The sequence below is a fragment of the Dryas octopetala genome, chromosome 7, assembly GCF_963921425.1.
Source record: "Dryas octopetala chromosome 7, drDryOcto1.1, whole genome shotgun sequence".
NCBI classification, from domain to species: domain Eukaryota; kingdom Viridiplantae; phylum Streptophyta; class Magnoliopsida; order Rosales; family Rosaceae; genus Dryas; species Dryas octopetala.
Window position 1 is genome coordinate 16366820 of NC_141372.1, and position 72089 is coordinate 16438908.

At 35.4% G+C, this 72089-nt stretch overlaps 3 protein-coding genes, 1 non-coding gene and 2 pseudogenes across 11 annotated transcripts; 1 reads left to right on the forward strand and 5 right to left on the reverse strand.

Moving 5' to 3' along the window:
* Nucleotides 1–4251: 4251 nt before the first annotated feature.
* On the reverse strand, nt 4252–4324 carry TRNAR-ACG (transfer RNA arginine (anticodon ACG)). Its single transcript has one exon. It is a non-coding gene; the product is annotated as a tRNA-Arg (tRNA).
* Nucleotides 4325–19104: 14780 nt separating this feature from the next.
* On the reverse strand, nt 19105–24162 carry LOC147280110 (putative disease resistance RPP13-like protein 1). Its single transcript, XM_086251003.1, has 3 exons — nt 20991–24162; nt 20073–20164; nt 19105–19373 (listed from the first exon to the last, which is right to left on the reverse strand). Exons 1-2 carry the CDS (start codon nt 23970–23972, stop codon nt 20141–20143), a joined length of 3006 nt encoding a protein of 1001 aa, XP_086107129.1. The 5' UTR covers nt 23973–24162; the 3' UTR covers nt 19105–19373; nt 20073–20140.
* Nucleotides 24163–24924: 762 nt separating this feature from the next.
* LOC147280111 (large ribosomal subunit protein uL1-like) lies at nt 24925–26330 on the reverse strand (annotated as a pseudogene). Its single transcript, XR_015123244.1, has 4 exons — nt 26125–26330; nt 25863–26028; nt 25352–25557; nt 24925–25182 (listed from the first exon to the last, which is right to left on the reverse strand). The product of XR_015123244.1 is annotated as a large ribosomal subunit protein uL1-like (transcript).
* Nucleotides 26195–34802, reverse strand: LOC147280112 (phosphatidylinositol 4-phosphate 5-kinase 8-like). 7 transcript variants are annotated; one of them, XM_086249743.1, is made up of 7 exons: nt 34692–34802; nt 34299–34364; nt 33001–33144; nt 31822–32889; nt 30919–31086; nt 29450–29615; nt 27145–27279 (listed from the first exon to the last, which is right to left on the reverse strand). In XM_086249743.1, the coding sequence occupies exons 3-7, from the start codon at nt 33015–33017 to the stop codon at nt 27217–27219; spliced, it is 1482 nt and encodes a 493-aa protein (XP_086105869.1). In that variant the 5' UTR covers nt 33018–33144; nt 34299–34364; nt 34692–34802; the 3' UTR covers nt 27145–27216. The 7 variants fall into 7 exon arrangements, with proteins under 7 accessions (XP_086105870.1, XP_086105869.1, XP_086105868.1 ...); XM_086249742.1 differs by lacking the exon at nt 34692–34802 and adding an exon at nt 34470–34639; XM_086249744.1 differs by lacking the exons at nt 27145–27279; nt 34692–34802 and adding an exon at nt 26195–26334 and having other exon boundaries at nt 34299–34639.
* Nucleotides 34803–46820: 12018 nt separating this feature from the next.
* Nucleotides 46821–48071, reverse strand: LOC147280113 (uncharacterized; annotated as a pseudogene).
* A 536-nt stretch (nt 48072–48607) lies between these two features.
* LOC147280114 (uncharacterized) lies at nt 48608–50662 on the forward strand. The gene is made up of 4 exons (XM_086252131.1): nt 48608–48698; nt 48912–49001; nt 49259–49359; nt 50311–50662. The coding sequence occupies exons 1-4, from the start codon at nt 48608–48610 to the stop codon at nt 50605–50607; spliced, it is 579 nt and encodes a 192-aa protein (XP_086108257.1). The 3' UTR covers nt 50608–50662.
* The last annotated feature ends 21427 nt before the right edge of the window (nt 50663–72089 follow it).

The following is a 72089-nucleotide window of genomic DNA, read 5'->3' on the forward strand; positions in this document are numbered from 1 at the left end:
CTTAAATTGTCTTTTTCATACCACTCCTTTGGTAAGTCTGGTTACATATTGGGTAAGTGTGATTACATATACGGTAAGTGTGATTATATACATACAATTACGTGTCTAAATAATTTTTGATTTGTCTAATTTTTTGCATAGGTGATTCTTAAAGGGAGACTTAAATAATAGACGGCTTTGATTATCGAATTCTAATGTGAAGTGGGCCTCACAAAGAATTGTATAATAGCTTTATTTAAATGATTAATGAAAGCTTAAGGGACTAATGTAAGAGTCTTTATATATGCATAATAATTATAGAGTGCTACTATTCCCATCTCCATGTCCTATTTTTCACCCACCCTATAATTACACCCCTTTAAATTTTAAGAAATAATAATCCTCTTTTTTCATCCGCCAATGTCCCTAAAATGCCCTTACTAATAAACATTTTTTCCACCAAATTTCTTTCTCCATATTCTCTTTCTTCCATAAACCATAAACTCTATTCACCCACCAAATTTTGAACCAATATACAACCTCATACATACTCCTAGATCAAATAGGAAAAGAGTGAGAGAGGAGGGGGCAAGTTAAATAAACCCATAAATTATAACTTTGTAATGTTCCTAAGAACTTTTATATTAGGGTGTGATTGTGAATAAGAGAAGAAATCAAACAAAACAATTAGAAAAACAAGGGAAATTTGGGAATATGAATGATCGAGACAAAATCATATGTTGTAAACAATATTTTAGGGTCAAATTGTGAATTACTCTGCAGAAGACAAAAAGAAAAAGAAATTATTGTTCATGAATCTAAAGTGGTTTTCCTTGTATATTAAAGTGTGGAATACGAAGAGAAGATGAAATGAGTTTATGTGGGTGTAGAGAAGTGGCCGGATGGGTAAACTATATTTTTGTTTACATAAGTCTTTAGAGGTCATTTCACAAAAATTAAACAAGTGATTAATATTTTTATAAAGTGGTGGGTAGGAAAATAGGACAAAAGGGTAAGAATAGTAGCATTCTAATTATATTGTATGTAGTCTTCTTTATGAGATCTCTTGTAACCCATTTTGCATTGTAATTCAATGATTCTATATAATAGTTCTTCATTCAAGGATTATTCTTACAAAAAATTAGATTAATCGAACACAATCAAGATACTTAATTGTAACAAATTAAATAGATAGACATAGTGCTTCTGATAAACACTAAAATTATCAGCATCTAATAAAATGGTTAATTAGTCTCCTATTTGTCTAATTTTTTTTTTATAGGTGATCCTTGAATGAAGAATTAAAAATAAAGGACTCCGATCATCAAACTATAAAGTAGAGTTGGTCACACAAAGAATCCTCTTATAAACTTATTTAAATGATTAATCAAAGAGTGAAAGCTTCCTCTATTTAAGGGACTCAGGTAACATGACCTTACATAAAATAATTAAATTGTATATCCCCTCTAAGGGGTTCCTTGTAGGGCCGACCCACTTCGTGTTGTAATTTAACAATCAAAACCTTTCATTTTTTAAATCTTCATTCAATGATCATTCTTACAAAAAATCAAATAAATCAAACACAATTTAGATGCTTAATTATGACAAATAAATAGGACATTGTGTTTTTTATAAACACTAAAATTAACACCATATATCCTTCGGTTAAATAGTCTTTGATTTGTCTAATATTTTGCAAAATGCATGAAATTAATAAACTAATAATAAATAAAAAGAAAAACAAGAGCCTGGGAGGATTATCGAAAAGAATACAACACCCTTAGGACAAAACAGAGGAATTACAAGCAAATCCCCTAAATAAACAGAAACGACTTCACTTGTATAATGGCCTATTGCCCCCAGCATGTCCTAGCAAAAGCTCTGGTGATAAATTACAGTAACATATGATATAGTTCCCTAAGGACATCAAGATATATTCTGCAGACATGCATCTCAATCACAAATTGCTGAGCCCTACCATGAACTATTTCACTAACTGCACCAGTATGACAGAAAAAAAAATGACCCAAGCAAGTCCCAGAGCGAAGTCTTTGGATTCCAACCTGTCATGCAAAGCCCATTACACAGTCAGAATGCTGTTCAATCACACAGCTCAATTAGATTACAGATGAGGCAAGGATATATACCAAGCTGCTCATTAGATTACAGTTTTGGTTCACCACTTACCTTTGCATAAACCTGCAATGTGCAGAAACATCAATCCTCATATCCACATAAATTTAAAGTAACACTGCTAATGCAACTTAATCAACTAAAGAGAAGAAGTAGTATCAAAGACAATTCTTCACCTCAGTCATCATTTCACCAAGCTACCTAACTGTAACTTCATTGTTAGGGTTGCCCACATTGAAAATGTGACCATTCGCCCTAGCAGGATTTTCCTGAAGAAAATAATATCGCACTACTGGGCAACTTCCTTTGCATACTAAATATTAATTCAATTTTTTTTTTTTTTTTTACTTACAAGCATCAACAATTAAGCTTCAATAGCATCCTTTATATAAACAAAAGTTCTATGAGATTCACCACCATCTACAAGCTTGAGTGGCTCACGACAAAGAAGGTTCTGTAACAGAAGAAAACAGGATTTGATCACACCAAAAATAGCAAATAAATAGGAAAGATTACAACTACTATCACACATACAAGAGGGAAACTAGAGAGCCAAAACAAGGAATGGAAATGCATGCAATCTTATAGAGCACGTTACTTTTGTTTCCTTCCCCCTTTCCACTTCATAAAGCAAGAGGCAAAAGTGGCATTTCTAATCACCAATGACAGATAAGCAACCAACCAGAAACACGAAACATGACATCACAGTTTTTTTAAAGAAAAAAAGAGTATAAACCTTGAACAAATCTGGAGTTCCCAAGAGAAACCTATATCACTATTTCCCTAACTGCTTTGACACGATGCCTTATTACTATCATTTCTTTTTCTTTTAACACTCCAATTCTGACCCACAGATGCCAGTATTTTACAACCTAAAGTTGCTATTATCATAAACTACCATTGACTTCCTGACCACAAGAAATATTCATTAATATAAAAATTGAATTGGACACAAATATATACAAAGAATGTACAAACCCCAAAAGTTTTACATCCTCATACAAGAATCAAGTAATGTCCAACTCAGAACATATAAGATGATGATGCTATTAGGACCAAAAAAAAAAATCCAATACTGTTTGTACCCAAAAAACAATTGTATACTAGAAGGAAATAGGAAATTGATAAATTAAGAACTATTCTTATACTAATATATTTATATTCTTAGAAAAAGATGTATAAAGTTATTGACATCAGGCAAGACAAGGACCCAGCTCTTCAACCTCAAGTCCAAGTTAAGTTGGAATCCTAATTTCTTGTTCTACTTGAGACAAAAACAATCAAGGCTTATTGTTCACAATGCTCTGGATCTACAATTTGCATGCTAGCATTAGTATTACATCACAAAATTCGGCATATGTTTAAGCATTAGAGTATAATGCCACACCATCAACACATATATAGGACATATCCAAAGCTGAATTATGCATTCAAACCATTCGAATTACGAAAATGAAGAACTTTATCATAAAACAAACGTGATGAAAAAAAAAAAAAAAGGGAGGGGGTACCTGACAAAGAGGGCTATCTTTAGGAAGAAAACTTCCAATGGTTTCCAATACACTTCACAAGTAGAAAAGTGAATCAACCGCTTGTTATTTTCCGAGCAGTACTTCACCTAAACAAAAATCATTCACCAAAACGAAAATGTAAGCAAACCCCACATCAAATCTCACATCAACTTCAATCAATTCCCACTAAAAACCTCAAATTTCGCAGTAGAATCCAATTGGGTTGATTTCTTTCCCAATAAACCAAGAAAATAAGAAGGGAGGTCGAAAATAAGAAAACAGCGACAGACCTCCGGTTTGTGTGATGGCAAAGAGAGAGAGAAGGAGAGCGGAGGAGGGAGATGAATTGTCACCGACGAGGTAGATGAACTGTCGTGGCCGGAAAGATAGGTCACCAGTGGTGGTCCAGCGACTGGATGGGTTGTTGGTGTTTAATGAAGCTTTCTTAATTAAAAAATAAAAAAATAAAAAATAAGCGAGTGAGGGTAATAATGGAGATAAATAGCAATTGTTTGTACTTGACAATAACAAAATAGAAGTATGAAACTTTAATCTGTAAAATAAAGTTGTGCCTTATCCATTAGGCCATGAAGTCCCTACCCTATAACCCGTAACCCAATAACACATGCGACTCCACTGGGGATCGAACCCAGAATCTCTGGTTTCGTAAACCAGCGCCTTATCCATTGGGCCATGGAGTCCCCCCACCCTACCCTACCCTCTGCCCTCTGCCCTCTGCCCTCTGCCCTCTGCCCTCCGCCCTCCGCCCTCCGCCCTCACTCTACCCTCTGCCCTCTACCCTCATCCCACATCCCACATCCCACATCCCTCATCCATCATCCCTCAACCTGGTCTCAACCCTCAACCCTCAATCCTAAGCCCTTAAGCCCCACCTAAGCCCTGTACGTCCGTAAACGTGAACGCTGATAAACCCTTAAGCCCCTAAACCAAAAGCCTGTAAACATGTAACCCCCTAAACTCCTAAGCCCCTAATCTTCTAAAGCCTAACGAGTCAATCAAACAAAGAAAAAAAAAAATGATGTCCATCCAAATCATCTATGGTGTCGCAAAATTCAAACTGTCCATCCAAATCCTCAATGTTGTTGCAAGAAAAAAGCAAGAGCACTATATCAGGGTACTAGAATATTAAAAATAAATATTAAGATCATTAGCAGACTTAAAGGCCCTTTAAAAAATAAAATCTTCAAATTCAGACAATAATCATGACATTAAACATTACAAAGACTACCAAAGATCTTTAATGATCTAAGCTAAAAATGTGTTATTCTCATACTGTGTTATAACATTCAAAAGCTAACACGTTCTACTGAAAAAATGTTGAAGAGAATTGTCTGATTCAGACAAGATCCAAGTTAGAAATTCAAGAAATGACACTATGCACTGTACTCAGAGCAGCTTTTAGAAGCATTTTCTGCATTATGAAATGGCTAACAGACAACCCTTATTTTCTACAATGTTTGACACCTGTTTATAATGCCTAAATATATATTTCGCTTCTGTCTATTGATAGAAAAAGTTCTAAAATTTGAGGACAATTCATATTGTCAAGAAAAATAGATAGGAACTATTGTTATAACATCTTAACAACGAGTAAAACCTTGCAGTGAAAGTAAAACTAGTAGCATCACTCAACATTAAAATTCAGATCCAATAAACATAAATTTATAAGATTGTCAGTTTTAGTATATGAAAGTACCTTATTTAAGTTGATGCTCATCCTTCGTAAAATTCTCATAAGTCTTTTCAATGAAACCAGGGTACAATAGTCGAATTTCTTCTTCCATACTATCGAACAACCATCGTTGAGATGATGCGTGTAAATATTCCTTAGAAAACGCAGCAAATCTTTCAAATTACGCCCATTATATGGCTTTCGTACTAGAGGGCTCCAAAAAGGAACTTGTAAAAGAGGGCTCTTTCGTGCTTCTATATCCCAGTCCAAGTATTTCTTAAAGACGGAAGAAGTCCTCCAAATGTGTTTTATATCACAAGTCGGTGAAATTGTGTTCTGCTCAAATGCTTGGTACAAGTCAGATGCACATTTCATCCGGTCCTTCGAGAAGCACATTAATGACGGATGGTGGATGAGTTTCTTTACAAACTCCATAGAGTTGAAGAAAAAAGAAAAAAAAAGACTTAATACAGCAACAATTATACTATTAAGAAATTAAAGAAAGAAAATCAATTAAATACAGCAGCAATTAATACTATTAAGAAATTGAAAAAATATATGAAACTAACTTCGTATTTGTATATTTCAAGAACGAACCAATGTCACCATGGTGAATATTTGACCTGAGGTTCAGCCAACAATATTTTAATAAAATCTTGAAAATCTTCAGTGTCATTACACTTCACCGATTCTCAGTCCATATCAGTATATTACTCTCTCAAATGTCCAATGTTTATAGGTGCACATTTATCTTCTCTTACCACATAACTTCTTCTGTCTAATAAGCGTCCATGGACTCGCCCACCTTTGTGGAGATATTCCAAGCCTGTAAGGATTATGCTGCACACAAAAAATAGAAAACAATCAATCATGTCAAAGTAAAAGAGTTGGAGAAGGAGGACAAATTTGATACACAAATCAAATTAGAGGGAGTACCTTATATTTTCTAGCATTTGAAATACTTTTTCCATCTTTGTTTTAAACTGATCCATCTTCCAGTCATTTAAAAGTTCAAGATTGATTATTGAACTTGTAGATCGGCGTCATCCGCTCATAATGTGACCGGCAGCGACGCAGAAGGGGGTGCTCGACGATAGGATTTTGGGAGATTAAGCCCAAACCAAACCCCATCATCACCTTCATTGTGCAGATTACAGAGAAACTTCTCATGGAGTCCTCACCCAAAAACACCCCATGGTGACCGGCCGGAGTAAAAAGAGGAGTTGCCGGCGTTGGAGGAGGGGATGCCGAAAAGATGGGAGGGGGAGGAGGTGGGTTCCTGCGATTGTGGCGGCTGGGCTAGCTGATGGGTTCTTTCATTTTTTTTAGGGTTTATTTCATATTCAGTACTTAAACTTTGACCTTTGTCTTAATGTGGTACCTAAACTTTTATTTGTCCCAATTGAGTACCTAAATTTTTTTTTTGTGTCTAATAGGTACCAAAATGAATTTCTATTAAAATTGTCAACAAAAGTTAGGGGCAATATAGTCAAAGTATATTTTAATTATTTTCTTTATATGTTTAAAATTATTATAAAAAAAAAAAACACAACAACCAAAAAAAATAAAAAATTATAATTAAAATATAAATTTTTTGAAGTGACTATATTGCCCCTAATTTTTGTTGACAATTTTAACAGAAATTTATTTTGGTACCTATTAGACACAAAATAAAAGTTTAGGTACTCAATTGGGACAAATAAAAGTTTAGGTACCACATTAAGACAATGATCAAAGTTTAGGTACTAAGTATGAAAAAAACCCTTTTTTTTATGTTTTGGTTTTAAATTATTTTTATCTTTTAACAATAAAAATATTTTAATACATTAGTTAGAATAAGGCTCAATTAAAAATCACACTCACTAACTATAAGTGGTATTTTAGATTGGTCTATAAACAAAAAATTATTTTAAATTGGTTCACTAACTAATAGAAGGCTACAAATAGTACATCCATTATGAATTTCATCAAAAACGATAATTAAATGCCACTTTGGACAACGATGACGTGATTTTTTAAATGATGTGAACACCAAATTTGCTTCACATGTAATAATAATGTCATATTTATTAAAAAAATAAAAAATAACAAAATTTTTAAACCCTCTAAAAATATAATTAAATATGACATTATTAATCCATGTGAATTAAATTTGGTGTTTACATCATTTAAAAAATCCACGTCAGCATTATTTATACTGGCATTTAATATCTTTATTAACGAAATTTGTAACGAATGTAGAAATTTGTAACGAATGTAGTAATTTGTAAATTTCTATTAATTAATGTACTAATCTGAAATAATTTTTTATTCATAGACCAATTTAAAATATGCCTTATAATTAATAAGTGTATTTATAATTGAGCCTTAGAATAATTAACTATGATTTGTTACATTACTTCAGATGACATGTGGGGTGGTGATGGTGGTGAGCAAATTTTGGTGGTTAGCAAATTTGCTCCCGGTTTTGTTAGTGTCAGTCTGGTGTACGATATGACATGTGGTAGCAGCGAGGCTTATGAAGACCCATCAGAAGAATTATGAAGGGAGTTGAAGAGGCATGCACATGAAGAGTCGCCTTGAAAAAAAGGTGATAATGGCTAGAGACAAATTCTAGAAGGAATTTTTCAAAGATCTATTGTTGGAGGCAGCCAAATTAAAGTTGGTGCTTTGGAGAAGGAAAAACTGTGAGGAGAGAGGACTGCTAGGGTTAACACTTAGATACTGATGCATTTAATGTGGATTTAAATCAATAAAAATGTGGATTCTCTAGTGGGTCTGGGAGACTTGAATATATTGTGCCCTGGAAGAATTTCATGCTCATATATTGTCTGAACACCCATGCCCAAAATATTTAATCATGGAATAGATTTAGTCTCTAGTTGTTAAAGTCAAAAGCGGCTGCCAAGTCCATGCATAAAGTCTGAATTACTAGTGACCTTCCCATTTCTTAGCAAAAACTCAGATGAAGGGCTTTCGTTTTCTCTTCTCTACCTCTCTACTCCAATTTTTAGTCATGAATTTGACCAATGCAGTTGATACCATATCTCCATCACAATTCATCATAGAATGTTTTTGCAGCATTCTTGTAACAATCTCATAAGAATAAATTTAGTATCACATATAATCATTTACTTCAAAAAAAAAATGTAAAATCTTGTAAAGAAACATGAGCTGACAAACATAGAGGGAGCATTAAGACAGGAGCTCTGCATTTCATGAAACCTAGAGGTGTGGAGGTCAATTGTTGAACTCTCAGAGATTAAAATAAATGAATTACCATGAATCTGTTCCTTATGCTCAGTTGCAGTTTGAAACAATCCCGCATTGAATATTTGAACATATTTTGATGAGTTAATAGATGATGCTATACATAATGCTTCAAAATATGAATTAAAATTGAACCACGTATGCAATTCAAACAGGTCGATGACATGTCATGCTATCACAAAATAAAAGAAGAGGTCCAGTGGCATGTTTTTGTATCAAGCATAAAGGTACAAAAACCATTTAAGCAATTATATGTAAGGTCCTATAGCATGTAGTTTTCACTACTTGCAGTGATCTACAATACCCGAGTACAGGACCCAAAAACACGTATCTAACCATTTTAAAATACTACAATGCTTAGATGGGAAAGAAATCTTTAATGCAAATTTATTATTTAAGAAATAACCAATCAGAAATGGAGCCAATAAAGTAAGCCAGAAATTGTAATGCCCTACTAAGAATTGGTTGATTACAGGCACTGATCCAATCCACCATTTTCTTCTATTAAAACCTTGAACTAAAATATAAAATTGGTCTTTCAATAACAATAGAAAAAAGCATCAACATCAGCAGATTAGAGAAGAGCAAGCACATGGCCATAGGAAATATGCTCTCTACACAAATAATAGGAAAAATAAGATGCGGGATTAGCCTTGAACTCCAGAACAAACATACACAAAACTAAAACTTCAGAAATTTTTTATCTCCCTGATAACATTAGATTCAGAGAACGTAACAGTACAGGTAATGCAGGTACACAAAGTTGCACATATCATATATTCCTGCATCAAGGCAGCATACAAAACTGTACCAATACATACCAACATGTATCCAGTTTAAGGATAGAAAAAAACATACCAACAGATCATCCTCTTGGACTCTGTGCTGCTATATGTGAAAACCCAAATCGGGGAAAAAACCAATTACATTTTCTGGCATAGCAAGAAAAACCAATTCCTCTGAAATCCATACAAGTAAGAGAATTTAAATACACAAATTTCAGAAAGCCATTGCAAGGTAATTGACAAGATTGACAATCTCTCTATGAGGACGCAATTATACCTCTGTAATGATCCGGTAGCGACCATGACCTGATACCTGATCCCCGAGAGAGACCTCGAAGCCGCTAGAAAACTCAGATCGCCGGCGAAGGGGTTGGATCTGTTCTCCTTTGATTCTCCTTCATGATTGAATTTTAGGACTAAAGGAGGACACCCAGACGATCACTGTGTCGAGAGGACGATGTCTTGGGTGGTCGGTGTCGCAACTCCGCCGGAGAAGGCGGATGGCCGTCACGAAGTTCAATCGGTTCGTCGATTTCCACATGGTAACTGGTAGATGAATATTTGGGGCCGATTTTGCCAACGTTGCCGCCGGACGGCTGGGTTTTGATTGGAGAAAGTGTGCGGGAGAGAGAGGGTAAAGATTAAGAAGCAGATGAGATCTGCGTTTTTTGTTTACCCTGACTCAGAAGGATTTCTTTTTTTTTTTTTGTTCAGAGATTATTTCTTTCTCTCTCATTGGGCTACCGATTTAGCTCTTGTTTTTTTTCTCATCCGTTAGATCAAATATATCACATCCAACGGTCAAGACTTTGAAGGTATTGTATGCCTGCAATCATTATAAAATTTCCGTATTTAATTCTGTCGAGTATTAACTGTTTATGATAATCTGAAGCCGCTTTTAGCACTTCCAAAAACACTCTCAAATAAACGTATGTGTATTGGTAGTGAATTTTTCTAGAAGCTGACATATATTCAATATTTCTGATAGATTTTTATTATTTTATTTTCTCAAATACAAATATTCAAAATTTGTCTCAATTTTAAATATGAATGATAAAAATAGCTAGCTTGATTGAACCCAAAAATTTATTATAGATAGGTAGGCCGGTGTGAAATTGAATACGTTTTGTACTTTGGATGAACTTAGCTTGCACCGGCTGGCTATCTTAGACATTGCACTACAAGAAAAGTGAGGAGTAATCACTAATTTCATGGACTATATTTCAGTAGGTGGCAATTGCTCAAAAATATGGTCAACAAATACTGTTCTTGCATTGACTGCTTAAGTCACTCCCATTTTCGTTTGTTAATACTAACTAATTTGGGCGGTGGGGGCTTATGGGGTTACTAACTATCACATGCAACCATTAACGCATATGTGAGATGGCTAAACTATTATGAGAGGGTTGCTTATACAGTTGCGCTTAAGAAACAAATTAGTTTAACTCTATCCCCACTTCTCCAAACCAACCAGCTAGCTTCAAAAAGTGTTTGGTACAGCAACACTTAAGTGATGCTGAGGCACACTCTCCAAGGAGAATTGAATATGCCACCCGAAACACCTCATTTTCAAATTAGTTGCTTCACATATTTTATGCCCAACTATTCAAAGGGATCAAAGAAGCCTGAGAAGGAGATGGGCAACCCACTGTCGTAGTTCGATTTCCACCCATTCGGCACTTGAGGTTTTCAATTAGTTGCTCTGTGTTAATGCAAAAATCCATAAGAGAGATGCAATAACTTAAAGTTGATGATCTGGCTGATTGAAAGCCTTGTTGGATGATGAGGTGGACGTTGACTTAAGATTATCAAGACTTGCTTGATTGCTGGTTGGAGCTGATGAGATCTTCCTGCATAAACATAAGATCAAAGGAGAAGGACCAGTATGGTACCAGCCAAATACGCTCCAATGATGAAGTCAATGAAGTGTATTTGAGAGTGTTTGAGTAAAAAACAAGAAAGAACAAGTGATGAACTTGGGAGAATATGGAAGAACAATGCAAGATCTTCTGGGTTATTCTCAGCTGGTTGTGTGTATTTTGGTGGGCTTTTTGTGAGCAAAATTCTGTGTGTGTCTTTGTGCATATAAGTTTGTTTATATAGGCAAAGGAAGTTGTGAAGGATAAGTTACCTACATGAGGGTGAATGGTTGAGAAGAAGCCACGCGTTAGGCCATGAATAGTAGCATGCACAGCTACCTATCTCCTTTACATTTAATGTTGCATTCAATGCAAGTATGGAAGATCGAGTGGGATGCCCTAATAGTCATGACTGTGAGCTGGGATGTCCCATCTGTCAGAGATATTTGAGTAAGGCGGTTCGTCCTGACTCCAATCTTCTAGAATGACGGTGGCATCCGAGCCGAGCTGATCACAGATATTGTATACGTAGGTATGAAACATATCCATGTTCGAATCGAACATGGATGAACTGGTTCAGATGGGTCCAACGTATAGTGTAATAATCGCCATTCGACGACAATATGTTGGTCACTGGATCTTCCTGAGAAGATGATCACCAAGCGTCGAGCCGAACCGAACTGGGATATCCAAGAAAAGATGAACACTCAATTTCTTAAAAGATCCTAAGATCGGCTCGGATTGGATTTGGGGGATTTGTTGAGATGAGCCGATCCGAACCGACAATAAAAGTGTTGCCGAGCTGGTATAGTGACATAGAGGTCCAAGTTTGACCCATTTGACCGTTGAAAAGTCAAAGTTTGAAGTCGGATCTGACCAGCCACATGTCGATCTATGATTAGTTGTTAAGTCCACGTGGATTTATCCACAAACACTTTGTATTCTCTATTTTATTGTTGTTTTGGTTACCAATTCACAGAATAAGTTTGATTAGTGAGGAATTTCTGAAAGTTTTTCCTCTTATTTTTTGAAATAGGGTTTTGAAATGTAGAGAGGGAATGGAGAGCTCTGAAGCGTTCTCCCAAATCCCGCCGACAACAACAACAACCACATGGATCACCATCACCATCACCACCACTACAATCCTCCTACTCTCAACCAATTCATTCATCCCTTGAAACACCCAGCACCCTTTGTTCTCTCTGTTTCTGTCACTCTCTCACTCCCTCTTTGCCTGATTCATCCTCTTGGTCATTATCAATTTCTGAGGTAAACCCTAACTCCCAATTTTTAAGGTAAACCTTAACTCCCAATTTCTAAGGTAAGTGATTTCTTGAATTCAACATTTTGTCTTTAATTTTAGGAAACCTAATTCCCAATTTCTCTAACTTCTCTCACTACATCTCAGATCGAAAGAAATATTATAATCTTTCTCAGGTACACTCTGACCCATTTTCGTTCTTTCTTCATTTTTTTTATTTAATTGTTTTTACTTAATTAGAAATCTTCTAGGGTTTGTTTATGCTTTTGCATGTGGTCTTAAATAGCTGTGAATGAATTCCTTAATACTATATTTTGAGAAGCCCATGGCAGGGTATCTAAATCTCCCAGTTTCCAGGACCAGGTCCACAATAATTTTGCTAGGAATAATATATCATTTTCAACATCAACTAGGACTATACATTAAGTAGAATCTAAAGTAAAGCTCCCCACTTTTTGGGTATTTCGTACCTCCCAACATATTTTTGAGGCCATAATTTGTTTGATATTGATAATATATGGTAGAAGCTGAACATAGTTTTGCAAATTGATCTTTTTTAAAACCCATCTATAGATCACAGCAGAGCACCAGTAGCATCAAAATGCAAAACGCCCTAAATTTGCAAGGGAATATCAAATATATATGATTTTCTTTTCCTAGAAGTTTCATATGCAACCTCAAATAAAAGAAAAAAAGTACAATCAGACTTTTCTTATTTTGATGTACTCCTAGTGTCAAAAGTTATGTGCATATTGCACCCAAATGGAATTTTCCCCTCTCCTCCCTCTTGTTAATGCATTAAAGGAGAAAATTGTAGTGGTAAGATTGAAATGGAATTCATTTTAACAAGAACAGTAAGGCTTCAAAACCCAAGAAGGACTAGAATTAAGTATCGTCATCGGTATGTGCAATTTCATTCTTACTAAATGGGCTATATGGCGTTTAATCAACAGGTTGGGTCAAGATAGAGGGTGCAGGTTCAGCTCTCATAAAGGCAAGCCTAAAGACAGAGATAAGATATATAAGTAAGGTGATTTACTTGTACAGTATTTGTTCATTGCTGGTATAAATTAGAGTCTTATCCTTGTTTTGTATCTTTGTTCTTTGTTTTTAATAGACATATGAGGGAAGGGGGAGGGTCTCTGGGGCTGGGTGGGGGAAGGGGAGGGCCGGGCCGGGTGGTGGGTTTAGTTTTTATTAGTTTTAGTTTAATTTGTAAGTTTATTTTTGTTTAATTTTTTTGTAATTATTTAGTTGAATTTTTTTATTATTTTTTAGAAGAATAGACACTTTTACACATTTACCCCTAAAAATTAGTCAAGATCAATTTTTAACGGATGTTATAACTTATAATAGAGTTGACGGAAAGTCCTTAATTGAATAGTAAGTGGAAGTAAAGTTCTTAATTGGAACACTTTGAATGCCGCATCCTCAACTACGAATAGGTGATAATGTTACATCATTTTGCTCGAATTTTCCCAAAATTTAAATAGAAAAACGGAGGAGTGTTCACCAAGCCAATTGAGTGGCGGCCAAGTAAATGACTGGCCAAGGATGCCATATACACGTTCACCACCACAATCCGCCACCTTCTTCTTCAATTTCTAAGTACACCCACCAAATTGCTAAGTAGACCCACCCATTTTTGTTAAGAGTACGTACCCACCTTGAAAACTATAAATAGGCATCTCCTCCCCTTCATTTTGCCGCACCCTGATAGAATTAGAACATCTAACCCAAAACCAATTGGTAATGAGTGGAGAGGCCCAAAACTTATAAGCACATATGTTAAGCTCTAGTTTTCCGATGTGGGACATTGCTCCACATTACTCTCAACACGCCCCCACATGTGTGGCGAGATTTTGAGCCTTACACGTGAACAAATTGTATTGGGTGACGTAGGAGCATGTGTGGCCGTTGGGCCTTACACGCGGATAACCAAGCTCTGATACCATGATAGAATTAGAGCATCCAACCCAAAACCAATTGGCAATGAGTAGAGAGGCCACCATGCCATGTGTATTAGCACCAGTTAACTGAGCAGTAATAGAGAGAGGAACAATGGCTGTATCATTTTGAGAAGCATTTAAAGTAGTATCAAGGATGGGCAACACTTCTAGAACTGGTCTGGAGGAAGTAGCAGTAGAGGTGGTCCTAGAAAAAGATTTAGTATTTCTAGAATTACCTTCTGAGATGAATGGAGAGTCATGAGACACTTGAGGAATAGAATCAGACACAGCAGTATTAGAAACATAAATGGAAGAAACAGGAATTGGAAGAACATTATGAGTGGAAGAACAAGCAGTAGACTCAATAGGAAAAGAAGTAGAAACAATAGGAGGAATTATTTGAGAATAAGGAAAAATTGACTCATCATGGATAACATGTCGAGATAAAAATATCCTATTAGTGGGAATATGAAAACAGATAGCCCCTTTATATCCTAAAGCATAAAACTAACATATTTTCTTGGTTTACAGATCCAATATAAGGCCAATGGTGGTATCTTCATTTCCCAAGCGAAGTATGCTCGAGATCTCTTGACCAAAGATGGCATGTCTACCTACAAGCCTTGCAATTCTCCTTGTAAACCTCACCTTCAAATGGCCAAAGATGAAGGGGATTTACTTTCTGATCCAACTCTATACAGGAGTTTAGTAGGTGCTCTACAATATCTGACCTTTACTAGGCCTGACATAGCCTATGCTACTAACACAGTTTGTCAATTTATGGCCCAACCTACTGAGATTCACTATGATGCAGTAAAAAAGATCTTAAGGTATGTGCAAGGTACTTTGCATCATGGACTTCATTATCGCTCGGGACTCATGGGGTTAACTGCCTACAGTGACTCTGACTGGGGTGGGAATATTAATGACAGGAGGTCTACAACAGGCTACATTGTGTATCTGGCAGGAAATCCTATTTCTTGGCAGTCCAAGAAACAAGGCACAGTAGCTCGCAGCTCTACTGAGGTAGAATACAGAGCCTTGGCTAATACCGTGTCTGATCTTTATTGGCTTAGAAATGTTCTCAAGGATCTGCATATCAGTCTTCCTCTTCATCTGATCATCAGGTGTGATAATCTGTCAGCTATAGCTCTAGGCTCGAATCCTGTTTTTCATTCTAGAATAAAACACCTTGACACAGATTTTCACTACGTTAGAGAGAAGGTCCAATGTAAAGACCTGGAACTGGAGTATGTCTCTACTTCAAACAACACAGCAAATGTGCTCACCAAGGGTCTTCGATCATAGTCCCTTGCATCATCATCATTGCTGCAACCTCAGACTCGGTTCCCTTGTTGAGGTTGAGGGGGGGTGTTGACTGTCCAGCTGTAAATAGCTTAGTGGTTGGAGTATTGGTTATTTGAAGACCTATTAGTGTACGTATGACATGTGGCTGTACAACGTGTGGCTTTAGTTAGAGCATCTGTTAGAATTGTTAGACATTTTTCTGTTAGCAAGCTTATTAGCTAGATGGTTTTAGCTGTTGCAGTTGTTTTAGTATAAAAGGTCCTTAGCTTCCTTATTCTTGTAATACGATCTGCTCTTAATGAAAACACAGTTTCTTCTTCAAGATCTCTCTCTCTCTCTCTCTCTTTTTTCTTGTCTTCTTGATTCTTGGAGATACTGTGATCACACCCCTCACTTGGTTCTTTGAGAGCATCTCTCTCTAGATTACAAGCTTTCTCTTTTTCTCTCTCTAGAACAAGTGTTGATCTACACTTGTTCTTGGGCATATATACCAATAAAGTGGGAGCCCTTAGTTTAAATCTTTTGTTCTCTCCTTAGGACGATTTTCAATCTTGAAGTAGTTCCTAGTTAAGAATTTGGTTGGGTTGTCATCGGACATAACGATCAAATACTGAGTCCACAGTAGGGTAGCTTTGCCGGTTTTTTCAATCCGCCCCGAGTAGGTATTCGGTAAGATTCCCTAGATTCCAAAGCTTGGTTAATTTCTTTTAATTAAGTTGTTTACTTATTAGGGTTTAATCTTGTGATAGTTTTAAGTTAAGGAGGTCTACAATCGGATAAGTGCTCGATCCTAAACCTTTCTTGTCAAGTTGAATTAAGGGCATGATTAGTGAAAGTTAGATTTGTAGTAAAATAGCTAATTATGTACGATATGTTGAATTATAGACTTTCTACAAACTAATTAGACAACTAGGCAGCATACAATTAAAGTAATAAGTTGGATTTATTCAATTACTTTACTTGTACGTTAAATCAAATTTATTTGTTAATCAATCAACTTAATAACGGATTAAGGCCACCCTTTTAAAGTAACTGAACTCAGTGCATGAGCATATAGGCGCTGGACACTTGGTCAGAGCTCCCCCAGCCTCCCAAGCCCTGACCTGGTCATATTGTTGGACTTTAACTGGTTAACCTTCATACTTAAATTAAAATTGGACGTAAGTAGAAACCCTAGGCCCAGACAATACATAAATACGGTCTTAGTAGACTCATTTCTGGAATTTTCAAGGAATGTATGACCGAAAAGAAAAGGTCATGTCAAAATTCTGTCAAACTTTACTTTCAACTGAATTATTATTGGATCTTGGACTTTCCAGTTACCCAAAGAAAAGACAAGGACGTTGGTTTTGTGGAACTGCATCATCAAGTTAAGTTTGAAATCTAGATAGGTGAAATCCTCACACCGTGTCTATGAGACTTTTATTGTGTGTATGTATGATAATAACTATTGTTGCCTGCAAATATGCATTGTTTTTACTTGTCATATCGCTCACATGATTTTTTATTATGATAACCAAGGTATTAAATTTCGTTTTTTTAGGGTGCCGAAATCGAAACACATGTTTAATAATTTTTCGGGAAGATTACGCCGAAATTTTTGAAATTTCAGCGAAATTTACCAAAATTTATCAAAATTATCGAAATTTTCATATTTTCTATTTTCTCCAACTTCAGAAATTCACCAAAAATAGTTCGAGACTCCAAATAATTCACCGAAAAATTCTACGAACTCGTATTGATGAGTACTAATTTCCTATAACCTCAAAATAGTCAAATTGCTTTCAAAAAAATAATGAAAAATCCTACTCTTATAATTTAATTCTGAAAAAAAATAATAATCTCCAAATTCTTGAATTTTCATTTTCTAAAATTCATTTCCACACAACTAAGCTCTAGAACCACAACCAAAGGTCTAAGTTAGTTAAAATAATTTTAAAGAAATTTCTAATTCCTTTAAACAAACCTTAAAACAAATTTGAAAAATTTAAGTAACAAAATTACCATAAGCCAAAATTTGGGTTGTTACACTTAGTGCAGACAAAGCTTGGCTAGGTGAGAGGCACGGGAAAAAAAGGAAGGAAAGATAAAAAAAAAACTGAAGAGAGAGGCACGGGGAAAAAAAGTAAGGAAAGAAAAAAAAAAGAAAAAAAAAAGAGAAAATAAAGGAGGGGGTTTGGAGCTTTTGGGCAATTGGAAAGAAAAAAAAAAGGTTTGAGATTTCGTTTAGTTATTTTAAACCTTAAACTTTAATATATTTCTATATAAAAAAATAATTAAAAGTATCCTAAAGGGCTTAAAACCTAATATCCTAAAAAATATAGAGTATATAGGGTTTAATGTATAGATTATAGAGTATAAAGAGTATTAGGGAATATAGAATATATAGAGTATTAGGGTTTAGATTTTAGTGTATAATTAAATTATACAGTATAAAGAATATAGTAATTAAATTAGATATCATGTGTGTTTGGGTGGCAGGAAAATAGGGGTAAAATGTCAATTTATGATATCAGTTGACAGTTTAAACTGATGTCTTTACAAATTCTAGGAAAAAGGAAAACATTATATGTCAGGTGAAAAAAAATTAGTGATTTCTAATATAGTTCAAAAATCAGCAAAAAAAATAACTGATGTTATTACTTTTACAATATCAGTTGATTTAACATCCGATATAAAATAGGCGATATCTATTAACAGTTTTGTTGTAATAAATGTTCAAGGGCTGAATTGTACATGTTTCTAACAGGAAATTTGAGTTCCTACTTTTGAAAGGAAAAGGAGTTGATGAAAAACATGAATTTTGTGGGTCTTCTGTGTTTCAAAAGACATTAAATTAAAGAACAACCAGCCTAATAGGTAAGAGTTTGAGAATTAAATTAATGTAGTATGAGAAAGGAAAATTGGAAAAAGAGAGAGTAAGCAAAAAATGTAAAACTTAGGCATGACAGACAAAACAAAATGCTCATCAAACACACCACTACACCTCCACTTGTGAAGGACAATTTAAGCTTGAAGCAATCTTTTTTTTTTTTTTTTTTCAAGAAGGTTGGTCACTTTAAATTCTCAAGAACATAAAAGAATGGTTGGTTCTATTTGAACCCCTGATTTGCTCACCTTACCTCCTCATAGTTGACAATTTTAAAATACCAATTTTACCCTTGGAAAAAATAGTTGAAAAAAATTAACTCTGCCCACAGCTTTTCTTGCCTTGCGTAATTGATTGTAAAATCCATAAATAGTATCTCACCACAGCTACATGACAAATTAAAGATTCATGCAAAACCACATATTCAAAGAACACATTATCATCCTAATCTTTTACTAACAAGAGTTTCAAGTGACATTCCCGAAAGTACCAAAATGCATATCTCAATAAAAACAGATAGAAAAGAGTTTTCAAAAATAAAAATTCAGCAACCAGTGTTTACAAATCACAATTGTATTCTAATATCTGTACAGTGGGCTACTTCTCGAAAGTCAAACTTGATCAAAATCTGGAGCTTGTAATTCTCTGTAAGGTTGTTCGGGATTGGAGAATTGTGTTATGCTGGTTATTGCCTTGGCGCCCATGAAAATTGCCTGTCCATCTCATCAGCAGAGTTTGACATCTTGTCGACTAAGCCTGGAAGAACAATAAACGATTTCAGTGGCATGATGCAATTAAATTCTCAAGAATTAATCGCAGACGAACAAAAACTAAAAATTCTGGTTTGCACTCAGTTACATGTTGCATTAATTCTTATCGGCTGAACTTGTACCCTCTATTCTAATCTGTTAATTTATAACTTCAACAATCAATATGTAACAAAACTGATGGGTAGATTTGTTAGTGTCCATAGACAATCAACCCATTCATATTGAGCAAGAAGCATATAAAATATAATTGGCCTTAATTTACATATTTGTTAGCTTCTAAAGCTCCAGTGTAATCTTCATATTCTTTGAACAAGAAGTATATAATATGTACGGATTTTATCAAGGATGGCAATCTAATTTTGCTTAAAATGTAATTTATGTCATTGCAGGCTGCTGCAGAGGAAAAGTTCAAGCTTTGCAGCATAGTATATCAATCGTTGGGTGCCAACAATATGATCAACTCATGGACTAATTATCTAGCAGGAACACAATTACTATGGCACCTTGGTGACAAAATATAAAAGGCATGCATTTGACTAGAAAATATTAAGTATACTTAGTTTCTTGTGTTTTATTCACTCACATCAAAACAAAACTCTTTAATTAGTTGTGGTTTGCAACAGGAAATTTGATGTAATCTCAAACACAATAGAAAACTCTTTTGTATCCACGATGGAAGACTTACTCGTATAAAAAGAAGGGATCCGGAGGTATGTGAGCATTAACCAAGAAAAAAACCCCGGGCATTGTGTATTAAAAACAAGATGATGCACCAGCCTGTGGTTGACAGAAAAACATTAGATACTCATCAACTGTATAATCCATCACAATCAATACATTTCTTCATTGATGAAATCATATCAGACATATTTTATCAAAAAATATATAAAACATTTGAGACTTAGTAATGTAAATAGCCAAATTCAGTACCAGCTGGTATTGATTGATATTTCAAACTGCACTCTATGTCTTCTTAATTAGGATTCAAAATGGTTATCAAAACATTTTCTGGTCTCTAACTTGAGAAAGGAAATTTTTGGTGTGAAACCAAGTTTGGGTGTGAATCACCTGGAGTGAATTCAGTCTCTATCTTTATCTTTTAAGAGGTTCAATCTTCTCGTTGTCTTAATCTGCTTAGCCTACTAAGAAACTGTTTCTTGAGTTCATATCTTCTTATATTCTTGCCCATCTGGCATTTTCAGCAATTCTATTGTCTTCCCTTACTTCTGAAATTTCTAGCAATCCTTCTAAACCTGAGTTTAAATCTTATCTTACACATAACTTATCTTATGTTGAATAACCTCAATTCACTAAAATGGAATTAAGACTTGCATTGGAAATTGAACAAACCGTAAACTAGAGGAGTCTACACAGCCATTGGATCTACTTTGTTTCTGAATTTTAAGGAGAAAGAAAGAGTAAGCCAAAAATGTAAAAACTAATATGTCGAAAAAGAAATAGTAAGAGAAATTTGAAACCAGGGGAGATTTCAATCGATTGGATGTCGATCTGTTGAATATGCATATATGTTTGATCAAAGTAAGGGCTTTTAGATTCGCTGCTGAAAAATGAAATTTACAAGCATAGACTGCAGAATTAGTACCTGACTGAGATGGAATAATTTTGGTGGCATTCCCCCTTCCGGAAATGATTCCAATTCTGGACAATTTTCTATTGACATAGTCTCAAGAGATGGGAGAAGGGTGTGCATCTCTTCTGGCAGTGACCTCAATTTCTCACAGAAGCGGATCTTCATCTTGGTCAAGTTGGGCGCTTGTAGCCCTCCATCGGGAAAACACACCAAATTTGGGCATTCCTCTATTTTTAATTTCGTGAGGGATAGGAGGAGTTTAGGGCATTGGGAAGTAGCAAGGGATTCTACATTAGCGTTCCTGATTCTGAGCTTTTCAAGCTTTGGGAAGTAGTCTAACGGGAATCTCCCGCTTAGCTTGGGACAATCCCTCAACTCAAGCTCACAAAGATTAGGAAAAGCTCCACCCTCTTGATTGCCTCCAACATAAGACCATTCTTGCCACTCCCGCATACTTATGAATTTCAAAACTTGCAGAGATCTAAATGGCACCCTTATTCCACAAGTATCGTCACCATAAAACTCAGGGCCTATGGACACCACTCCATTTAAGTCAATAATTTCAAGCTTTCTGAGGGAGGGTAACTGCCCAAGTGGTGGCAAGAAGAAACAATATTCACATTTCTCAAGTTTTAGAGAAACTAGATTGGAGGAAGAATGATCTACTAACCAATCAGGAAATCTTGTAGCCACATAAGAACGGATCGTGAGTATTTTTAGGTTTGTATGAGGTTGGAGGTTGGCAAGCACTTCTCCATCTTTTTTTGAATCCTCAGTATCACCTCCCCATTCCAAACATAGTTGATTGAGATACTTCTTATCCCTCATATTGGCCTCCAAAGCATCCTCGGCCCTCACAATATTATGAAGCCCAGAAATAGAAAGTTGTCCGCGCAAAGACTTAAGCTCCTTCAACTCTGCAATGTTACGCCCAGTGTACTTGTCTAGGACAAACACGCCTTCAAACGTTTGTAGATCTCTCAATCTCCCCATATGTGGTGGCATTTTTTCCAAGTCTTCGCATCCCGTGATATTAAGATGGCGCAAGCTGATTAGTCTTCCAAAGTTAGTTGGCAACTCAGCAAGAAAACAGCACCCTTCCAACAATAACGTCTGTAAATTATGTAAAGTACACATCGTGTCAGGTAACTTTTGGATTAGACTGCCAGATAAGTCCAAGTACCTAAGATGCTTCAAGCTACCGATTGAATTTGGCAACTCATGAATATAATATCCTGATAAATTGATCAATCTTAGATATTGCAGCGCGGGCAAGAGATCATGCAGTTCACCATATACATTTAATGATGGTAAGGGTAGAAAAGTGTGTAAATGTTTGGCCTCATATAAAGCTTCCAATTTCTCTGAGCCATCAGAATCAAGTCCCGTCATATACGAAAAATGACGAGTCTTGCTCACAATGTTGACAGAGTCATCATTGTTCTCCAACCTAACACAAAATTCTCCGGATAAAAATTTTGCTAAATCATTAACAAGGTCATGCATGATAAAACCACTTGAGGATAGAAACTTGGAACGTTGAAAAAATGACCTTGACATTAGATCATTAAAGTATTCCTCCCCAGTTTCTTCCATGGTTATATTCTTGTTTTTAGGTTGTAAGAGATCTTCAGCCATCCACATCAAAATCAATTTTGATTTTTCAAATACATAATCTTTGGGAAAAATTGAACAATACATAAAACAACGCTTGAGATGTGGAGGTAGATAATGGTAACTCAACCATAGAGCCGGCAGAATCTCCATATCTGATAACTCCCATATTTCACTCTTCAGTATCTTTTCCCATTCCTCCGGATCTAATTTAGAGCGTAATAAACTCCCAAGTGATCTTGCAGCTAAAGGAAGACCTTTACACTTTCTAACAATTTGTTTTCCAACTTTTTCAAGATCTGGATGTGGATTCACTCCTGCATTTTGTAAGGCATGTTTTGCAAATATTAACCAGCAATCATCCTCGGAAATTTGCTCCAGACGGTGAATTTGATCAAGAGTGCCCATCATAGATGCAACATCGTCAAAACGTGTTGTGACAATGATCTTGCTTCCATGGCTTCCGTTCTCAAAGGGACGATTTAAGAGATCCAATTGGGAATAATTCACTTTCCAAACATCATCAAGAACAACGAGAAACTTTTTCCCCGTCAAAGCCTTCTTGAGATTAACTTGAAGCATATCTAGGTTTGTGATATGATCACACGTTTCTGAAGTGACTGACCCACAAATTGTTTGTGTTATTTTGACAATATCAAATTCTTCCGAAACACAAACCCATGCTCGGAGGTGAAACTCTTGCTGTACTCGATCATTGTTGTATACTAGTTGAGCAAGAGTGGTCTTCCCAATCCCCCCCATGCCCACAATGGGAATCACGCTTATCTTATTGCCAGTCACGTCATCCGCTAGCAATAATTTGATGATGTTGTCCTTCTCCTTCTCCCTTCCAAATACAGAGTCTTCTCCCAAAGGCAAAGAAGTTGTAGGTAATCTTGCATATGCATGTAGGCTATCCTTAACATCTTCTTTCAAACCAAGCACATCTTTTTCACTTACAATAAGTTCTAACCTCTCAAGAATCTCCAATATTCTGGGTTCCAGAGTTTTGTCAAGTTCATGCAAGGAAGGAGAAGTGATATTGTGTACCTGACGAGTGCTGCTGCTCCCAGATTCTTCTTCTTCCACCTTGCGTCGCAGGGCTTCAGTCTTGATCTCATCCAACAGGTCCTCTGCATGATGGACAGCATCTTTAAGCTCATCAAGCCACTCCCTCACTCTCGGGTCTCTGATTTGCTTCCCTTCTGCATCATCAAGCACTGCATTCACTGACAACAACTTCAACTTCAACTTCTGGAGCAGCCCAGCAGTGACTTTGTGTCCTCGGATGAAGTCAAGGACCGGACGGGATGCCATCCTGTCAAAGAGAACAGAGAGAAAAGAAGAAAGAACCGCTCCACCAACAACTTCAAGAGCCATGACTTGTTTGTTTAGCTGGACAGACAGGGAAATGAAAGATAAAGAGGAAAGCTAGTGATCAGAAACAGTAAGTGAAACAATTGTTCAGTTGTGATGTCTGATTCTCAGAGAACGAGCTTCTTGGTATAATCTCTAGATCTATGTTGGCCTCTCAGAAATTCCCTTCTTGCTGATATCTCCTTCGGAAATTTCACTTAGTGGGATTGTGGGAGTGGGCTGCTTTTACATCCCACAACTGCTAGTCAAACAAGGAGCACATGGGTTGTTGTCCTGCGGGGTAGAGCACATGGGAGCATATGACAGCACATGGGAGCACATGGGAGCACATGGGAGCACATGGGTTGTTGTCCTGCGGGGTCATGAACATAATTGAAGCTCATAATTGAAAACGACAAAAGGAAAAACAAAACACATCCAACGAGACACCCATTCGGCACTGGTCCACCGAGCTGTCTGCCATGGCTTCCTACAGATTTGTTTTATTATTATTATGTTTATAGCTGAGTACTTTATATTGAGGCAGGTTCTTATTAGTTTTTGGTTGCTCAGGGAAACTAGCAGTTGCGTGCGTGCTTGTTGATGTGATTATCCGGTGCATCTTTTTTTTTCCCTTCCAAATTTTGGGATTATGACTAGTGAAGTTGAAGTTTATGCAGTAATAATAACACTACTATTTAACATCAAATTATTATTTTAACAGATTCAGTTACAAGATTTTGCATAATTTTTTTCACAAAACAATTTGTTTCTTGCATTTAGTTACCCAATTTTTCAGTGCTTAAATTGATAAACATGGAAAATTGAAATATCAAGGATTTGATACTTATTTGGATGTTTTGTTTGGTATTCCATTTCTTTATTTATATTTGTTGACTTCTCCCATACATTTCGTTGAGTTGCACAATTGCATTAGAGATTCTAATGTTCTAAGTGGGTTCGGGGGAGAGAGAGAGAGAGAGAGAGAGAGAGAGAATCCAGTTCCTCTCCAACAAAAATTAAATATCAAGTCTAACATAGCAATGTTGATAAGCATTAAGCAAAATAGTAAAACAGCCAACCAACAAGAAAATTTGACAATTAAGATAGCCACACTTCCTATAAGTATTAGCTCCAACAACCTTCCCCTACAACTCTCAAAACATGTGAAAGGTCTTTCTCAATAGATACGAAATGGCTTCCCCATGGTCGTTTTAAGGTTCAAGCACTTGACCTGATAAAAAAGAAAAAGACAATAAATTAGACAATAATAATGGCAAATAATAAACTGCAGGCTACGCAGGATAACATTTTGAAGATTTTGTAATAAAATGCAAGTAGTGAATTCAGAGCTGTACAACAAGAAAAATATTCTTTACAAATAAAGATCTTATGCAGTTTACATTTTGCCAATTCTTCTTCAAAAGTGAAACGAGGAAGTTAACACTCAATTGCACGTTTTGGAATATCTGCTTCTCCTCCATGAACACATTTCCCACAGCAACTCCCATGCAAAGAACCTTCTTCAGTTGGAACTTAATTGTTGCTTTTGTCTCAGAAACCTTAGACTCAAGTGATTCTTGGTGAGTAACAAGGGTTGGGAATTTTCCTACAGCGCATATGAATTGAACCAAAATAAGACAAGAAAAGAACTATAGTTAAACAAATGCAAGTACAAGCAATTCAACAAAATCTTCATCTTCAAACAATACTATTAACAATTCAACAGATTGAGCAATTCACAAAAACTTCATGATAAATACCAGAGCAGCTTACAACATAAAAAAAAAAGTTCAAATAAAGGAATGATTTTTTAAGAACATCAATACTGCATATGCACATATTACAGTTCAGAAAGCAAGCAGCAATCAAAAAAATTTTCAAATACTCTTCCTAAGCAGACTGCCTACCCACCTGCTTTGTTGAGACCAGGACCCAAAAGACGGGGGATCTGCTTAATGACAGCTTCGGATGCTAAAAAGGCATGGTATTTCTTGGCCAACTTCTTAACCAATTTCTTGTTCTTGTTTAGCTTCTTCAACCCTTCTACATCCATGTAATCCAAACCTAACTTCTCAGCCTGTAATTAAATCAACAAAGAAAACAGTACAGAACACAAAGAAATCCACTAATTCAATCTTATGTTGATGCTTTATCTGAGCAAAAAATTCATTACCTCTTCAACATGCTGAGTATCTCCAAGCATGCAGACCTTCATCTTTGGACGAGGAATGTGTGGCAACTTAACAGAACCACTGAAACGCTTGTCCTTTTGGGGATCATAGTTTTTCAAAGTTCAATGGTCTCAGTGAAGTTACGCTTCTTTTCCTTGGACACATTCATAATAATGGAAATACCCTCTCTGAGAGTATCACTCTGAAGCTTACTGTAGAGACATAAAAATACTAAGATGGTAGCACTAAAAAATAGCCACTTAGCATGTCATACAATAATGCACAAAAATATTATGAAATTAATCAATAGGAAGATCACTATCAGTCACTTGATGAGTTATGTTTTACACAAATAACCAGGAAGCATTATTTAACTTAAAACGCAGCCCTCCATCCAAATGGCCCACAATACAGCCAGAACACAGCACTGTCGCAGAACTATGGCCTTCGCTTAGCATTGCAAAGCAATCTGCTGGAATCACCCAACTTACCCCTGCCTCCCTAAAAGAATTCTGCCATAAACGGACAGCTACTGGACAGTGTACAAACACATATGGAATTGATGGATCATTTTGTTCAAGTAAGAAGCAAAAGGGATATAATGATATTAAAATATCAAATAAATGCAACACCGATAAGTCAGGTCGCAGAAGCCTTAACTTGACCACTCATTTTTCTTTCACCTCCTCAATCAATGGGCTATGGCCTTCACAAATACAATCATTACATAGTGTAACTAACGATCTAAAAACACAGGAAAAGCATTCATCCTGACTTCCCACAATCTCTCCCCAGCAGCTTCCAACAAATGCATTCTTTTTTAAAAATATTAGCATTTCCCAACCCATCAATTTCAATATCTTCACAGCTACAATCTTCACATTCAATTTTAAAGGGATAAAGAAACAGAAGATGATACAAAAAACCAACAAAAACCTTCTGACTGGAAATGGTGGGATTGCAGTTCCCTTTGACCTGAGCTACATGTAATCATTGGCTTGCCAAGAATCAGACAAAAAATTCTGGAATCAAGAGGTCCAATTAAAACTAGCATGCCAAGAACCAGTCCATTCATGTCCAATTATGTGATCATTTCAGCAAAGCTCCATTTGTTTCCTACAAAGATTACGAAGGAGTACCCCTCCAATCTGAGCTATCTGAAATTATTATATAGAGTTAAAGCCCTTGCAAACATAAAGGAAACTAGCAATTCCACATCAATAGCACCCTTTGACCACCAGACATATGGTAAATGAAAACCTTCCTTTCATGATTTTCCTTTTACAATCTCATCCACATCAATTTGAGGCATCAAAGAAACAGCTAGTGGATCCTATGATTCAGTGGACACAATTGCTAATGTAGCTATGAATATGCATTGGAGACGATCCCTTCAAATCATTGAAAACTGACCTAAAAGAACAAAAATCTAATTTAGCCCCACAAAGAAGAATATTTTCAAACTAGTCGTTAAAACTCCTAGCATGTGTTTTCCGATCCAACAAATCTACGATTTTCGGCAAGTAAAATGTGCAAATTCTCAACCAGCACAGGTGGCCCAGTGGTAAAAGGTATGCATAGGGCGAGATGTAAACTCGAACATCCTAGGTAGAACCCTCCCCCCCCCCCCATGAGCGCAACACCCATATATAACTCCTACATATCCAAGATTTACGTAAGATCTTGGACCCGATAAGGGGCGAATCATGAGGGTTTTCCTCGTTACCCAAAATAAACAAGTAAAAGTTGACAAAGGTACTTTAATATGCAGAATAAGATCTCTCTTCTCTAACCAACTTGAGTTGGTCAAGTCATGATGTATTATAGTTCTAGGATAAATTTACATCTCACAAGATATAAATTATTAGTAAACTGAAAAAACAAAAATAATATAATAATTTTATAGAAAAGTAAAAAGAAAAGGATTGCTTACGGATTTTTCCAATTTTCTGCAGGTTGCTTCTTATGGTGCGTTTGAATGAGGAAGTTTGAAAGTACGAGCGAATTTCAAAATTGCGAAATTGAAAGAATGGAGTTTAAAGTCCTGGAACTTGTAAAAGATCTTGTTTGGCCAACTTATTAAGCATGATGGAATTTAAATGCAATTTTAGTGGTAGAGGTGGTGGTGTAAATGCTAACAGTGATGTTGGTGGTGACAAAACTGACGATGGAGGTGGAGTTGGTGGTGAAGGGGGCAAGGTGGTGGTGTCAACGGTTGGGGTGGTAGTGGGAGTGAGGTGATAGAGGCTGGGACAGAGGCGGGGCTAGTGGAAGGAAGATGGTGAGGTGGTTGCGGCAACAGTGATTGCAAAGGTGAGCGTTATGGGAGCAAGATCATAGTAGTGGGGCCAGTTCCGGTGGCTGCAACAATGGTGGTGGTGGCGGTGGTTGATGCAGAATGGAAGTGGTGATGCCAGCAATGGAGGGGGTGTGGTGGTAGTTACAGTGGGGGAGGGGGCAAGCAACTGAAGCAAGGCAGGGGTAGTTGGGTGGGGTGGGGTGGGGGTGACAACGATGGGGAAGCTAGTGACAAGATGGTGGTGACGACGACGACGGCGATGGTGGTTGTGGCAGAAGGGGAAGCGAGATGGTGGTATTTGTGGTTGAGGTGGGGTGGCGGAGTGGTGATGGATCACTTTTTTTTTTTCTTAAAATATCGTTATACTGGGATTTTGGAAATGACACCTATTTAATTTATAACCTCTAAATTCCACATTTTTTTAACATTGAATTTCAAGATTTCCTTCTTGATGATACCAAAGAAGGAAATTAGAGATTGTCATTTCCAAAATTCCAACATTTTCCCATATACCAAGTTTAATTTTCGATGAACACATTGTTATTGTTTTCTACTAGAGGTAGTCAGATTGGGAAGATCAGCATGCTTTTGAATGGGTGGAAATAGAACTAAATTTTCATTCGGTGTGTCTGTTCGACAGTAAAATAATTTTTAAGGATATGTTCTCCAGCAAGCGTACAAATATAAATGCATATACATTACAGAGTACAGACATGTGTAAACATCAATTTATCATATTTTATGATTTTTAACTATCCGAAAGGTCAAGAAAGGGAGCTAGAGAACAGACAATGTAAACCCTATAAAGTTGATAAAAATATACTGAGAATCCACTTTTACCGTTTAAAAAATAAATTCAGACTACAAAAGGTTTTATTAAGAAAAAATAAAAATGGAGCATGTTGATAATCGTTAGCCAACTGCTAAGTTCATTCAATACGAAAAGTAAACTGTTTGGGGTGCGTGGAACTTCGAGTATAAAGAACTCATTTTATATAATTTAGCATAGAGGTTTGCAATGTTCAAACCTTGAGTTCAGTTTTCCTTAGAGTCTTAATCACAAATCTATCATCATGAGAAAGGTAGAAGATACTGCCACTTTTCCCTGGGGAAGAAAGCTCTCTTAAGCCATCATCACCACAAATGGACATCATGTACTCTGCTGCATCTAATTTAAACATCTCCCTTAAATTCCTGAAATGCAACACTTTAATTAGGCAGAAAGAGATTCAAACATGCTTATTTGCATAGGATATAGCAGAAACATATTCTTGTGAGGTTACAAGGTGTATATGATAAAGACAAATATAATACATAAAGAAGAAGGATATACTGCATATTACACCAAGTAAACAAAAACATAAGAATGAATCAAATTGAGAAAATTAACTATTGAGAACGTTGAGAACGCTTATGATTTTGATGATACTAGGTAATGAGAACTATTATATGCTTCAAAGCACCAAAGCCCGTAGTCAGACACATAAGGAAAAACATTTCACGGTCAGAGGCTCAGAACAACACAAAGGAAAAAGAACCATTATGCCTTCTTGTGAAAGAGCCATTATCTGCCAATCTTTTAGTGTTAACAAAAGCTTTATTAGGACGTGGGCCAATAATAGTTTATTTTCTAACACTCTCCCTCATGTGTGAACCCAAGTTCCCCCTGATTGTGGGGCACAACATGTGATATAGTTGACTTAAATAGGGAGGCAGTGCAATGGAGCAGAGATTTGAAAATAAGACCCCTTTCTTTGATACAATATTCGATTCTGTGAGTTTACCACTATCCCCAAAAACTTAAGCTATTTAGGCTTCAGTCAACACCCAACAATTACTTTATATTTTAACAGACTACAGTTGGGCATTGACCTAAGGGCTACTTGTGACTCCACAGGTCAGGGAATCTTTAGGTGTAGATAGGTATCACATGCTTACCTCATTAATATATAATCAGTACCAAAAGCTCTGCAGAAGTCCACTGACAGAAAAGGTTAGTGTTATTTTCAAAAAATGGAGGGAAGTCTCTGTACCTGGAAATCAATGTAATTTACTCAAATGACTTTAATAGTGATCAAGTGGCTGATAGTTGTTAGGACACTACAGAAAAAAAAAAAATTTAGTAGCAGCGCAGCAGGTAGTTACATGTGTAGAGGGAGAAATGTCGAGACAACAACTGTTGCAATTGACATATGTGTATTTTACCAATTTACCCTTATCATTTATCACCAAAAAATTTCATAAGTGAGGTTTCATAGATTAGTTCTTTTCCATAAACAAAACAAAAAACAAAGTCTGACAGATCAACCAAAACCGGAACTGGGGATTGACTTTATCTATTATTATGATGAAAGATAATAATCCACAGTTTAGGATTTCCATTCATTGAGATCTATGCAGACAAATATGCTCTCATTAGAAACCAAACAATCCAAATGCAGAAGCTTTATCTCACTCACTTTCATAGGTTAGGCAATGTGCATAAGGCAACTATTACCTGAAGACCATAGGGCAATAATCTTTCCAATAGAAATCAATTGAATAATGCGGAGGTGTAAACTGAGATCCCTTTCTAGGAAAATACATCCTTATTCTGGCTCGGTCTCCAAAATCAGAAGATCGAACTTCACGTACAGGAACTGGTGTGATCTTCCCAACAGTGTACCTGTGAACTTCAAACAGAATATTTAGTAAGTGTAAAAATTCCTATCAAAATTATAATACTTTGGCAGAGAATGGATCTGCCCAATTAAACTGAGATTTCATCTGGGAGTTCAAATTTATTTAATCATCATATATATTGCTTGAAAGTTATTCTTATTGGTAAAAAAAAAATATAGCTCAAAGTGACAGTTTATGTTATATAGGTCTAAATTGTTAACTTATAAAAATCACAAAAATAAAAATCGCACAAATGGACTTCCTGAAAATCCATTTCCTTCTACTTCCATTTTTTTAAAGGTGACCAACCAGAGATTTAGCCTGTACCTTCATCATCATGACCAAAACTTAGCAATTCCAAAAACATATAACCAAAGAGGATAACATATGGCATAATCCAGCCACGTGAGGATCATTAAATTAAGTTAACACATTACTGGCAGCCAAATGCTTATGCAATCCAATGTTCCACCAAGTCAATAATTTCAATTTTCAATTTTCAAACATCAGGTAAAATATTGAGGGCTCTGTGCCAGTGAATACACATGGAATAAGAAACATCAAACACACATGTGAACATGCAAACAAAAAGAGGGATTTTTTTTTTTTTTTTTTTTTTTTTTTTTTTTTTTTTTTTTAAGAATGCAAACTAAAGAGGATATTGAAGATTAAATGGTCATTTTTGTGCACATTGGTATTAATAGTTTGAGACTACAAAGGTGTGGGTCAAGCGATTTACCTGATACCAAGTTGCAGATTAAGCATCAAATAATAGCTTCTATGGCCTCCAAAAATGTCAATACATGACTTCTTTCCTTCCTTCACTGAAATTTTATTCTGTTGTTTACTTTTCTTTGACATCTCTGTATAATTCCTAACTCTCTCTTTAATCAACACCCCTTGCATGTATTCTCTCTCGTAAACAAAATTGTTGTTATCTTGTGTCTCATGATGACTTTCCTCGGAGGTATGGGACAATGTGCGTAAAGAGTCGTAACATCTAAATTCTCTAGCAGGATCCAAATGGGTCCAGTTTTTATCTAATGACATAGATTTGTGTGATATACGACTTGAATTTCTTAAAATTCCACCAATGGAGATTTTCTCAGAAAAACTGCGCTTAACACTTGGTCTAGCCTTGCTTTCTTCTGAATTTACCAATGATCCAGACAGCAAACTCTTTCCATCATCATATCCCAGAGAGCTGCACCACTTCTTTAAGGGCGGATGTCTAGTTCCAGCTGGATAGAATGTTTCTTTTCCATCTTTTAGGCCCCGACTCCACGTTCCAAAATAATATCCCCCATCTGAGAACCTATAAATTCCAGACCCATCTCTTAACCCATTTAACCAGAAACCATTGAAAAGATCACCATTGGCCCATTTCATGACCCCTCTACCACACATTTTCCCAGCTTTCCAACACCCAATATATGTATTCCCACTACTCCAAGAATACCTACCACTACCTTCATGTACTCCTTCCTTCCATGATCCTTCATAAGTATCTGAATTACAATACTGCTTTTTTCCAGTCCCATGCTGAATATTCATCCTCCAGGAACCCCGGTAAAAGGTACCATCAGATCCAGTAAAGATGCCATAACCATGAAGGTAACCACCAGAGAAATCACCCACATATTGTGCTCCTGATGTCCAAACTATCTGCCCTTTACCTGTCATTTTTCCTTCTTCCCAGTCACCCTCATAGACTGTTCCATCAGACCATGTGTATTTACCCTTACCATGTGGCAGAATTCCCTTAAAATTTCCAACATAGATGTCTCTATTTGAGAAGGCTTTCTCACTAAACCACTGAAGAAAAAAAAAAAAAAAAAAAAAAAAGATATTATTTATGGAACCTGATTACATTGGAAAATGAAGGGAGGAGAGAAACAGATAACCTGAGAATTATTACCTTTCAGTGTCCTCCATAACAGCCTATAATAACTAATTCATTCATCCTGGATATTGTTCACAAACTTCATCTCATACAGGTTTTCTAACTGTAGGCAGATCCATAAGTAGAATAACAAATAGACTCTTCAATCACCTTCATCATCTATATAAAAGCAGCAAGCAGGTTTTGTGACTCTGAACATAAAACATATCCATCAAATAAAGGCGATAACACAATTGTTTATATGCCAGATATTATTTTCAAATGATGCTCTTTTTTCTATTTGTTTAAAGAAAAAAAGAGAGCATCATTTTTCTTATGCCTGTGCTTTTGCATCCTGGCTTCTGGTAAAGGAAAAGTTAAGCATCTTTTTTGAGTTTCTCTAATTCGTTTCTTTGTCATAAATTATGAGATATGTTTTAAAAGATTACATGCTCATCTATAAAAACTTTGATGGCTTGGAGCTGGCAGAAACTCAATCAACCAATTGCTAAATCAACAACACATCCAATTCCAATATATTTTAACCAAAAAGCCCTAAAACATTAGTGTAAAAGAATTTTTTGTAATTTCAAAAATCAAGATAAACTTAAAAATCCAACATTGACCTGCTATCCTAATCATCTACTTCCAAATTAAAATCATTGATCTATATCCTGCTTAACATCACCATATGGCATCATTTGAATGATAAAAAGAAAAATCCAAACAAACTACCAATAAAATGCACCTTCTTATTTGAAAGGTAGTTTCCACCCCCAAATTTTCCAAAGTTTCCAAACGAATACTAATAGCAGTATGCTTTAATTGTACAAAAACAGTTTTTTAAAAAAACATAGAACTTGAATTCCTAATATTCTAGTTATATGCAAAGCTTCCAAGTAATCTGATAATTCATATTCCAAAGATGTAGCACTGCATGCCAACTGCTACTTCCCAAACTATAAATTATACAGCTAACCATTTTCTCGTTGACAGTAATCTTACAACAAGAAAATGAGCCTGTAGTTAACCAGATCATAGTTTTGAAGTTTTTCAAATGGTATGCAAATGCAATAATCAACTTCAAGCAAAGAGGGAATTTTCAGCTTTATGGGTTACTGCTTTACACATATCAAATGCTCTTGACAATAATTGAGTACCCATTTCAGTGAAACTCCTATTCCTAATAACATTAGGAAAGCATTAAAGCCCCACTACAGAAACCTGAGAAATTAAAGTTCTTTATATACAGTAATGAATTTTGATACTAATATCAACAAAATGAATTTAAAAAAAAAAATTAGTGATTTAAATGGGGAATAACATAAGCTCACCTGGGCTTAGATTTAAAAGTTGAAGCCAATCCCTCTCTCCAAAGAGACCCCAAAACTCTCAATGAACTGAGTTTCAAGAAAAAAAATGAAAAATAAATAAAAGAATCCCAAAAAATTTCAGGGCCAAAAAAAGCAATAAAGAGCACGAAAAATTCCGAAATTCAAACCGACCTTTGCCCCAAAATTTTGACAAAAGAAAGTCAAAAACAAGCTAAAAATGAATTTTGACAAAAAAAAGAAAAGTGGAAACCGACTTGAATTGACACTTCTTGACCACTCGCTCCTCTCTCCCTCTCTAAAAACTGATCATTCGGTTTGAACTTGGTTTTCCCTTTGTTCCACCTGAGAAATGGAAAAAGGGCAACAACAGTGAACAGACAGACAGAGAGAGACCCTTGATTCCGCTGTTCGAATCTAGACACGTGTCACACATCTGTCACGCGGGATCCACACCCTCTTCATCAAGCATTAAGCATAAATGTCTGCCGCCACGAAAAGCATACTGGCTGGGCTAAGATTGGGTGTGTCGCGGTGCACCAAACCCTTCACGTGGGGATTCGATTCCTTTTGGTCTTCTTCCGTAGCCCATGTGACTTGTGTAGGTACGTGCAAGTTGCAACTGACCAGATTCTTCCTCCATGTCAAAGTAAAAGAGAGTAGCCACAGCAACTACTATATTATTCTCCGTTTTTTTTTTTTTTTATTGATATTACATTATACGAGGAAATTATAAATTTGGTCCACTTATTTTATACTTAGTTTAATTTTGGTCCACAATTTTTTTTAAAAGATTATTTTAAATCATTTTAGTTGTGTTTTCTTCAATTATAAGTGAAGTATAAGTTATATTTCATTATTTCTTAGTCATAAAAACTAATTTAGAGTATTTGAATAAAGAGAAATAAAGTGATTATATTTTATTTACTCAAATTTAGATCAATTTTAAATCTGATGTATTTTTAACTAGTTAGATACTTACATGTATACACATATACCATACTTTGATGACAAAATTTGATCAAAATACAAATACAAATATGTTCTTCTAATTAACAAATTTGATAAATGTGTTCGTAGATTGTTACAATTATCTGAAATTATTGTCATGTAATTTCAATAATTATCCGCCCACTTGGGGTGGATACTATCTTGTCTCAGCTGATTGGATAAAACTCATATCTCAGTTAAGAGATAAGGATGGTAGATGAAGATTGTGGTCTTTGAATTTGAATTCAAACAGAGACCCAATCTCACCACACTTCTGATAACTCTCTCTAGGAAACCACAAGAAAAAAAAAAGTCTGATGGGAGACTCATACATAAACACTCGTGCATATACTCTTCAGTAACTCAACCTTAGACAATTCACCAAAAGAGTCTGGGAGCTTTGGGATCGTGGAAATCTTGGGATCTGACTTTCATAGCAAATCCCTTACCTTGGAGACACAAGAACGTGCACAGAAGTTGTGATTTGCGTTTCCACAGCAGGTGGGTTGATTACTGCACGTCGAGGCCATAACATCAAGGTGGTTACACTAATTCAAGACACTTCCGCACAGTAAGTAATCTGAACTGGAGTTTGATTTCCAATTGGCATTTGATTTCCAATTGACATTTGATTGCTGTTGTAATTGCTATATGAGATGTCAACTGTTTCATTACGGAATGTAAACTATTGCATTGATATAAAAATATTACATAGATAATCACCGTCACCTTAAATGTGTAATTTTTTAAATAGATAAATTATTGACTCCCAAAATTTTTTCCTTAGGTGGACAGGACTAAAACAAATAAAATGTTCTCCTAAGGAACAAATTTTTTAACAATTGTGAGAGACTGTGAATAATCACAACTGGATTAAATGTGTAATTTCTTAAATAAATAACTCATACAACAAGTTCAAGTTTACCCAGATTAATAATGACTGTATAACAAATTAGACTACCAAAGAAACAAAAAAATTCAATCATACAAAAAAAAAAACATAAACAATCTTTTAAAAGGAAAAGAATAAGACAAAAGCCATCGTCTAGAAAATTAGAAATAGAACAATGCCACTAAACGGGTATCAAATAGGAAGAGAAACAAGTTGAAAGTAGCAGATTGAGATGCTGCCTCAACTTCACAACTGAAAATGAGGGAAGTAATTAAACTGATTCCCACCAAAGAGATTAGAATAAGAATTCAAGGCTTCAAGCACATACATTTTTCATTCTTATGGTGGTGCATGTTTTCAAATAGATAATTAATAGTGATGTCTAGTGTGGGAATGAGATTCTAATCATCAAGCTTTGCACAAAGCCTGATGAAGCATAATGCACTTTTTCAACCAAAGTTTTATCTTTTTTCAAAAAAAAAAAAAAAAAAAAAAACAGCATGCCTTTTGAAAGCCTAACTTATTGCCTATTGGTATTGCAGTTAGATTAGATTAACTTGTAGTGTTTCTTGTGCTTAATTTGTTAGAGAAGCCAACTCATCCATTTTCCATATTTAGATTTCTCAGTCAACATTTTACAAAATTAAGATTTTTTTAATGTCTTTTTTACCCTTATCCTCATGTTTGACATTGTTTTTAAATGTTTAACTCTATTCTTTTGTAACGGCTGTTGTTCTTCCTAAAATTTGGGTGCTTTAATGCTCATTATTCATTTCCTTTGACGTGTTGGTCTAATTTCAAGCATGAAGGCCAGTGTTGTTTCAACCAAATCCCTTATGATTGATCTTTCCATATTTAATTGATTGTTTTGGGTTTTTATATAAATCATCCAATTTCATAATTAAGCCCTTCATCTTTGTGTTCATCCTACAGTAACAAAAAAATATAATAAACCTAGCTACATACAATTCTCATAAACAAATGACCTACAACAACAAAGGAACAAACATTTGTATAAAAAAAAACTAAGGAACCTACATGAATTACTCAAATAAGAACTTACATTACCATATAATTTAATAAGGAACCTACATTTAATAAAGAGGAAATTACAGATTTAGTCAACTTATTTTATATCTAGTTCAATTTTAGTCCACAATTTTTTTTTAAGTTCTATTTTGATCCACTAATTGTTCCACTTATTCAATAAAGGTCCAGATTTGTTTTCTCAAATTTTGTCTACCTTTTACCCTATCAAATCTCACTCAAATTCAGCAAGCATAAACTTGTTTAAAAGCTATGCATTTCTTCTTTACAACCATATAAATATCATTCAAATTGAAGTTCTAAAACTTAAGATAGTTGACCCCAAAGTAGAGTACCCGAAACTGCTAATTTTTCAAATTTTACCCAATCTCAATTCTCTTATATTCTAATACTCCAAATTGGTTCCTATGACTAAGAAATGATGAAATATAACTTCAATAATAATTGAAGAAAACACAACCCAAAGGATTTAAAGTCACAAATCTTGACCTTTATTGAACAAGTGAAACAATTAGTGGACCAAAACATAACTAAAAAAAAATTGTGGATCAAAATTAAACTAGGTATAAAATAAGTGGACCAAATCAGTAATTTCCTCTTTAATAAATATACTATAAAAACCCTACATCAAAATCATTCATAAGAAACCTACATTAGAATTTTTTTAATAAGTAACCTACATGAGAATTATATAATAAGGAAACCTACATAAGAATTATTTAATAAGGAACGTACATTTTATGAAAATACAATACCTCATACACCTACAACATAAAAACTCACATATCTCCAATAAAAAATAAAAAACTAACATATCTCTAATAAAAAAAACAACTCACATATTTATTACTTTCTATATTTAAATACGAACAATCATAATTCTAATAATTTAATGATTCGCTCTAATTTAGTGATTTGTCAAGGAGAGAAATCTGAAATTAACATTAATTGCATAATCGCAAAACTTGTAAATAATAGGAAACTAATGGATTGTTGTTATCCTATATGGCGTAGGATTTTAAATATGGGGCTTTAGCTATTAAGAAAAAAGTAATGGTGTTAGACTCTATAAAAAATTAGTTTAAAGGGCTAATATGCTAATATCCCTTTTTTTTAAGGGATTTCTCTTGTGGCCCAATCCATATTATATTTCAATGATCGAAACCATCTATATTTTAGATCTTTATTGAAAGATTATCCTTGCAAAAAATTAGCTAAATCAAAAACAATTTACCCGTTTGATAATCAGACTTCCAACTGGGCTACTCTAACAATTGTTGGGTAAACTCATCTTTAAAAGCCAACTTGCAATCATTTATTGTAATTTTTCATCCATGTGATGATCAAATGGTCATGATATATAAACTCTTTTAATTTTCTTCTCCCTATGTGTATCATACGTACATCTCAAAATTTCCTGATTGGTTGTCATCAAATCTCTCGAGTCGATCTTGTGTTAATTTATGGGTTTTAAGTCCATATGGGTGGAACTCATTCTTGAAAACCGACATACAAATAGATGGTGTCTATGTTCAAATATTGCATATCCCAAAAGTATATATATAAGGGATGTGAGAGTCTGCTAACACTAACATTTCGCACTAGAATGGGATCACTCTATCAAGTCACTAATCCCCTTACAACCAAGGTTTGAAACACTCAGTTTTCCCTTTCCACACAAGGCATGAGAAAACAAACCTTATCCACCACAATGATACACATACTTTGATTCCATTTCAAATCTAAAACTTCTTGCAATTTCATTTATTCTAATTGTCTTTTAAATTGTCAAGATAACTTCTGAATATTTTCATCCTTATGTGTATCATATACCATTTTTTTTTTTTTCAAAAAGTTTCTTTGTCATCAATTTTCATGAGTTTTGTCACGTGTTACATTCATGGAGGGAATTCATACTTGAAAATCAACTTACAAAAAAATGGTGTCTATGTATTTAAATATTGCTAACATTTCCATTCATGGGCAGGGCTGGAGACACCCTGCTCACTCTTTAGTGTCCGGGATGGAAACGTTGGAATTTCCCCTTTATGCAAGTAATTGAAATATTGAATGAAATATTAACCAAGGCATAAGGCACGGCCCCTCTTTTACTCTTCTAGCTAGCGATCTATAACAATCATGACATAGATTTCATAATATATGTTTCATCTACTCTCATAAGATGTTAAACTCATTGATAGCCCACAAGTTCTAACCACCATCAGGAATACACGCCAATATAACCATCACCTTAAACTAGTCAATCAAATATAACTGGGGAAATTAATAAAAGAATTCAGAGATGAAACTCTTGTGTGCAAGATGTCTATGGAAAGACAGAGTGACTCCTAAACCGGTCATAACAACAAGTGCTCAGGCCACCCAAAACGCAGTCCAGGTGAAGAAAAACGGCGCAAATACACAAAGGACATGCAGAGTCAAAAACACAGCCGCTGTGAGTATGTCTAGTAAATTCCTTTTCCTCCCCCAGAATTCTGCGAAGGGCGTCATTCAATCTTCACATAAATCCCCATAATAAATTAATATTAATTGCAGCTTCTGCTTCTGCTTCTCTCGCGCGCTTCTGTGTCGATCACCCTAGCTAAAATCTTTTTTGTCCTCTAAGAATGTTGTATATGAAAACAAATGATTTTGAGTCAGCAAAAGTTGGCCATTACATGTAAATATATATAGTGATCCAAGTAATTTAATACCGCGCGCATTGCTACTGATAATAAGGATATGGTAGGTCGAATGAGAAAATGTTTCTTTATAGTGCATAGTTACTTCTTTGTTTGATCACATACATGGTATGGTACAGTTAGTTGTTACGTATTTAATTATCTGATATTTGACACTTCCAAGCCATATGCATCTGCTGCTAGAGAACGGTGAAGAAGGCAAAACATATATATTTAAACAGGCATGAACTGAAGCCCCTTTTTTGAAAACCAACTACTTATTATGGGACCTTCTATCATGACTGGAGGCATTGTATGCCTCCACATAAAAAAAAAAAAAAAAAAAAAAGATAACCTGCTGAACTGGTAAACAAGTTTTACCATTTTTTTGATGCATCCCTCGAGATAATGGTAACTCTTGATCAAGATGTGGTAACTTACCATATTCTTGATCGAAGTTACAATTTTCTTGAACCAAACATCAAGAAAATGGTAACCAAAACCTTGCCTCAAACCAAGTTACCACTTTTTTGATCGTTTGATCAAGAAAATGGTAACTTGGTTCAAGAATGTGGTAACCAAGCCCAATCATGACCAAAATTACCATTTTTTTGATACTTTTTTTGAAGAAATGGTTACTTTTTCTCAAGAAATGGTAAGTTACCATTTTTTTGATCCAAGTTACCATTTTCTTGAACCAATCCTCAAGAAAATGGTAACCAAATCAGCCAAGCAAAAAACGTTACCACTTTCTTGATCGTTCGATCAAGAAAATGATAACTTTGATCAAGAAAGTGGTAACCAAGCTCAACGTTGACCAAAGTTACTATTTTCTTGATTTTTTTCTCAAGAAATGGTAACTTTTTCTCAAAAAATGGTAAGTTACCATTTTCTTGATCTAAGTTACCATTTTCTTGAACCAAACATCAAGAAAATGGTAACCAAATCAGTGGGGCAAAAAACGTTACCACTTTCTTGATCGTTCGATCAAGAAAATGGTAACTTGGTTCAAGAATGTGGTAACCAAGCCTAATCTTGACCAAACTTACCATTTTCTTGATTTATTTCCTCAAGAAATGGTAAGTTACCATTTTCTTGATCCAAGTTACCATTTTCTTGAACCAAACCTCAAGAAAATGGTAACCAAATCAGTGGGGCAAAAAATGTTACCACTTTCTTGATAGTTCGATCAAGAAAATGGTAACTTGGTTCAAGAATGTGGTAACTAAGCCCAATCTTGACCAAACTTACTATTTTCTTGATTTTTTTCCTCAAGAAATGGTAACTTTAGCTCAAGAAATGGTAAGTTACCATTTTCTTGATCCAAGTTACCATTTTCTTGAACCAAACCTCAAAAAAATGGTAACCAAATCAGTGGGGCAAAAAAACATTACCACTTTCTTGATCGTTCGATCAAGAAAATGGTAACCTCAGTCAAGAATGTGGTAACCAAGCCAAATCTTGACCAAAATTACCATTTTCTTGATTATTTTTCTCAAGAAATGGTAACTTTTTCTCAAGAAATGGTAAGTTACCATTTTCGTGACCCAAGTTACCATTTTCGTGACCCAAGTTACCATTTTCTTGAACCAATCCTCAAGAAATTGGTAAGCAAATCAGTGGGGCAAAAAACGTTACCACTTTCTTGATCGTTCGATCAAGAAAATGGTAACTTCGATCAAGAAAGTGGTAACCAAGCCCAACCTTGACCAAAGTTACCATTTTCTTGATTTTTTTTTCTCAAGAAATGGTAACTTTTTGTCAAAAATTGGTAAGTTACCATTTTGTTGATCCAAGTTACCATTTTCTTGAACCAAACCTCAAGGAAATGGTAACTTCATCACTGAGCCAAAAATCGTTTCGCACTGCAACTGTCTATAAACGAAAGGGCAATTGCATTCTCAGACTACTCAGTACAAGCTCCTGTTTGACAATCAGATTTTGACATGCAATCCAAAATTCTGAACAAAATTGCTTCTATAGTTATATACCAAGTTACCAACTATGAATTATAGTCTTAAGGTATAGGGTATTGGGTAATTTATAGGATTTAAAATTTTAAAAAAACACAATAGGATTTAGAATATAATATAAGGTTTAAGTTTAAGTTTCTAATTTGACCAAAACCCAAACCACTCATATTTATACATTTAGACAGTAACTGTGGTTCCTACTAATATATTTTGGCGGAAGCCTTTTAGCTCATTTCTCTTACAATTTGATTCCGTACATGTACTTAACTTTTTCGTGGAGATGTGAGTTTGTCTAGTTTCATAAATACTATAAATTTAATTGATCCCCTTGTAATAGTTTTGACTTAATAAACAAGCAATGTTACAATCAAGCATTTACATGTTGCTGAATATCAAGTACCAAAAAGTGTCAATACAGAGTTTGCCAATACACATGCTTGTATTTTGATGTCAGCTGCAATAATATCCCTTTATGTATTAACCAAACCAAAGTCAGCAACCATGGCCCTCATGTCATCCCCAAGAAGTATGTTTGAGGGATTTAAATCTCTGTGAATAAAACTTTGTTGAGCTAAGCTGTGCAGATATTTGACCCCTCTTGCCACATCCAATGCTATTGTCACTCTCTGCTTCCAAGTGAAAGGAGGTACCCCATTCTCGCGCCAATCAAACAAGTGTTGTATCAATGTCCCTTGTGGCACGTACTCATATACCAGAAGCCTCTCATTGCCATTGATGCATGATCCTAAAAGAGCAACCAGATGTCTATGCCTTAGTGAGGACTGCAATTTCTGCCTGAAACTCGTTCAATCCTTTAGTTCCTACTACCACAGATTCCATCCTTTTAACAGCAATGATGATGAAGGTTTGAGGTTATTATAAATTCACACTAACAATCTCGTGTAACAAACAATGCAATTAGTGATTATGTCAAATTAGATATATTAGATTCCCTCCTAATCCTCAGCCAAAGTGAATTAGGGCACATTCACATTCATGTTATCAACTACCCCAACCAAGGTGATGGCTAACTACCTAAGATTTATGCCATAGCAAACCCTAGGTGCATAAAGTTCTAAGGATGAGAAATCCAAGCAATTAAAACAATCCAACTAAGATGCTTTTAAATTACCACACTCTTATGCAACATGCTTTAGAAACTAAAGGTTTCCAATTTTTAATTTCTACATGACAACATTTCTTATATGCACAAGTGGTAAATTCACACTTACAAGCCATAATCTTTAAACTAGTATAAGAGCATACATATCCAAAATGACATTTATATCACAAATCACAAAATGATATCTAACTATATAAGATTAATGCCATAGCAAACCCTAGGTGCATAAAGTTCTAAGGATGAGAAATCCAAGCAATTAAAACAATCCAACTAAGATGCTTTTAAATTACCACACTCTTATGCAACATGCTTTAGAAACTAAAGGTTTCCAATTTTTAATTTCTACATGACAACATTTCTTATATGCACAAGTGGTAAATTCACACTTATAAGCCATAATCTTTAAAAACTAGCATAAGAGCATACATATCCAAAATGACATTTATATCACAAATCACAAAATGATATCTAACTACATAAGATTCATGCCATAGCAAACCCTAGGTGCATAAAGTTCTAAGGATGAGAAATCCAAGCAATTAAAACAATCCAACTAAGATGCTTTTAAATTACCACACTCTTATGCAACATGCTTTAGAAACTAAAGGTTTCCAATATCTAATTTCTACATGACAACATTTCTCATATGCACAAGTGGTAAATTCACACTTACAAGTTATAATCTTTAAACTAGCATAAGAGCATACATATCCAAAATAACATTTATATCACAAATCACAAAGTCATTACATAGTTGGGTTAGGACGACATCCTTAGCCCCAAATCAAGAAACTTCTCCCTAGCCATATAAAGTACAAACAATATCACAATATGAAACATAAATTAAAGCAAGAGTAAAATGAGAAGACTAGATGATGAAACCAAGCCTCCAAGATGTTGTCACTCCTCCAAGGATGCTCAAAGTGGCTTCATGTCTCAAGTGCCTCCAAACTCTTCTTGCAATGACGGTGATGATGAGTTTTGAAATTTGGTCACTACTACAAAATCACTTATTCCTTGCAGAATTAAATCGCCAGGAAAAACAATTTTATGGTGGAAAAATAGCAAAATCCGCCAAGATTATGAAGCAGTGGAGGATAAGGTTTCTGCCAGCATTAAAACTGCAGGCAAAGCACTTTTCCTAGCGGACAGCTGTCTAAATCCGCCAGGAATATCATTCCACGCTAACAAGGCATTAAAATTTTCCTGGCGGATATATCCGCCGGCATTAACTTATTCGCATCGGATATATCTGCCGGCATTGAGTAATTCATGGCGGATATATCTGCCGGCATTCACTAATTCCTGGCGGATATAACCGCCGGCATTGATAGTATATCCGCTAGGAAAAGTAATAAAATATATAAAAATAATAATTTCCTGGCGGATATAACCACCGGCATTGATAGCGGATAGGAAAAGTAATAAAATATATAAAAATAATAATTTCCTGACGGATATAACCGCTGGCATTGATAGTGTATATGCCAGGAAAAGTAATAAAATATATTTAAAAAATCCTTTCCTGGCGGATACAACCGCCAGAATCATTGAATATATATATATATAAAATAAATGAAATTATATTTGAAATAATTAATATAAAACATTTCAAATAATAATTATACACTAATAAAGATAAAATCTTTCAATTAAGAATACATGTCAAATAATAATGTTCCATCAATAAAGATAAGATAAAGTAGGCAAACGAAAATAATCTACTCAAGTCCAGCAGCAGAACCCGAACCAGAAGCTGAATGTGACCCTGATCCTCCCTGCGGACCAAACTGTCTCAGAAATTCATCATCACCTAAATTCTCGGAAAGCAATCTGAAAAATCCAACACCCGTAGAATGATGTGACCCACCAGGAGATGGCTGAGAAGGTACCTCTGGCCGATACATATGCATCTGCAAAGGTGACTGAGGCATAAACGACATATGGTACATAGGATGCATCGAGAACATTCCATATGGAGAATGTGGGGGCTGACTCTGGCTAGAAGGCTGTTGTGGATGCGAGCTCTGCGGGTGTGTCTGTGTCTGCATCATCACTTGTTGTTGCTGCTGCATAAACATCATCATCTGTTGCTGCTGCAATTGCTGCTGCTGCTGATGTAGCTGAGTCTTTAACAACTCAATTGCCTCAGCTTGGGCATCCTGCTTAGCCTGCACAGCCTCATGCTTCTTCTGCCATTCGAGGCACTGTGCCTCCAACAGAGCTTATCTTGTCTTCGATGATCTCTGAGAAGAAGTACTAGATTGAGCCCTAGCATAAGGCACCATTTCAGGTGTCACCCCATGTCCATAGAGCCGAACTCTATTTTTCCTCTCAGGACCCATCTCCTCAACATACACTTCTGTGCGAAGTTCACAAGTGTCATCCGCTCCAGACTCAACTCGTGAGTCAACGTAACTCTCCATGGATATCTAATAAACAAATATTTAGATAAATTTGTAAATAAAATTTAAGAACATAAAATACACATTATGGAAAAAAAAAAAACTAGTATAATATTTACCCCTCTCTTCTCCAATGACACATCAATCCAACTAATGTCTTTGTGCATGTGGGTGACACGAAAGAAAGTAACGGGATCGGGTTCAACTCCATGCTTCTTCTTCTAAAAATTTAAACCATTAAAAAAAAATAATTTAGAATATATTTTTGTGCCCTAATTAAATAAAACTGTAACTCAATAAGATGAAAAAAATTAACTATACTACATAATCTTAACGAAGACATTCAAATGTCCACGATCCTGATGTATAGCTCATCGTTTGTTGAGAACGATTAGCTTTATTTTTCACAGCTATCTCCTAAAAAGTCAAACAGAATATAAATTAGTCATAATTGCACATATTAGTATTATTAAATATTTGATTAAAGGTTGTCACTTGAGTTTTTGGGTTATCCCAATGTTCCACCATCTTCGCCCACTGCACAGGATCTACATTATTGGGACATCTCAACCGCCGCTGACTTGTCTTGCTAGTGTAGTACTTCCCTTTCAAATATGCTTTGTATTCTTTATAAGCATGTTCATCAATGGCCAAAGTCATGGTCTTAATCACAGGCATTTTTACCAAATCCTCATCACGAAAAGTGATAGTGCCCTACATCCATAAAAAATAAAAAATAAACAATTATATGTAAATATTTACAGGCATTTTTACCAAATCTTTATCCCAATTGATACCCGTATTCTGTCCCACAAAGTGTTCTTTGTTTCTTCTTCAACCAATCTTCAATCATACACTAGAGAAACATTATTTGGATCTTTTACTTCAGAAGATATAAACTTGGGATCTTTTGAGAAATACACTTCCCGCTCGGACTAAATTCACAATACTCTTTACCCCTATGATCTTTACCAGCCCACTTAATATTTTCAGGACCACGTTTTCTCCTTTAGGGCATGCTACATGTTAATCCAAATTAATATACATCAATGACAAAAATATTGTAAATAATAGAATAAATAAAAACTTTATATAAACAAACTATAGCTTACCATTTGAACTAGCCTCAACCTGCTCATCGTGGTGCTCGTCCATATGTTCTTCATTATCACTCATCTAAATAAATTATAATTAACCATATATATATATATATATACACCACCAAATACATACTACATAAATATTAATTAATTAAATAAAACAAATATATAGACACACAAATATATTTTAACGCGGAAAACCCTCGAAAGGTAAAAACCACGGGACCTAGTCCAGCACAAAAAAAATTCACTAATAAAAAAGTATTACATAAGAGATCTTAATTACAAAACAACACAAAAAAAAAAAAATTAATTTAAGCATCCATATCATCATCAAGCTTATCGTCAGCAATTGAATTAACCAGCTCAGTGGGCAAAGGTAATGCTTCATCAAAAGGTGTCACTTCTACGCCAACCCTTGTGCAAATCTTCATTGTCATGTAGATTTGGTATGACATAATCGTCAATTGTATCTTTATCCTCTAATACATAAAAAAAAATCCCTCGGATGCGTTCGGACCACTACATGCCAATCTGTTTCAATCGAATCTGCAACATAAAATACTTGCTTTGCTTGTGAAGCTAGTATGAAAGGGTCATCCCTAAATCCCAATCGATTGAAGTTCACCAAGGTAAAACCATATTGATCTGTCTTCATACCCCTAGGACTTCAACTATCAACCCAATCACACTTAAACAACATCACACAACGACCCATAACTTCTGCCTCGGTATGACCACAATATCTAACCAGAAACATATATGTGACAACACCATAGCAATTAACTTGCCCAACACCACTCGGAATATTTACAGGTACAAATACACCACAATTCTGATTCTTATGCTTATCATCCACCGATTTTATTCGAAATCTAAAACCATTAATAGCGTGGCTTTTGTATTTCGTCACAAGTGTGCGAGGAGGATTAGCAAGCCAATGCAAGTCATCGGATATCAACGGATCATTAGCATAAAACCTTGCATGAATCTGTGAAAAAAATGATGTAGAAACATTAGGTAAAAATTAATATTACATACATGATGTAGAAACTTAGTAATTGAATTCTTACATGTTTCTTGAACCATTCAGGAAATTCCTTCTTACTTATCTCCATGATTTTTCGCCTAGTGAATCGTTTCCTTCGATGTTTATCTCTCAAAAAGTCCTCATGTTGCCTTCTAAAAGGGATTACTTCATCACAATTATCAAGAATGTATTTGTGGCATCGATTCCTATCATTTAGATCAAGCTCCACATTTTCACCTGAACCTAAATATTGGCCTATGGAGTCAAAAATTGATATAATACCATATGCATTTCGACCCTTACGATTACGACGGGTATCAACATCTCTAAGGTACATGGAACAGAAAGATAAACCCTCATCAACCAAATACCCTTCAGCAATAGAACCTTCAGGACGACTCTTATTTCGCACATACAGCTTCAGTGTTTGCAAATACCTTCAATATTTAACATAAAAAAAAAATTAGAGAATCAAAACTAAAATTAATGCAAATTAAGCATAAGGAAATGACCATTACCGTTCAATGGGATACATCCATCTATATTGAACTGGTCCTGCAATAGCAGCTTCATTTGCCAAGTGAATTGGGAGATGCCATGACATCAAAAAATGAAGAAGGGAAAATCTTCTCCATCTCACATAAGGTCAATGCAATTCTAGAGTTCAGTTGATTGAATGATGCCTCAGTTTCCTTCTTGCTACACAACTGTCTAAAGATTGCACTCAACTCTAGTAAAACCATAGTGACAAATTTGGGTAACACACCACGTATCGCAAGCGGGAGTAATTATTGCATTAAAACATGGCAATCGTGACTTTTCAACCCATTTATTTTCTCTCATTCACATTCACACATCGAGACAAATTTGCTGAATATCCATCAGGAACTCGAATAGTAGACAACACTTTGCAAAATGAGGTTTTTTCTTCTTTGCTCAATGTGAATATTGCCGGGGGAAAAAATGTTGTATCTCCTTCTCTACGAGGGTGTTGACTATGTCTTATATTCAAGACTTCAATATCTACACGTGCAGCCAATCCATCCTTTGTCCTCTTCGCAATATCCAACAATGTTCCAACCACATAATGGGAATATATTAAAAAGTGATCTCCTCTCCTTCATTATCTTGAACATCTCGAAGGACCTCAACAATATCTCTGGTCTGTCTATTACCTTGGATAAATATTTGATTTCATTATAATTTATTCCCATTAAGAAAGCTCCTAACTACACCTTGTTATCCTTCATTGACATCTTGCCCTCTCTTGTCCTCATTTTAATAGCTAATAGTACTACTGTAATTCCCCCTCCCCCAACCCAAAAAGATCATTTACTCTATTAAGGTAATAAGTTCCAGTGATCAAATTATTAAGGTTACCTTCTTCCATTGTCAGCGAATGATTCCAGTGGGCAAAATGATTGGAAAGGCACTTGGTGGCACAGTAGCTTCAATGTTGTCTCTGGTAATTATCAATCTTTTTTATATGGTTTGGTATTCAAATATTACTTTCCAACCTAGATAAATAGTTGGATACTTGGTTTGGACTATGGTTGACATGTTATTTAGCTCAAAAGGATGTTTGGAACAATATATGTTGGGTTCCACCATTGGAAAGGTTTGTGTATATTAGATGACCATGAATTATCTGCTCAACCCTCCTTCCCCCAAACACGTTTTCTTTCCATCAATGTTAAGTTTTTTTATCGTTGCCTATGACAGGTCTTGTGGAAGAAGACAGTCCTTATGCTGCTGATGGTCAAAAGGGCACATTTAATTTTGAATTCTCTAGGCCTTTGAGAACTATGGATCGTCTCCAACAGGTTCACCTGCTGCATTCAAATGTCTTGCTATTTGGAATTGAGTTATTTATTTATTTATTCATTTCAATAAAACCCAAATATTGTGGTTTTTCCCTCTAATTTTTGGTACATGTTGTGTAAGTTGTTTGGAGAGTTGATTGCTCTTGTGCTTGTTGAATGAAGAGGATTATGGACCAACACATAGCCTTGTTGCTAATTGAAAGTTCTTGTATATCCCTTAGACAAGATTGCTCCAATCCCTTATCCAACACATGTCCATCTTTTAAAATATTTATATGATGTCAACCAAACTTGCTCTATGAGAAGTCTTTTTGGATTGATTACTGGTCTGTGCTATACTTTTGATCATCCTTTAAAACATTAGCATTGACATTTGGTTGCGGAGTGGATTCTTCTTGTGGTTTCTTGTTGAACTAAGAGGCTTATGGACCAACACTACCTAGCCTTGTTGCTAATTGAAAATTCTATATCTTCCTTAGACAAGATTCCTGGGAAGTGTTTGTCCAATCTTTATCTAGGACCTTTGATTTCTTACTTATACAAACTTCTTGGCAATCTAACACATGTCTACCTTTTAGAATATTTATATGATGTCAACCAAACTTACTCCACGAAAAGTCTTTTCGGATTGATTATTGGTTTGTGCTATACTGTTGATCCTCCTTTAAAACATTAGCATTGAAATTTATTTCACCCATCTTATGTATCTTCAAATAGACCTGACAGTTGCTATAATGTTTCTATTATATTTTATAGTTCCAAGTATTGACATTGTAACAATTCTCGATTATATGTAGATTCCAAGTAAAATATTGGCATTGTAATAAGTCTCTGCTATATATATATTTATATATATTCAAGTAAAATATCCACATTGTAACATTTTTTATTTTTTTTTCATTCATGACATTATAACAAGTCTAATATGACTACATTACTTGGTTCATGCAGGATGCTCAATTCACAATTGGTGGATCAAGTAAGATGTCGGTAGCATTCTGGTATCCCGTTGATGGAAAATCATGGCATGGCTCTGGGCACTATTCTGTTAGTTGTGACTGGGTTCCTTTAGATATCTCTTTGGGAAGTTCTATGCTAACCACAGCGAGACCGAGTGGCTCAGTTAATGCTGCTAGTGTTTTTGCCCTTCTGTTATCAGTGATCTCGTTATGTGCTTCTGTTTTCATCGGGTATTGGGTTGTCAAACCCAAAACTGGCTCCTACACAGGCATAGAAAATAATCTTTAGGCTAAAGTATATTTTTGGTCTCTGTACTTTAACGAAGTTTTCACTTTGGTCCTGTTTTTTCAATTTTGGCAATTTCAGTTCCGTACTTTTATTATATTTGCAATTAGGTCTAAATTGATCAATTTGTTTTTTAGACGGAAATATGATGTGACAATTCATATGAATAGATATTTTAGACATTTTATGATTAATACGGTATAATTAAATAAACAATATTAAAAGTTAAATAAAATATAATTATTAAAGAAAGAAAAAACAAAAACTTAAATAATTAAGAAAAAAATACATGTGTCCAAATGTAATTAGGCAACGTCACTTGGTTAAATGAGTTTCACTTATAAGTTATTTAAAATATTCAAAATATTTCTGTTACGTCATATTTTTGTCAACAATTTAAACATAATTAATGATTTGGATCCAATTGTAAACATAATGAAAATACGAGACTTTTCAAAATTGAAAGAACTTGACCAAAGTGAAAACTTTGTTAAAGTACAGGTACCAAAAATGCACTTTGGCCAAACCTTTAAGATAGCAGCTTGGGTGTGGAATGATACTGTTAATGGGGATTGTACTTAATTTGTACCTAGATACATCCATGTCCTTCCATTTTTTATTGAATTAAATTATCAGATAACTTTAACCTTACTACGGCTTCAAGTTGTATACTTTTTGTTATTGTGGTCGGGTGTTTTTATTTTCTATCAATTTTCTTTCTCTTTTGTTAATTGATAGAGGGTTTTTTTTTATAGAAAATTAGGATTAAATACCAAATATCAATAGTTTTTTAGTAAAGCAGCAAGACACTAATTTTTTTTAGTTTAGGTACTAATCTAGAGTAAAACATTTTGGATTAGGTCACAAATCAGTTTGTTATACAGTTGTGACTGTCGAACAGTTACAGTTGTAATTGTCGAACAGTCACAGTTGTGACTATTTAAAATTTATAAAAAATCAAAATTTTTAAGGGTTTCATAATTTTTATTTAGGTTTGGGGGATGAAGTCCTATAACTCAAATACTAAACATTAAAGTTTAAACCTTGCAAATATTGAAAAAACAACAAATCAATAAAAAAGTTATGATTGTTAGACAGTCACAATTTGATATAAGCATGTTTTTTAAAGTTGGTACCTAAACAAAAATTTAGTACCTAAAATGAAATGACATAAATATTTTAGTAGTTGAAATGAAAAAACATTATAATTTGGTACCTAAAGTCAATGAACCTTTTTTTTTTTGGTTATATTAGTGGGAAAATTGTCAACATGCTCTTTAGAATTTTTAACCAATTCGCTCCCTGATTATTAAGAGTGTTGCTATATGCACACCATTTTCCTTCTCACTACACATCTCATACACTTTTTTACTTTATAATTTCTCAATAAACACCCACAATATTATCAAATACCCTCACCTATACAGAAAGAAAAAATAAATAATAGTCAACCCCACCCTTGCACACAACCACCGGTCTCGCCGTCGTCCGAGCATGTCCTCCTCCTTTCTTTCTCTCCGTTTCTATTTCTTATCTTTTTCTTTCTCCCTCTTTTTCTTTCTTCTCTTTCTCTTCCTCTTTTGTACCCCCTTGTCGAACGAGAACGCCGACCTCCAGATCGAAGGTTAGCGATGTCCCATCTGGTTGCCAGCCTCCATTCCCGTCTGACAAGGGGGATGCGAAAGAGAGAGAGAGAAGGAGAGAGAAGGAACAGAGAAAGAGAAAGAGAAACGAGAGAGAGAGAGAGAGAGAGAGAGAGAGAGAGAGAGAGAGAGAGAGAGAGAGAGAGAGAGAGAGAGAGAGAGGAGAAGGTGCGCCTACGGCGTGGGGTCCGACCACTGGCAAAGAGAGTGGTGGCGAGTGGCAGGAGGTGGAGAGCTGAAGGGGTTCCAAGTTTTTTGCTTCTTTTTTTTTTTTTTCATTTAGAATTTTTTTTGTCCTTTATGGTCTTTTGTTATTGGGTTTTGATTGTCATTTCACATATTGGATAACGAGGGTGTGTAGTGAGAAGGAATTGGGTGTGTAGCAGCACTTAATATTAATTAGAAATTTTGGGACTCAATTTTGAAAGCGTGTCAATATGAGACCTTTTGTTTTGACCAAGGTAAAAAAAGACCTACCCATCCAATTTGGTGTTAAAAATGTATTAAATAACCGCCCCCAATCTTCTATTGCTACCTACCCTCTTATGGGTAGGTAGCACTAGAAAACCCCCTGCCCTAACTTGAGCCCCAAATTCCTAAAGGGTAGGTAGCACTAGAAAAGCCCCTGCCCTAACTTGAGCCCCAAATTCCCAGCCCATCGTCAAATGGTCCCTTCTCCTCCTCCCCATCTAGATCGGTGCTGGTTGTTGTGCCCCACTATCCTTCCCTTTCTCTCTCTCTTATCAGGGGAAAGTTAAGAAAAGCATAATGGTGTCTTTAGATGAAGAAAAAAAAATTTGAAATTTAGATAAAGCTCATTATTTAAGAAATTTCATGTTCTAATTTCCTTGTTTTTTTTTTTTTTATTGCAGGGGAGGGGGGAAGGTTAGAACCTGGGTATGTAGAGGGGGAGCTATTGTCCTCGGCCAACTAGGCCAACCCCATTTCACTTCTAATTTCTAATTTCCTTTTAACTCAGGATTTTGTAAATTCAATGTGGAAAAAAACTTGAGATTTGAGGGCTATAAATTCCAATTTTAAATTGCACTTAAATTGGTGTCATTTTCAAAATTCCAATTTTGACAGAAGATAAATAATTCATATCCACTCATCACATTGCCAATTAATCACAATACCACTAGGTCGCTACTACAACAACTACCACCACCACCACCAGTCTCCGCCACCATTTCTCCCACCACATGTGTGTTGGAAATATGCCTTAAAACCAATGGCAATTGGTTAACCAAAGTAGTTTGGTTAAAGTGACTCGAGTGATATTTCATTTAATGTGTATTACACATTAATAAGGCATAAGCATTATTCACTACACTGAAACTCTAGGATCATCGTATAAGTGAATGAATGTGTCCATAGAAATCTAAGAGAAGAAACATGACAAGCTTGGAGGCCATTGAGACTCGTGTTATCGGATACTTAGATTCCTAAATGTTCCTAGTCGATGAAGGTAACGTTAACTGGGCATTAACATTCCAATAAGTCAAGACTTCCACATACGCTTGCTTACTCTGGGTTGGTGAGTCTCATGCCACAATGTTGAGACACTGGAGCAAGTATGTAGGTGCGAGCTTGAAGACACGTCCACTGAATTGACTAATGGAGAATCCTAGATGGAGTTTTACCGCATGTCAAATAGGAACTTTGTGGTTATGATAGATACTAATTAGTCCTCAGACTAGAGACATCACCGATGTCTTGTGTGTGTGCTTAGTATACTTTGACCGCACAAAATGAACCAACGAAATCAAGCATGAGTTACATGTGTATGTTGGGTGCATTGACACACATATGGAGGCATGTGAGTGTAAAACATGGAATCTCTCACATTCCATAAAGAAGGAAATGTCCTCGGATAGAAAGACTCACAAAGTTTCTGGCTAGAGCATCAGAATTACATATATGATTATATTAATGGATTTTGACACGAGTTCCATACACAGGATGTAACTGGCACATAGTTGAGAGAATGGACCATAATGTATTGTAATCATAATTGAATAGGTTCGAGGCTAAATTCTATTTGGTTTGGGGGCCATGAACTATGGATAGGTGTCAACGTGATCTGTAGAGTCTAAAGAGCAATTAATTAGAAAGTGTTTCTAGATTAATTATGATCCTACTACCAAATCGAATAAGAACCTAAAGGGTCACTTACATACAAGTATGTGGGAGACCAAAAGGAAAGGATGACACCGATGATAAATATGTCCAATTATTGATTGCAACCATCATGATACTTGTTATTGCGTAAGACTGAGAATACACTTCCCAGTGGGTCACCCATCCCAATGTGAGTCACCCATCCCAGTATTGCTTTAGTGTGAGCTCACTTAACTGTGATATACTGATGGGGACCATTGAGCTCTAGTGATCGACTTAATTACTAATTAATGAGGACAATCAATAAGCCCATAAGTCAAGTGATTGATTTGGGATGGTCACTTGACATAATCTTTCCTTGGGAATACACTTCCCAGTGGGTCACCCATCCCAATGTGAGTCACCCATCCCAGTATTGCTCTAGTGTGAGCTCACTTAACTGTGATATACTGATGGAGACCATTGAGCTCTAGTGATCGACTTAGTTACTAATTGATGAAGACAATCAATAAGCCCATAAGTCAAGTGATTGACTTGGGATGGTCACTTACATAATCTTTCCTTAAGTAGGATTAATTAACTAATTAATTTACTTAGAGAGTAAGATTGGAAAGTCAAAGCTTGAGCTTGTTGACCCAAGGCTAAGTGATTAATTATTAGGAGAATAATTAATGTTATCTTATTAATTAAGATAAATGTTAATAAACCACTCATTCACTTTGAGCTTATTTTTCCTTTGAAAGCCCCTAGTTTTAAAACCATTTCACAATTCACCTTCGAAATCATCTCAAATTCGTGAATCTTCCTGATGCATAAGAAAACTCATAAAAATGCAATATGGATAGATCTCAAAAGGATGAAATGCAACATGAACAAATAAATTCTCATATACCTCTTGTAAATAAATCATTCAGTTGGAAATACAAGCTCTGAAAAATATCATGCTCAATGATAGATCTCATGCTGAAAACCAACCTTTGAAGTACTAATTAATAAAAATATAATATCATGCTCAATGATAGATCTCATGCTGAAAACCAACCTTTGAAGTACTAATTAATAAAATTATGAACTACACTTAACATCGATCGTCAAACTGTATAAATATTTTAAACTGAAGTCTTTCATTTAAAAAAAATACTCAATAAACTGAAAAACAATAAAGCTGCTCAAAAATAAATACTGATTAAACTGAAAAGCAATAAAGCTACTCAAACTGAAAAATATCAAATCTGAACTGAATATTTATATCAACTGAAATTATCAATGTAAAATAATATCTCAAACATTGATACCGAAAACTCACACCACACTAGTACCCAGGGGAAAACTGGCCAAACACCCGTGCGGAATACTGTATCGTACATGAAGGGCGAGGATAAACTGGTCTTAGGCTTAGTTTGGGATTGCTGTGAGAAAAAACAGTTGTGAAGTAAAACAGCTGTAAAGTAAAGTCAGCTGTGAAGTAAAACAATTGAGTGTTTGGTAAACTATATTTTCAAAAGTGCTGTGAGTACAAAAAGTAGTATAAAGGTGTTTGGTAAATTGTAATGTAAAACTACTGTGGCTATTTATAATTACTAAAATGGACATAATGCTGAAAATGTCTTTCACTTATTTGTTTAGTAAAAATAAAATGTTTTTTCACATGTTTTTGAAATTTTTGGCTACAAATTTGTGTTAGCATTAATTTTTCAAATAACAACATTATTAAATAAGTATGCCTATTATTTTTTTGGGTATATTATAATTTTAATCATACAAATAAAATATCATAATTAATGTTCACAATATTAAATATAATTAACAATTGACCTATTTTTTAATTTCAAATAAACAAAAAAAATATAGATGTTTAAATAGTTATATGATATTGATCGAATTGCCTGTTATATAAGTTGAATGATATTTTCACCGTAGTCATTATCAAAGTTGAATGATATTGATCGAACTGCCTATTATATATCAAAATGATTATATACTAACATGGAATTTGAAGTCACCTCTCAAGTTTCAAATATGTCGTTACTTTCTTATTTGCAATCCCACCTCATTCTTCCACAATAGCGTTGGACCATTTTTATCATGGGATATACAGTCAAACTTATCAGCCCGCCAACATTGAGGGTCGCCAATATATGAAAAGTACGTATAATCAACCATCACATGCATTACATACCAAAATGACTAATATATATGCGAAGAAGTCAGTAGGGAAAAAAAGGTCATAAATTACAAACCAAAATGACTAAAATTCTGAAAAATAACCATAAAAAACTATGTAGATGCACTCATTAAACTTGCAGCAATGTTATTTCTTAGTGTCTCCATGATCTTGTGCTCCATGACCATTGGTATATTCTTCTTCTTGTGCATTAGCCTCACTCTCCTCTTCACTTAAAATGTCATTTGGATCATCCTCACTTTCATGGAAATGTCTATCACGTTAGGAATGCCTCCTTATGTAATTATGAAGTGTCATGGTTGCAATGACTATCTTCACTTGCTTCTTAAATGAATAACTAGGCATGTCCCTTAAAATATTCCACATTTTCTTCCATACTCCAAAAGTTCGCTCAATGACACTCCTAAGAGAAGAGTGTGCGTGGTTAAATACCTCTTGATAACCTGTTGGTTGGCTACCCCTATGGAAATCTGGAAGATGATACCGTTCACCCTTATATGGTCCCAAATACCCATTAATTTGTGGGTATCCCGCATCCACGAGATAATATTTCCCATTACTAGGACAATGGCTTGCATTTACCAACTTGATACAAAGGTCCATAAATACTGGCAATGTATGTTCATTCAAAATAGCCTTAACTGACAGGACCGCCCCTGAATTCCACTCTGAAATCCGGAGAGGTCCTGTGGGATCCAAAATCAAAGAAAATCTTACCGAAAATTCGGCAGAACCTCCCCTGAAAATGGACTAACCCAAAAATTATAAACCTGTAAAAAACACTTCTAAAAACTTCAACTACCTCTACCACAACCAAAAAGCGTCTCATACCCAACAATTTCAAAGAAATCCATCTTAAAAATTTAAGTGTGGTTATCAGAGCCACTATTCTATTACAAGGAATTTTTACAAAATTAAAATGGCGCCTACAGGGTCCGAATAAGGATATGGACGTATATGCCTCAACGTGATTGGCTCGACCTCCACCAAAGCTACCTGGGGGGAAAAAATTTAAACAAAAATAGGGAAATGGTGAGATAACTCAGTGAGTGGACAGATTTATGGAAACGAAAACAAAGGTAAACTTTCTGTTCAGAAATCCTTCAGAACCACGTTTAGCTCTAAGACATCACGTTACTCTTTGAAATCCCCCAGTTTTAAAAAGCTTACAGAAACACGTTCAAAGTTGCTATCATATTTTAATAAACCAAACCAAAGCATAAACCATTTATCAAAAAAAATTCAAACATTAAAATTCTGAATAGTTTATAAATTTAAAATAAACGATCGCATAAAAACCGTATAATACATTTATAATAAAACACACCAAGTCAGTTACCCATAGAACCTGTCATACATGCGCAGAGCCGAGAATCTGTCGTACGCATGCAGAGCAAGAAATCCTGTCTTACGTGCACGTAGAGCCACCCCCAAAGGGCTAAGCATCACGACACACGGCCTAAAGCCTATGTGTGTGCCGTAATGGGTCCCAAAGACCTATCAATCTGACAACCTGGAGGGTACTGAAAGCTGATTTGAAACTGTTTCCCATAACCAAACATAATGTCTTTTTCCACCAATAAAGAATATCTTTATAACATTCCCAAAACTTTAAATCCTCAAAACAAATGTACAAACACAACTAGTAAAACAGTTCTTAATAAATCTCATTCAAACACATCAAACCAATCCAATCTTTTGACCATAGGCTAAAATATGAAATAATTCATACGTATAAAAATAAGAAACTAGTTTCCTTTCTAACGTTCAACAAGAAAACTTATTTGAAATAACATTTGAAATCCAAAATTTAATACCAATGATCAAATCCCAAAATAAATTTCCAAAATATTAAGTGTGAAATGATTGATGGAATTTTCATGAATTCTTTAGAAAACCAAAAGCCCATTCAAACTTCTATTTCACAACTAAAATTTATATATCCAAAATGTAAGATTCTAATGGACTACAAGCCTTGTTCTATTATGATTCAACTAACTGATTATTCTTAAGGAGCAAGTAATAGGAGAACTCACTAAATGCTACTACATGATTAGTTCATATAAAGATGGAATCCTAATCCTATATGAACTAGGATAACTTAGATACAGCTGCTATATGCAGTAAACCAAGCATGACTGCAGCAAGTCTTTGTATAGGAGTCAAATTAGGATTGAGTATGAGGTACCTTAGTGGGAGGACACTCATAATCTCATGACCCTATATATAGCATTGGTCCCTGGCTGCACCATCACCCCGAGCTTTTCATCCACTCCCCCATCTTGAGTGAAGTTCTTAAGCATAGTGTGCAGACCAGAAGACTGGTGCGTTGAGACCATATATCAAGCAGCTGGTGTGCATCTCGATTCACAGTCAATCCCCTGCAATTGCCATGAGTTCATCAGGTAAGTATACTGCTGCCAATATGTATGAATATTTACTGGATACAATATATATATATATATATATACATGTTTTGATTGGTACATATAAGATGTGTATGTTAAATAATGTATAAAGCAACTTACATGTGGTATCAGAGCTTATTGTACACAGATACAAATCACTTTAGTTATTGTTCCAGTTTAAGACAATCAAGTTGTAATTTTATCTGAAGTTATTTTCTAATTTTCATCTGCCTACTACCTAATTCATAGAGAATATTTGTCTATTGTTTTTGATCCTGGGAAAGCATATAAATTCTACACCTGATTTACAATTCGAGTTCTTTACCCTATTCTATCATTGTTTCTTTTATTACTTGTTGGTAACTTGCATGTTTACTAAAATCAGTTTATGCATCAACTTGTAATTCAGTATATGACTAGGGTAAGGTATTCAATATGTTTTTAATCCGCTGCATGATTGAAGTTGAAACTTCATTAATATGTTTGGTATTAAGCTCAGTTTTTATTATGCAGAAATAACAAATCCTTCTGCATAATAATCACTGAAACCAAAATAGACAGATTTTGACATCATAAAGAATGAAGTCTAATATTTTAGGTGTTTGTTGGCTCTCTTTACAGAGATCAAGCCCTCTGAATACTTAAGATATAGAATTTTATCTACAGGTTGCAAGCCTACTTATAAAATCAGTCACTCTTGTAATTGCTAATTCTGCTAAACAAACTGCAGAAAGAGTTTTTGGAACAAGAAAACATTATGAGGGGATGCAACATCATATTATTTTTCATTGCATAAAACAGCACAAATTTGTTTTTATGCAGTGAAAAATATCTGGAGGTTTTTGGGTATATTACTAATATATCTATTAAGTTTCAATGTTATTCTTGTTTAATTTTAGTTTTTTATTCATCAGCATCCATGAGTTTCGCAAGCATTGAGCCTCTGAATGGACACAATTTCAAGAAATGGAAGCAAGACATTGAAATTGTGTTAGGCTTGAATGACTTGGATTTGGCATTAAGAGAAGAAAGGCCAAGTGCACTGACAGCTTCAAGTACTAGGGAAGAAAAGGCTAAGTTTGAAAAATGGGAAAAAGCTAACAGGATGACACTTCTAATCATGAAAAGGAACATGGCAGACATAGTCAAGGGTGGTATTGAAGACAATGAGAATGCTAAGGTTTATCTCGAGTCCATCAGTGAAAAATACAAAGAATCAGAGAAGGCTGAAACTAGCAACCTAATGGCTGCATTGACAAATACGACTTATGATGGTAGAAGCAGTGTAAGAGAGTACATCATGTCCTTAATTGACATTGCAGCCAAACTGAAGGCATTAAAGATACCAATAGCTGATGAGTTTCTGGTCCATCAGGTTTTGATGTCACTGCCACAGCAGTATGAATACCTCAGTGACATCTACAGTGCTCTACAGGAAAAATGGACACTCAATGAGCTTATTGGTATGTGTATCAAGGCTGAGGAAAAATACAAGAAGGGTAAGGCAGTAGCTGAAGTGAACTTTGTGCATAAGGGAAATAATGGGAAGAAGGGTTTTAAGAACAAGAAACAATTTTCGAAACCAAGAGGAACAACTGATGGTGCTGGCAGCTCCAAACCAATTTCAGATAGCCTAAAGGCAGTGAAAACCACTAAGTTCAAGTGTTTTCATTGCCACAAACCTGGCCATTTTAAGAAAGATTGCATGAAGTGGAAAGCATGGATGATAAAGAAAGGTAATTTCCATTGCTTTTATCTCGAAGTTAACTTAGTTGATTCTTCCCTTAATTCTTGGTGGATTGATACAGGCTCACCCATTCATATTGCAAATTCTTTGCAGGGTATCACAAGAAGGAGGACACCAAGGAGGGATGAAGTTAACATTCGAGTAGGAAATGGGATGCAAGTTGCAGTCAAGGCCATAGGAGCTATCAGCATCAGATTAGGAACAGGCTTTGTTTTAGAATTAGATGAAGTTTTTGTAATCCCATCATTAAGTAGGAATTTGGTTTCAGTTGTTCAACTTGTTAGAAAGAATTTTGATTTTAATATCAATAAAAGTGGTTTGAATTTGCTTCTTAATTCTTCTTTGATTGGATATGCTGCCCTCATAAATGACCATTGGAAATTGATATGTTCTGAATCTAATACAGTGACTGAAGTTAACATGCTATCAGCAAACAAAAGGCCAAGGGTAAATGAGAATTCGTCAGTATTATGGCATAAGAGACTTGGGCATATTTCAAAAGAGAGAATGCAAATAATGATCAAAGATCACTTTATTCCTAACCTTGATTTTTCGGATTTTGGAGAGTGTATAGAATGTATCAAAGGGAAAACCACAAGTTCCAGAAAGAAAGGAGCAAATAGAAGCAGTGAATTGTTAGAAATTATCCACACTGATATATGTGGACCCTTTTCAGTTAAAACTATCTGCAAGAACTCTTATTTTATTCTCTTTATAGATGATTTTTCCAGGTTCTGTACAGTGTATCTCATCTCTGAAAAATCTCAATCACTTGACACTTTCAAAATTTTTAGAGCTGAGGTTGAGAAACAACTTGGAAAGCAGATAAAGGTTGTAAGATCTGACAGAGGAGGAGAATTTTATGGGAAATACACCGAGACTGGACAACATATGGGGCCATTTGCTTTGTACCTGCAGCAAAATGGCATAAAGGCTCAATACACAACTCCTGGGACTCCACAGCAAAATGGGGTTGCTGTAAGGAGAAATAGGACACTTTTGGAGATGGTTAGATCAATGATGTGTAATACTGGACTGCCGAAATTCTTATGGGGAGAAGCTCTGAAAACTGCTAATTATATAACTAATAGGACACCGAGCAAAGCCTTGGACAAGACTTCTTTTGAGTTATGGACAGGGAGAAAACCAGGGATCCTACACCTTCGAGTTTGGGGCTGCAAGGCAGAGGCAAAGCTGTATAATCCAAATGAAAACAAACTGGACCCTAAAACTACAAGTTGCTACTTTATTGGTTATCCAGAGAAGTCAAAGGGGTATAGATTTTACTGCCCATCCAAAAGTACCAGGATTGTTGAAACTAACATTGCCAAATTTCTAGATGAAAATATTCCATCCAACAATGCTACAATAGAAGAGTTTGAACTAGATGAATTTTCTGGTGACAAGGATTTATAACAAAATCATACAGACTTGATTTTGCCCATTTCGGATAAGTTGTTTACAGCACCAGAAAATCAAACTAATGAAGAATTGCAAACAGAAGCTATAGATGAGGAGGATAGTCTTGGAGCTCAAAATCAAACCAACCTACAGCAAAGTGCTATACAGGATGGAACACAAACTGAAGTAGTACCTACAAGAAAGTCTACTCGGCAAAGAAAACCAACATTGTCCAGCAATGATTATGTACTATACTTACAAGAAGTTGATTTTGACATAGGAGAAGAATCTGATCCAAGAAATTACTCTCAAGCCATGAACAATGTTAACTCTAACAAGTGGCAGATTGCAATGAGTGCAGAAATAGAGTCCATGTATGATAATGGAGTGTGGGAACTAACTGAAGTGCCAAAAGGATTTAAAATGATAGGTTGCAAATGGATCTATAAGACTAAGAAAAATCCAGATGGAAGCATAGAAAGATATAAGGCCAGATTAGTTGCAAAGGGTTTTACTCAAAAGGAAGGAATTGATTACAATGAAACTTTCTCCCCAGTCTCAAGTAAGGATGCTTTTAGGACAATTATGGCTCTTGTTGCGCATTTCGACATGGAACTACATCAAATGGACGTCAAGACTGCTTTCCTAAATGGGGAATTGGAAGAGGAAATCTACATGACTCAACCTGAAGGTTTCGTAAAGAAGGGGGATGAACATCTAGCTTGCAGATTAAGAAAGTCCATCTATGGACTGAAACAGGCATCAAGACAGTGGTATGTCAAGTTTGATTCAGTGATCACCTCAAATGGTTTTTTGGAGAATCCATCAGATGAGTGCATTTATCTAAAAACCAGTGGGAGTAATTTTATCTTTCTAGTTCTTTATGTGGATGATATTCTTTTGGCTAGCAGCAACAAGGAGTTACTCATTGAGACTAAAGACTTTCTTTCAGACAAGTTTGCAATGAAAGACCTTGGAGAGGCATCCTATGTGCTAGGAATTGAAATAAAGAGAGATAGAAAGAACTTCCTATTAGGATTGTCACAGCAAGCTTACATCCTAAGGATTCTAAAACGATTTGACATGCTTAATTGCAAGGCTGGAGAATCACCTATGTCAAAAGGTGACAAGTTCAGTAAAGAACAATGTCCCACAACTAAACAAGAAGAGGCATTCATGAAAGACAAGCCTTATGCATCTTTAGTAGGGTCTGTGATGTATGCTCAAATGTGTACTAGACCTGACCTTGCTTTTGCTGTGGGGATGTTAGGTAGATATCAAATAAATCCAGGGCAAGCTCACTGGATTGCAGGTAAGAAAGTGCTCAGATATTTGCAAAAGACAAAGGATTATTTGCTAGTTTTTAGAAGAGTAAAAGACCTGGAATTAATTGGCTATTCTGATTCTGACTTTGCTGGTTGTATGGATAGTTTAAAGTCTACAAGTGGTTATGTTTTTATGTTTGGAGGGGCTGCTGTTTCGTGGAAAAGTGTTAAGCAAACATTAACAACAACCTCTACAATGCAGGCTGAATATGTGGCAGTGTATGAAGCTTCTGTACATGCCATTTGGTTGAAGAATTTTATGCAAGAAACAAAGATGATAAAGTCTGTATTCAGTCCTATAAAGATCTATTGTGACAATAGTGGGGCTGTGAGTTTCTCTAAGAACAACAAGAGAACTTCTAAATCTAAACATATTGGAACCAAATATTTGATGGTTAGAGAAAGTGTCAAAGAAGGTGAATTGCAAATCGAGTATGTTAGCACTCAAAACCAATTGGCAGACCCTTTTACAAAAGCTTTACCAGTTGGAACCTTCAAACAACATGTGAAGAACATGGGAGTTGTTGAAAGTATGGATGCTGCAATTGAGTGGGAGCTTTAAGCATAGAGGGAACTGTCTATCTTTTCTGCTAGTATTTTTTTTGGTTTTGTTATTGCAATTTCTGTTTTCAGTTGAGGCTTAAGTAGATCAGTGCCATTCAGTTAAATTTTATAAATTATTCCTTAGTTTCAGTTATGTTGAAGATTGAACTATGATTATCATGATTACAGCTTAATAGTTCAACTTAAACATTTAAAGTTTATTCACTTATTCAGTTCATTAAGACTAATGTACATATGTAGATATATATATATATATATATATATATTTTCTGGTATATGCATGCATACCGTAATTTTATATATATATATATACATACAGTAATCTTACTAATAAGATAAGAGGAATTGCTTAAAGATTAGCAATTCATACAGTAGGACCAAGTTTACAAATGGTTAAGTACTGAGAATATGCCAACAGATATTTGTAAACTCATATTTTTTTTTAGTATTTCATGCTTGGAAAATGACTGAGGTAAGATGCAGTTTGGACATTAATGATTATGAGTTGTTTGGACAAATGATAGTCTAAAAACGTCTCATAGTCTAATGTCTACAACTGTGTCTTGACTAAGTTGATCTAAGTTAAGTTTTAGTTGATATCTCTAGCGCAATTACAGATTACTTGATGAATTATCAGTGAAGTCATTGATTAAAGAACAATGCTAGTCCAAGTGGGAGAATGTAAGATTCTAATGGACTACAAGCCTTGTTCTATTAGGATTCAACTAACTGATTATTCTTAAGGAGCAAGTAATAGGAGAACTCACTAAATGCTACTACATGATTAGTTCATATAAAGATGGAATCCTAATCCTATATTTAGTAGGATAACTTAGATACAGCTGCTATATGCAGTAAACCAAGCATGACTGCAGCAAGTCTTTGTATAGGAGTCAAATTAGGATTGAGTATGAGGTACCTTAGTGGGAGGACACTCATAATCTCATGACCCTATATATAGCATTGGTCCCTGGCTGCACCATCACCCCGAGCTTTTCATCCACTCCCCCATCTTGAGTGAAGTTCTTAAGCATAGTGTGCAGACCAGAAGACTGGTGCGTTGAGACCATATATCAAGCAGCTGGTGTGCATCTCGATTCACAGTCAATCCCCTGCAATTGCCATGAGTTCATCAGGTAAGTATACTACTGCCAATATGTATGAATATTTACTGGATACAATATATATATATACATGTTTTGATTGGTACATATGAGATGTGTATGTTAAATAATGTATAAAGCAACTTACACAAAATAAATCACGAATTTCATAAATCATTTAAAGAAATAAGAGTTCACTCATAGAGATAGCCCTAGCTTCGATCCTCCGCCGGATCGTCACGAGCCACGGTCGTCTCGCCTATAACACAAATAATAAAATAAGAAATTAGTCTCAATCTCCAAGACGTTAAATTTTTGTGTGCGTGTGTGTTACACCTAACGTCCCACCCAACTTTCATTCCTACACGGTGGTTTACGATCTACACGAATTGACCAACAGCACCTCCACAATCGCCCCTAAAGTTTCCCGGCTCAACCTAACCACAAACACTATAACTAATGTCGATAACCTATTCAACCAATTGTCATAAATACTCTAAAATTATGGAATATCAGTGGGGGTTCGAAATCACAGAGGTTGTCGTCCAAGGTGGCTGTTTCAAGCCCAAAATTTACCAAACATACAAAATTTCGCAATCTTCGCATACCAACGAAACTAATATCAAATTTTCGGTATCCTAAAGATGAAATTGTCCAAAACCATACCAAAATTACCCCAAGCCTTAGCCAAACCTCAACAGACCCGAAATGGGCTCTAATCTTACAAGGGAAAAATTTACAAACAGGACACATACTTTGATGGTTGTTTCATTTCAGGACATTAATTTTAATTCGTGTTAATGAAGGACACATACTTTCATTTTGTGTCAATTAAGGACCATGTTTTTTTAAGTTTTTATCTCAACTTTGGCCGATGTTGGACCCATCAAAACTCCACCAAACTCAGAAAAATTATACTGGGTTTAAAGATATGCATCTCCTCTTTACAACCATATAAAGATCACCCAAATCGGATCTCTACAATTCCAGATAATCGGCCCCAAAGTAGGGTTACATGAAACTGTCCGATTTTCCAAATTTTTTCTCAGAGGTCCAATTGGATAGTTGCGGGTACCCTACTTTTGGGCCAATTATGTGGAGTTGTAGATGTTCAATTTGAGTGATCTTTATATGGTTGTAAAGAAGAGATGCATAGCTTTAAACCAAGTATAAGTTTGCTAAGTTTGGTAGAGTTTTGATGGGTCTAATGTCAGACCAAAATTGAGATAAAACATGATCCTTAATTGACACAAAATGAAAGTATGTGTCCTTCATTAACACGAATCAAAATTTATGTCCTAAAATAAAACAACTATCAAAATATGTGTCCTGTTTGGAAATTTTTCCCATCTTACAATTCCAACCTCCTAAAACTTAAATTTCCTCCAATTTTAGTCTAAATTTCGGGTTCTAAACGACCAATGGGTATCTCAGGGATGTAATTCATCTCAGAAAACAAAGAGAAAAGCCTTCAATCCGAAATCTACAGAGAAACCCGAAATGGCCCTTCAATCCTCCAAAATCCAAGTTTCTAAATGCTCAAATCGATCAAGATAGGTATAGGGGACATAAAGCCCACAGGAAATGGAGGAAAACCCACTTGAAAACAATTCGAATGGAGGTCAAAGGTGGCCGGAATCGCCGAAGAGAAGGGGCGGCAGCTGGGTGGTATTCTGGCGAGTTTTCGCATGCAGAGGGGCAGCTCGGCAAGGAGGATGACTGGGAGGTGACGGCCGGCTTGAGGGGGAGGTCGCCGGTGGTCAGGGTCGGCGGGAGGTGGTCGGCGATGGTGGCTGTGATGGGTATGTGCGTACGCAGAGGTGAGAGAAAGAAGATGTGCGGGAGGGGAGAGAGAACGTGAAACATGAGAGACATGGGGAGGGAGAGAGAAGGACGACGAGTAGCTGGGTGGAGGTCTCGCCGCCTCTGGTCGCCGGACGAGCAAGTCCTCGCCGGAGAAGATGATCGGCCAGAGAGAGAGAGAGAAAAGAGAAGTCGGGGGAGGGGCTGTGTGTGAGTCCGAGAGGGGGGAGAGAAAGAGATAGGAAATTTAAATAAATATTGGGTCTTTCTAGAAAAATCTCTAGAACGCAAAAGTCTAAAATGCCCCCAAACTTTGTTCGTCTGTAAAATTCAACCTGTAGCTCCGATTAACGAACCGTTCGCACCTACGCGTTCGTTAAGTAAAGACCTTTCCAACAGACCAAAATTGAAACCAAAAACCAATTAAATATTTGAGTCTAAAATCGGGGTTAAACCTTTAAATTAACACGTTATAAAATAAAACGATAATAGGTAAATTTAAATAAATTTATTTTGGTGAAAACAAAATGGGTTACCGAATAATAAATTTATTTATTATTATTTTTTTCTCGAGGTGTTACAGTTCAGTTTCCTTTAAAGCTTTGTAAAACCAAATTAAATAAAAATTCAAATTTCTAGTGAAATTTGGGTCGGGTCGTTACATTAACTCCAGAGCTATTCTTCTTTCCCATCTGTATATATGTATTTTGGCTTCAACAATATACTCAAATTTAATGCATGTGTGTAGTGATTAATGATGCTCAAGCTATGCATGAATAACAAATTGAGTATGATTCTTTATTCATATAAGGAATAACATACATGTTTTGTATAAGGTACTAATAAAATAATCAAAGGATTGCAAAAAATATTGAAATTCTATCTAACTCTGCTATTTGCGTCTGTTACATCATATATTACAACCACTGAATTTCAGCACTTATTAGTGCAAGGATGAGCCATTCCAAAAAATTGAATTTCCTATTCTTGCACCTACCCCCCAAGAGGAAAGAATGACACCCTTCTAATTAAGCTAACAAATGAAATAAAACACCCAGCCCAATATGACAAGAATCTTTAAGTTAAAAGAAGCAATGAGAGAAAATTAGATCTAAATATTATAATATAAGATCTAAATATTATAGATCTGCCATCCATATGTGAGCCCTTGCTACACAAACCAGCACTACATAAACCAATCTAGCTACTACATATAAAGTCAAGCAGTAAAGAGAGCTTGTAGAGTTGGAGAAACATATATTTAGCCCTTCTTGTTTTAGATTAATATATGGACTAGTGATTTTATATCTTATTTACAAGTATAATTACAGAAAGAATTGTAACCCAAATTACAAGTACTAGTGCCATATATATATACATAGCTATAGACAAAGAGAAGAGCAGGGACACAAGATTAATATCGACCATATTGTGTTGCAGTCAATGGGAGAAAATTAGACCTTGAAAATGGCATTAGAAAACCTATCGCAAACCATATGTCATAACTCTTAACACTTAAAAATCATACTCATAATTTTCTAACAAATTGGTCATTGCTTGTTAAAGTTTTTTTCTTGTTCAAGGAGTATTGGAGTTGCAGACACATGGGTTGCAAAGAAAACAAGGGGATTCACAAACACAAATTCATAATCTATGAAATCGATCCATAGATAAAAAAATCACATACAAATTCTAATCGAAACACTAAAAAACAAAGAGATTGTGCAAACCTAAATCAGTAGAAAAAACAGAAAAAAAATAAAGAGAACTAACTCACATGACTCGGGTCCCATGGCGTCAGAGGCGGCAACAGTGGGTAGTTTGATGACGATGAAGATGAGAATGAGATGGTCCAAGCATTGAGATGTGTAGGGGTCCTCTGAAGACAATACGTTGTTCTCTAAAGACAAAACGTTCAGGGAGAAGATAGCAGAACAAAACGTAAAATAAAATAGGGATAAGATGTGATTTTCAAAAATCAATGAAGGTATTATGGGTAAAATAAAATTTTCATTGTTGCTGTGATTCACTGCAGCTTTTAAAAGCACCTACAAACTTGCTTTTTATTTTTGCTATGGGAAGTTGAGAATTGTGGGACAAAGCACTTTTTCATTTTTTTACCAAACACCAAAACTGTTGTGGGTGATTGAGAATTGTCATCCACAACAGCTTTTGAGTCCTCCACAGCAATCTCAAACGAGGCCTTACACCTATATGGAATTCTGCCTCGTACAAGCAGGCAAATAAACTAGTCACATCTCATGCAGAGTGATCTTGATGCACGGGCAGACACACAAGCTAGTCACATTCAGTGCAAAGTGATCTCGATGCATGGGTAGACACATAAACTAGCCACATCCTGTGTAGAGTGATCTCAATGCACGGGCAGACTCATAAGCTAGCCACTTCCCTTGCAGAGTGATCTCGATGCACGGGCAGGATCATAAGCTAGCCACTTCCTGTGCAAAGTGATCTCGATGCACAGGCAAGCTCATCTGGTCATACGAGCATGAAGAGCTAATAATGCTGGTCATACACCATCAAGTCATCTCTAGGCGAGTGCAGAACAAATCTGTACCTGTCAAGAGGAGGGCACTAACGTGGTGGTTTGAAACCGCTTTCCATACTCAATAATCCACAACTCAGAAAAATATTTATTCATATATGAAAACTGAAAATATAACTCTTTCATAAATTTGCTTAATAAATCATTTTCAAATCTTGAAAATTGCTCGATCGAAAATCGTTTCCAATGAACGAAAATTCAATAATAAAACTTCCCCAAAATAATGCAAAAAAGCATTTCCAAAAACTATCCATATGGAAATCATGTAATGCAACCCTGAAGTCATCATTTACTCAAATCAAAATATTTATTTAATAAATGATTTTCAAACTTATGCAATCCAACAGATTTCCAAAACATCTCATAAATTATTAATCGAAAATGGCAAGATAGTTAATCATAAATTCATGCTTCCAAACAGCAATAGTAAATCAATATTATTTTCCTCGTTGCGATATGAATAAATGTGCACTAGTTTGTTTAAATCTCTCAAACAACTGAGCATGCAATAATTAAATAAATTTCTTAAAAATAAATAATCATAAATTACATAAAAAATTTATAAAACAAAGTCCAACTTACGCATCATAAATTCCAAATCTCTGAGAAATTGGCTTATAAAACCGAGCATCACATGAAATTCAACTAAATGCATAAATAACACATTGTTTTTCCATTAATTAATTCACAAATTGAATGGATAAACTTCCCAAAATGAAATCATCACTTAATACTTCTCAAGTAAAATAAAACTCAATTTAATTTCTCAAATAAGTAATTAGAAATTTGAACCAACATCTTAAATCATTTTATAAAACAAAGTCCACTCGCTGATTTAGCAAAGCTATGTTCGATCCTTCTTAGGATCCCTTGAACCTCAGAATTATGCTCAATTCCCCTATAGAAATTGTCTAGTTCCTCCCGGTCGTCCTTCGATCCTCTCTCCTTTCCTTTTTCTCTTCTTTTCTCTTTTTCTCGCGGTTTCTCTTCTTTCTTCTCTATTGGGTTTTTGGTTTTGTCTACACCCCACCTTATAACACCACTGAACACACACACACACCTCTAAGGAAGTTTCTACACTTCCAAAAAAAAAAAAAAAATCTTTTTCTTTCTCTTTTATTTTTTTATTTTTTGGATGTGCATGTGTCACAGGCATGCCTTGGCTGGTTTTTAGTTTTTATTTTTTTGGGGTTCCAATGTACTATTTTCCCCTAACCACTATACACATATGATTTCTTCCACATAACTCCCATTCGAGATCCGTTTTCACCTACTCGTTCATAAGTTCGTACTCTATCCAACCATGTCAATTTCACAATTTTTAAAGATACCTTTCAATTAATTCCCATTAGAAACCCAAACTTTTCTCATGAGGTCATAAACATCCACAACCAATAAAAATTAAAATTTCTACTAAAATTTGGGTTGAGTTATTACACCTTACCTCCCAAAGGTGTGTTCGCGTTTGCAGGATTTTTCTGAGTTCATCTACTTGGTGAAATCATGTTACAACAATTAGGGTCCTCGCCTAGTAAGTAAGGAGCATGCGTCCCAGCTTTTGCGGAGCATAAGTGGATGAGGGTTTTCACTCAGAGACTAGACTTTGGCATATGTACCATACTATTAGGCTTGTAGTACCGTCATTCTTAACATGAACCCTAATGAGAGAGATTTCAAAAAGTGCAGGGTGATTCATTGTTTTCATTGTATCTTGGGTCTCGACTCTCGCGTTTCAAATCAAGGGGGGCGAGACAGCGACACACATTCTAAGAATCCCTAAAATACAATACCTAGTCCCTGAGCATCATATTCCGGAGTCCCTTAGAATGAGTTAAGCCCTTTTGTTTTAGAGGAAGTACAGGTTGAATCAGAGTTAAGATTATACACAAGATTATTGAGAGGGAAATTTTTAATATTTAGGATAAAATACCAGCCCTTTAGGGTTTGAGTTTGAAACTACCCTAGAGGTGTACAGCGGGCCAACCCGACTCGTTTAAAAGCGGCTCATTCGTGCTTCGTGTCATGCTCGGGCCAGCCCATTTAAGAATCAGGTCAGGTTGGCCTAACCCAGCCCATAACGGGTCATGCTGTACTCATGCGGGGCCGAGCCGGCCTGATTAATTATTTTAAGTTTCTATTATTATTTAATAAATCAAAGACTTCATTTTTAAAATTAATCAAGAATGTCAATATAAAATTTTTTAAAATAGCAATTAATAAGAAATAATTTTGTAATTGAATATATAATTGTATTTTTCTGGAAATATTTTTATTTATGGAACTTGGGTTTGGGCCGGCCCAACGGGATAGAAAATCTTAGCCGGGCCGGGCCTAGTGGCGAATCTACATTAGGGGCTACATAGGCTGCAACCCCTACAGTTTTTTTCTTTTTTTGTATTACCTATCTATATTTTGATTGATTGCCCCTGTATTTTTTTTTTTTTTGTATTATGTATAACCCAGCGCACAACACATAAAATAACCTAAGCCCAAATCCAACTTATGTCTCCAAGCCCAAATCCTACTTATGAGGGAAAGCATTAAGCATACCCATTTTCCCTTCCCCAATCCTCGTGTTCCCTACTTCTTTCCCTATACATTTGTGTAACCGATACACCG

Excerpts from the sequence above, each read along its gene's own strand:
- LOC147280112 (XM_086249743.1), bottom strand. Across the intron at positions 29,616-30,918 it reads TATTGCCCTATGGTCTTCAG|GAATTTAAGGGAGATGTTTA; the intron begins GTAATAGTTGCC and ends GTTGCATTTCAG. Across the intron at positions 27,280-29,449 it reads TAAGGAAAACTGAACTCAAG|ATAGCTCAGATTGGAGGGGT; the intron begins GTTTGAACATTG and ends TAATAATTTCAG.
- LOC147280114 (XM_086252131.1), top strand. The coding sequence starts at position 48,608 with ATGTTCCAACCACATAATGGGAATATATTAAAAAGTGATCTCCTCTCC. Across the intron at positions 48,699-48,911 it reads GGACCTCAACAATATCTCTG|GTTACCTTCTTCCATTGTCA; the intron begins GTCTGTCTATTA and ends CAAATTATTAAG. Across the intron at positions 49,002-49,258 it reads TAGCTTCAATGTTGTCTCTG|GTCTTGTGGAAGAAGACAGT; the intron begins GTAATTATCAAT and ends TGCCTATGACAG.
- LOC147280110 (XM_086251003.1), bottom strand. The coding sequence starts at position 23,972 with ATGGCTCTTGAAGTTGTTGGTGGAGCGGTTCTTTCTTCTTTTCTCTCT. Across the intron at positions 20,165-20,990 it reads AATTATTCCATCTCAGTCAG|GCTGGTGCATCATCTTGTTT; the intron begins GTACTAATTCTG and ends TGTCAACCACAG.